Here is a 51,991-nt window from a genome sequence, read left to right on the forward strand (position 1 = left end):
CCGATGTCTGCAAACCGTATTGTTACGGTAATGGTGTTCCCTCAGCTAATGAGAAGCCCACAGCTGTCATCGTAAGCTCATCTATGCCTCCCCTGAGTAAATACCCTAAAATTCTCTGACTGGGTCGCTACCATAACTCATACTGTGTTGTTGTATGTATGTAGATGCGTAGAAATGCTACGGTGATGGTGGTAAAGTTATAGCTAAGGGAGTATGTTTTATCTATGGTTATAGGCAGGAAAGTAAACACAATGTTTTATACATAACTAAATCGGAAGTACCAACTAACATTATTATTAAAATCACATAGGCTAGCGTTGTCATTATTATTAATAAGTTACATAGTTTTTCATAACCATTGGCTAGCTCAATAATCTAATTTAAAAAATGTTGCTTCATTGTTGGCTTCCCTGCTTTTCAGCTGAGCTGACTCACCTACTGTCATTCTACTAAAACTAAATAAATAACAAAAAAACCTTATTTTTGTTTGAGTTTTGATCGTCAATTGTCAAGTCATCATAAACTAAAAGTCGATATTTTCTATTTTTGTTTTGTGTATATTATATTTAAAAATAAACACCTGAGTCACACACATTCTCAAGGTATGAAAACATTATGAATTTCACTCATTAGGCCTACAATGGGGTCTACCATTAATCAGCGTTTGTAGGCTTAAACCTTATTGTAAATTAGTGATGTAATAATACAGGCCTCCTCAGAGGAAACATTGACGGCTTCAAATGTTTATTGGATGGATATACCTGTTTTTCAAATGTATAGATTTACAGGCTACTGTAAACAATATCATAAGTTATTGATTTACAAAATAATTTGATCCCCAAGCCCAATTTTATGAATACACTTCATTCTCGTGGGTCTATGATTTGACTAGGTAGCCTAGATGATCGTTGGCTCATTCAGGGATGGCACTGCAACTGCATGGTACACAAGCCTAAAAATAATGTCAGTTAATGTTAATGGGGTGTCCCAGTAAGAACGCCGGATTTGAGGAGCGCCTTATCCTTATCTGTATTTCAATAGAAATTCCCAAATTATCAGCGATGTTATCAGTATTAGGTCCCATTTGTAGCCATGAATCGCTACACGACATATCAACGCGTGGTCATAGATAAAGTGCACTACAAGACGGAAGCTGCGCGCTATTTACGGCCGGGACAATGCACCAAATGAGCCATCTGTCCGAAGATTGATTTCTAAGTTCGAATAAATTGGCTTAGTTTTATTCTGGGGATATTTAAAGTCGCTTGTTTTCGCAAATAATCCTCAACCAATCCAAGACTTGAAGGAGGAAATGATTCGTACCATTAATGGAATTCAACAGGACGTGTGTGAAAAAGTGGTGGAAAACTTTGTCAAGAGATGTTGGGCCTGTCAGTATTCAGCAGGTTGGCACTTACAAGACATAATACTCAATTACTAATCGGAGATACTATGCTTTAAGATTCATGTTTCATATTGTAAATTTAGCATGAAAATATATGGTTTGTTAACATTTCAAATCCGGCGTTCTTATTGGGACACCCTTTATAAAGTAAATGTAGGAGGTAAACTAAAGTGCAACCAAGATAACTTCCAGAGCTGTGGAATAGATAACTTATTTTAATGATCAAAACCATTAGTCCTTTAGCCGATGGGGCTAAAGGTTTTATAACACTTTTAATAAATACACCTTAAGCTACAGGAATTTTCCCTAGAATGTGGAAACAAAGTATGCCTAACGTCCATGCATTGCCTAAGAAGGAGAATCCTTCTAATTTGAATGATGCTTCTAATTTGATTGGGCTAATTTCAGTCCTGCCAGCTCTGTCGAAAAGATAAATGTTCAACTAATTACCGATTTCATTGATGAAGAAGATTTATTGCCTGAATTTAATCCGATAATAAAATTTTACTTATTGTGTAGTTTTTCTTCGGAACTGTACGGACGGAGTGCCGATCACAGACGCGGATATTTTTATTGCTAGTGTGGCATACTCTTATCAGTCTCGCCGGTTAGCCAGGCAAACATAACTTAGGGTATGTAGTAAGACGAGTGTATCCACGGTCAAACTATTCCACGTGCATCGCACGTGAAAATGGAAAAACCAATCTCTCTGATTAAAGATTACAAGTGTGGCCCGGCCTAATACAGTAACAGAGGTCTAACTTGTTTGAATTAATTAAGTTAATTAACAGAGAAAAATAAGAAATTAGGCTAGGGCCTACATGTTAATACTAAAAGTTAATAGGTACTATATGTACAGTATCTAGTTATTTGCGGTTTTAGTTCCAAAGAGTACCTAATTCAATTTTATATTACTGTATTTGATCAAATATCAATATTAGTTCGAAGAACCATCCCGTTATAAAGATTACTGGAGTTGTTACAAATGTTTTCAATATTCTAAGCTAGCTGTATTTTAAAACTCAAAAAATTAATTTTTTTAGAAAAGTAGAATGATTACCCTATTTGATAACAAATTGAAATTAAGTATAATTAATTTAGTAAATTTATTAAATTTATAGGAACTCTTATTATTTTGGTTTCATGTTCAATGCGGTTTTTAACACATTGTTCACTCAGTGCAGCTTTTAAACAATAATCTTGGTATCAAACTTAGGTGGTGAACTAAAATATAAAAAATCATAAATATTGTTATTCTTGTTACAGGTATTACAAATTTGAAAAAAAATGTTACCGTCAGAAGAAGAGAAGTTGAGGAAATGGCTTCGCTCAACTCCGGTAAATTTCATATTATATAAAATATTTGTCTAGAGGCTAAATGATAAAGCGAACAGGATTTTGCTTAAAATAAGTGGGCTTGCAAAAGACAAATTAGTTCACAAAATAAGTATAAATAACTTAGGTAGCTAATTGTTGTGGTATACTAGTTCTTTTTTTTTCTGAAAATAGCAATTATTAACTAGCTATTTGTGTATTAATCACTTTTGACTTTTCAATTTTTTAAGCCGCATTTGCACCGGAGTTTGGAACTAAATGTTTGGAACTTTTTGTTGGTAACACTTGTTTCTAATGCAAAAGTCTACAACAGATTGTGCACTTCTTTTTAATTTTGTTGGAAACAAATCAATCCGGTAGCGAAGAAGTGTTCCAAAACAAATGTTTCCTCATGTTTGGAACACTCTTTGACCTTTACCGACTTCTGGTGAGAAACAAAATTTCTGTTATAAACACTAAAAACTGTTTCATCAATTATTAGTTATAAACACGTGTTCCTAAATCCGGTGTAAACACATCTTTAAACTCACCAAATGAATCTCAAAACCAAAACTTTCCAAATTTTCAGTGGTTTCATAACATCTTTAGTAGGCCAAGATATATTGTTGAAAAATAAAACAAGGCAGACTACCAAGACCTCGTCTAAACACTGTAATTATTTATTAGCAAAGGTTTTCATGAATATAACTTCTACGATGCCAACAACTTCTTCAAGTAGAACAACTTAAAAAATCAAAAAGCTCATAAGTTTATACAAAATGTTGGCTTGAAACACCTAACCTCTAAGTTAAACTTGCGTACAATAGCACCAAATGCTCAGCTCCTTGAAGTTGTAGTTGATAGCCTATGTAAAACTCAGATAACTTATCATTACACTCCACTGATTCCTTTTTGTGACATTGTCCAACTGTAGTGTTTAGTGTAACATGTGTACTATATCTGTGACTCAAGGTACCTATTCAATACCTACTATAAATTTGTAAAATTTGAAAATTGTCTCGCTTTATTTAAAATGAGCTCTTTAAAAAAAATCTCAAGCAAATGTCATGGCAAGAAAGAATATGACTGGTACAAGAAAATTACTAAGTCTGTGAGTAATTTTAAATTTTCTTTTTAAAATAATAATCTAAATTAATAACTTTCTTAATTTTGTATTCGAGTTTAAAACAAAGTCTGTGACATAAAAATCCATTTGATATTAATTAATAAGTAATCCAAGATATAATCTGAGCTTGGATTTAGTCGGATTACTTGTAGGCATACAGTCTACTCTTTGGTAGGTAAAACATTCAATAAATAAAAATTTCGATAACCTAATTCAAAATAAAAGCTCAGGGTGTAGAGAATCTCTTAATATTTCAAAGTTTTACCATGCATTTTTAGACACTTTGTAGGCCTAGTACACAGTAGGCTATTAAAAAATGAACTCTTTGTAATTAGTTTAGTTTAGTTTATTTTTCTCCCTATAAATTGAACCTCTAGAAAATTCAAATTTATTTGCTTGGCCAGCCATTCTCGAACTATCAAGAGTGTACTGTATCCTCAAAATAGATGTTCGTATTTTAAATAGACACCAATTTAGAAATATAAAGATTGCTACATGTTTTAGTAATTGTTTTTGTTCAACAGTACTTGAACCAAGAAAGGACATTCCAAGATATTACTCGAACTGTTAGCTTCTACAGGGGTCTGGCGATTAAGGTTGAATCTTATGGCAAGTATTAGAAAACCTCCATTTTGTTTAGTGATTGTTTTTATCATATATGAGCTGTCCCAAGTACACTATGCTGTGGCTGATAGGCTATCTGAAAAGATTAAGTTATCTAATGTTCATAATCTTAGGGCGGAAAAAAATAAAATATTGGCCTCCTATTACTTTTTTTTTATTCAAAGTCATTATAAATAACATACTTAAAAAAAGACATAACCCAAAATTACTGAATCATTATGTTAAGATAATTTAACAAATTGAAGTGAATGCCAAACCTGGAATGTGTATCGTTTTGTTTTCAAATTGTACTTTACATGAAAAAATGTACAGTATAATCAGAGATTCAATTTCGAATGTATACAGGGAAATTCTCTATACCAGCTGGATGGATATAAAGAATTTTATGCTTGAAAAAGGCTACCAATAGTATATTATAGGGCGAGTTTACAAGAGAGTGTAAACTGTCTTGTAGCTACTAACGTACTGTAGCCTGCTTTTATCACACATCTCATAAACTAGCCTAGTGTACTTGCCACCATAACCTCCTCTAATACAAGACCTCGACGTTGGTCTGTGGCAACGTCGCAACATCATGCCTATTGCCATGGTAATAATAATAAATTAATAACGTAACAAACTTGTAAACATAAACATTGTGCATGCGCTCCATTATAAATTAGTGCAACAGTATGCCCGGTCCGCGGCGTTGCCACTTTAGTCTCGCTGCGGCCTTGTATTAGAGGAGGCTATGACACCAGTCTGACGGCTTTTGAGCGAACTAGATCGTAAACTGTCCAAATGCACTTGTGAGTCTTGATGATGTCAGAGCAATCAGATAATAGCGGAAGTTGTACGTCATACTCACCAACAAGCATGGAATGTTGACTTGCCAACTACAACTAGTATCTCGTAATCTCTCTCTGAGTGATCGAGCCTGAAATTATCAAACCTAGCAAGCCTACGAGGGGAAACTCTGAATGAGTTATTAGAAAACATTTCCGTCTATAAACATTCTATACATCTACAACCTGTGAGAAAACTGTGTTTTAGATATCAATACAAATGGTTCATTAACATCTGAATACTCATGATTACAATTTGTTCTATGATAACTATTTTTTTTAAGGAAAATTTTGTCGGATTAGTCATTTTTGTACTTAGGGCCTAAGTATTGAAAAGTAGTTTGTAGACTAACTACAACATGTCTTTAGTTGCGCTGTTAGTAGGCCTAATATTACCATTATGATGAATATATTGTTTTGAAGTTGCTGGGCATTTTATAATGCTTTTATAGCATATGCAAATACAGGCCAATAATAATAAAAGAGGTACATTTACACTAAAGTATTTAATTACTTGTGATTCATATCGAGTCAAATGTTTTCAATCAGCAAGTTTGTGATTTCCTCAGTTCAAATACATTAAATGTTTGCTATTGCTTCTTTTATTTGTCCAAGGTTTTTTTGGTATTATTCTTTAGCCTACAGCCTAAAGTAAAAACTCTGGGATATTATTACAAGCTCAAGCTATATGAACTATTTAACAGTTTAGTAAAGTTATAAAGAGTTGACCGATGTTTAAACTTCTTGGTGATTTCGAACAGAACTATCAAAAATTTTTAACTCTTTGTTACTGGTTTTTAACTCCATGATCTCATTAATAATAGGTTATTTGTTAATGCCGCACAAATAATTAAGAGGTTAGTTGAATTTCTGCCTATGTCCTGCAGTCTTGCATAATGGAATGCAGCCAAAACTGGTTTCTCTGCAGGGTACAATCCCCGTACAGTATAAGGGTGAGTGCCCCAGCATGGCTCTACGTATCGACTCACCTAGTTCAGCTTGTTTCTCTTCTTACTCACCATCATATCTGTTCATTCAGCACATTTCAATAATGCAAATATATTTTGGTCATTAGCCTTGTAAAATTGTTTACCTTGTTTCTCTACTGTGGAAAAATACTATTTTCAATTTATATAAACAAAAGTACTTCAATTAATGTGACCCTTTTATTTGCCCTAGAGATACAAAGAACTTTTTAGCCTTGCAACAAATGCAGTTTTACCAAATAGTTATTGTTTTGTTTTAATGAACAGATATTTTGGAATAACTTGTTAGATTGTGAAAATGTTCTTGTATTGACTCTGTTGCTGGTTGAAGCTTTGTACAAATAATAGCAGAATGTGAAATGCTTAGATTGTAACTTAGCCTGTGATACAAGCCTGAGCTGTGAAGTAAGTACCAGTACGCATGATTTAGCGATTTTCAGTTAGGTACAATAATGATAAGCTCATCGGGAAATCCCGAGAATAGACTGTGAAAGCAATGTTAAATTGAATTTGTGGTACTTAAACAAAGTTAAAACAGCCTAATTCACTTTTACCATGATAGTTAACTTTTTAGTAGACCTTTTTTCATCTGAGGAACATTTTATAGAAAAAGTGTTTGACCTCATCTCGTTTAATTGTGCTGTTGTTGACTGTAATTTCCTCTGTGACGTTTCGAGTGTGACAATTATTCCTAGATTATCCATCAGCCTACCCTAAGGGAGTGTCAAATGATTTGCTATTATAAAGAAGGGATGTGCGTGTAGATGTGCTACGAATACTTCTATATGTTTATTATTAGTGACAATACTTTTTCATCGTGTCTTGCTAATGTAAAACAGAATAGAAGTTATATTTGAGGTATATTTATTTTTGTAGGGTATATTTGAAGTAGCTGAGCAATGACTTAGTCAAAGGCATTTCTTATGTAAGCGCACGAATGTATGCCTTGCTCATGAAAAACAACACAATCTTTTATGCATTGAGTTTTGTAATTCTTTGAAATTTTTGACAGTGTGACCTATCTCACTGTTTGTGTTGTTATTTATGACTTCACATGTCAAATCACAAATCATTAAATTAAATTCCTCTGCAGTTCATTGTGATTGATCAATAGACCTGTTTGATGTACTTAACCAATTTTGTTACTTAACCAGCGTGGACTCGTTATATGTCTATGTCTATGAGTTGGGTACGCAGATGACATTGCAGCTTTAATAGCTGCTCGTAGTGTTGAGCTGGCCCAGCTAAAATTAAACCGAGTCATGCGAACTATAAACGCATGGATGGCAGATCACGGTCTCTCACTCGCGCTGAACAAAACTGATTCTGACCAAAAAGCAGATTGACACCATTGTGCCGTTGAGGGTGGGGGACGTCAAAGTCCAGTCCGTTCGTGCCGCCAAGTATCTTGGTGTCATGGTAGACTCTAAGCTTAGCTGGCGGGACCAGATATTCCGAATGGCGGACAAGGCCGCTAAGGTGATCTCTTCTCTTAGCCGGCTAATGGCCGATGTCAGAGGTCCTCGTTCCAGTCGCAGAAGGCTGTTGATGTCTACAGTTCAGTCTGTGCTCCTGCATGGTGCGGAGGTGTGGGCAGACGCGCTCAATAAGGAGGTGTATAGGATGCGGCTTGCCAGAGTGCAGCTTCAGGCAGCACTCAGGGTAGCATCCGCCTACCGAACAGTGTCTGAACCTGCCATCTTGGTGGTTGCTGGAGTAATCCTCGTCAAACTTTTGGCGGCGGAGAGGAAAGCGATTTATCAGCGGCGTGGAGAGGACCATTCAAAAATGGAGGAGCGCAACCGCACCTACCAGCTCTGACAGGAGAGCTGGGAACAGGAGTCGCGGGGACGCTGGACCAGGAGACTGATTCAGCAAGTCCAACCATGGGTTGACCGACGGTATGGTGAGGTGGACTATTACCTTACCCAGTTTCTGACAGGTCACGGGTTTTTTCGGTCGTACCTGTTCAGGATGGGCAAAGCCGTGTCATCCGATTGCATCTACTGCCCAGGCACTCCCGACGACGCGGAGCACACCTTCTTCCGCTGCCAGCGTTGGGAAGGTTCCTGCCTGGAGGCTGAACAACATGTAGGGCAGTTGTTGGTGGACACGGTCATTCCGATGATGACGGAGGGTGAGGACAATTGGACCTGTATGTCACATTTCGTCCAGGATATTCTCCGCACAAAGAAGCTAGAGCTTGACCGAGATGCAGTCTAGGTCATAAAGAAATTGAATGCCAGAAACGGCGCGAGCCCTGAGGGCTTAGGTCACACGTTGACCTGACCTGAAGTAATGTGACAAACAATCCCAGGTCTGTGTCCAACAGAGTAGAGGGGGTTTTTTTAGTGAGTAGTCTGACAAGCTCAGGAGTCTCACACTACAGGCTGGCTACCTGTGTGCGTAAAAGCATTTTTACCTCCTCTTCCTTAAAAAAAAAAAAAAAAAAATATGTCTATGACCAACATCATGAGTGGCTTCTATCAAACCATAATAATGAAGATTATCCATAGTCAAGATTATGACTTGATAGACGCTAAAACCAGAGTTGTTCTTTTTTTCCAAAGACGAGTCAAAGATGTAATGGACAATTTAGTATGTCACAAAACATCTTAAATACCTTGAGTTTGGGCAAGGGTGTCATATCGGAAAAACAAGTAAATCAAAGTTCTAAACAAGGTTAATTGACTCGGACGTAAGAAGGTTAATCATATCAGATGTAAAAAGGTCTGCTATAATAAGGGAATTTTGGTTCACAGTTCTTATTCTTGGTTAAGCTACATGATCTTTGAGTTTGTTCAAGTGAATTGTTTTCTTATGTCTATTCTCGTGGTGTTGCCCAGTGCCTAGTAAATGTGTGTAACTTGTTGTGTGTCGCCAGTGATGGCCAATGGAAGATCCAAACAACTTGTCTGCTTGAATGGAACCATCCCTGTCACTATCGTAGGTAATGTTCGTCAGTTAAGAGTGTTATGAATTAATTATCAGAAAAAATTATAATACAGTAGAACCCCTCATAGCCGGCCGCCTCGGGTCCAAACTCCTAGCGTGATAACGATTTGGACTGATTCAACCAACATTTTATAAAATGATGATTTTCACCTAATTCACATGTAATTGAAAAATCTAGTCAAAAGCAGTGTACAAGTCTCTGTTGGGATTGTTTTTTTAGGAAAATATGCAAGCTTTTTAAAACCAATAGAAAAATAATTCATAGGAAATAGTGGTAAAGTAATGAACATAAAATGTTATGAATTTATGCCAAATTAATTCATTAGTTCGATTGTGTAACTTTCTGTTCCTCTGTCACCACCTTATGTTTATGTTTTTACACACTCATTTTTACATTGAACAATTCTGTACAGATAAGGCGCTGCAACATAATACACAACACTTGACAAAACAAAACAACGACTTTACTTACTGTACTCTACTAACTGCACTGAAAATCAGCTGTTTGAGGCTAGGTATACTAGCTGATCTAAGTTGTGAACAAAAAAGTGAACAGTAAAAGGTAAATAAATAGATAAACCATGAGAGTACTCCAGTCTTGGATACTAGTGTGAGCAACCTTATGTCTGTAAGTCGTCGGAAATATATCTCCACATTGGCTTCGAGAAGTGGTCAGATATACCGAGGCCGGATATGAAGGGTTCTGCTGTAATAACATATCATAGGAAATAATTCTACCTATACTGTTGCTAAATAAGAGTTTAATGGGAAAATTTTTAATAACATCTACCTTTGTCAGAACCAATTAATAGATAAGTTATAATAATCTTTTGATCAATTGTTTCATGCTCAGTTTCAAATTGATTACAAAAGAAAATAATTAAGTCATTCAATAATTCCAATTAAAATTATTTTGCTGTTTGGACTACAGTACAACTTTAAGCATTCTGTAGTTGATCTATATCTATAGCCCAGTTGCACTTCTTTCCATGTGTAAAAATTATCAAAAAGAAAATGAATTACAAAGCATAAAAATGAGTTTATTTTGGCTGAATTTTTCCGAAGTCTCAAAACTATCTTGTTCCTCTGCTGATCTAGAGTAAAAAAGACATTTTTAGGCAATATTGTTGGATCTACTTCATTTTGTTTATTTTTTCAATGTAAAGTTGTTTGAATAATCTTGTTTTTGTTTTAAAACAATACCATTTCCAAAAAATGCCGAATTTAATATTTAAAAGCTAAATTTATATTTAGCATGATTCTGGATTTATTTAAGAAGTAATCAGGTTCAAATTTGATGATTTTACTTTAGCAATTCATCCAACTTATCATTCCCAAGCAAGGTATGGTACAACAGTAAGTATTGGTTTATAAAAGAAATTTTCCTCGGTAAATATTCATTTTTGAGTAATTCTTTATTCGTGCATGTGTAAAGTATTGGTGTCAGCTTACTGCAGCTGCTGACTTCTTTCACTGCATGTTCTATTTACATTGCTACAATTTGAAGCTTAATTTTTTTTTTACAATTCACTTTATTTTTCCAACAGACTAAAAAAGAATCATTTTGGCAGTAATTGGTCATATTTTCTTGTAAACATTCTGTCCTCTCATTAATATTGTTATTATAAACTGTAACTGTAAGCTAAGTTAATGTTAGGTTTCAAAGCTAAGCTAAGGTTTATTTTTTTTATAAAAATCATTTCTTAATCAAGATTAATAATCCTGGATTTATATATCACCGCTAAGAAAATATCATTTTTATAAACAAATTGAAATACAAATTCAATAAAGTTGAAAATATTATGTTCGTAATGTAGGCCTATTGAAAATGTAATTTAAAAATATAAAATAAAATCAAAACCAATGACAATGTTGTGTAACTACATGGTTTAATTTGTAGTAAACCTGCTAATTTGTAGACTACTACCTGCGCCGGGACTGTCCGTGTCGTGTGCGTGTGATAGGCCTATCAATGTCAATTAAATGTTCGTATTTGTGTATTTATTGTGTGCGTGTGACATTGATGTCTTTGTTTTTGTAACCCTGAGGATGCCGCATTTACGGCAAAACATGTAGGTTGTTAACCTCAATCAACATTTGGATTACTTTACGAAGTATTGTACCTAATATTATAGTCATATAGAGTAATCCAGGGGCCATCAACATGGAATTTAATTATTTTGTAACATCCTAATCCTGTACCTTTAATTTGGCACCGGTGCAAACAAGAACAGAATATACTGTAATTACTTTTAAAAAATCTAAAATATTTTAGGCAATTTTAGAAAGTAAACGTGCAAGACCAGTCAGTACCGTTTGTGTTGTACTTTGCAGGCAATACATACAACATCCCTGTATGTATCTGGTTGATGGATACACATCCGAACCACGCGCCTGTGTGTTTTGTCAAGCCGACACCAGACATGCAGATCAAGGTGTCCATGTTTGTGGACCACAACGGCAAGATTTACCTGCCTTACCTCCACGATTGGACTCCAGTGAGTAGCTTTTGACAAAACATCATTAATTCATAGTAGGCCTATTCAATTTGGACTGAGGGATGTTTACAGCTGCCAGAAAAGTCCCCAATGTTTCAGTAGTGTCCAAGATCTCGCTGGAAAACTTTTTCTAAATTATTACATTCCAAGGGTAGAAATAAATTGTCTAAACTGTTAAATATTTTTATGATGATCGGAGTAGAGTTTTTTGTTGAAAGTTTGAGAATGATATGTTAAGTTAGAGAGTCACCATAGCCTCCTATAATACAAGGCCGTGGCGAGACAAAAGTGGCAGCACCGCTGTCTCATCAAACCCAAACAGCTGGTGCACGAATTTTTAATGGACAGTGTATGAAATGTTTATGTTTACACTTTTGTTATTTCTGTTATTACCATGGCAATAGGCATGATGTGGCGACGTTGCTACGTACCAATGCCGCGGCCTTGTATTAGAGGAGGCTATGAAGTCACACATTTTGCTATTAAGTAAATTCATTTGACTATGAACTGTGATTTTAAGTGTCAACAAACCAATGTTTTTTCCTTTTGTCAGCTGACAACAATGTGTTTTGTAGTAGTATGAAAAATACTTCATTTTACTTTACTTGGATGCTTGAAAATTGCTTGTAAAGCCTTTAAAAACACAAACTGTTGCATAGCAAGTTTTTTGAACGTCTAAACAAAAATTCTGTTTTAGATAGGAATTTAACAAGCACGAAGATCAGTGAAAGCAATGTTCTCTAACTTGGATCAGAAAGCCAGGCTTTGTCTTCATGCTGAATGTAGCCTAAATTTACGCTTTTTAACTGCTGAAAAATTAATATTGCAAATTGTTTTAGTTTCTAATAACTAGATATTTAAGAAGTTCCACAGGCTTCTTGCCAACAACACAGTCGGTAAGTGGAAACTGAAACTGTTTTGTAACCATGAAAATCTATTAGCCGATTTGCAGCCAGTGTAAGTAGTATTTTATAATCTGCTAGCACAGTGCTGTACTCTGTTTAATTATCACTGTTAAACCTAAAACATGAACTGTTCTTGTATACAGAACCAGTCGGATCTGCTTGGGTTGATACAAGTGATGATCTGTACGTTTGGCGAGCAGCCACCGGTCTACGCAAAACCTAAAACCGACACTCCGGCCGCCACCCCATACCCTACACAACGTGAGTACTGGTAGCAACTAATAAGTAATAATATTAGATATAGTGAATGCAATTTGAAAAAAATGGCCTTTTGGTTTTGATACTTCATCACTATTCCAGCTAAAACAATTATTTTAGATGGAGCTCAACAATCAAAGTTTGTACAATTCCCTCAGAGTCCCAAACAAGCCAGATTAGCGAGAAAGGAAGTTATTAGCAGTCTTCAAAAAGTGCCAGATTTGTAACTGGCATTGCCATTCTACAGCATCCTGTAGAAAAACTTGTAGCCGCAAAATCTTATATATTAAAAAAATTGGTTTTTCTTTTCCTAGTAAGTTTGGCTCATCTACCTGACCAATTTTTATGATTGAGGTTTCAAATTGAAGTTATGCACACACAGATTTCCAAACTTAAACTTGCCAAATCTTAATTTCAATAAGAAAAATAGTTATTTGAAATTTTCAAATAACTATTTTTCTTCATGAGAATGTTTGATATGGTTGACATGTCATAATTTGTGACTTAAATACATTGAAATTTAGGATTTTTTGTGTGAAAAATGTGTATGTATTTGTGCTGTTAGTGGTAGGCCAGTCAGCTACAGTTTTTACCTTTTTGCCAAAAAAGTTTGCAATTGGATGTGACGGGGTTTGATTCTAGGTAGCTCAATTTACATTTGTTTTAATGAAATTCTCAACATTCTATTGGAAGAGTGTGTTGTCTAATACAATGGGACAACTCATCATGTTTTAAATGTCACTTTAGCTACATCGTCGTCAGGTTTATATAGGCATGTAAAATTACTACTTACAACCAATTGGGACCATGTTAAAAGTTAGAGTTTGATGTGTTTGTTCGTTTCAGCGTACATGCCTATGCCAGGAGCGAGTGGCGGCAACCCTCCTTACCCTCCGTATCCGCTGACTCAGGGATACCAACCTGCGCAGAACACTCCATACCCACCGTATCCAGTGTACCCACCAACCAGCATGTACCCACCTGCGCCTGGAAGCTACCCTCGCCCAGCTTACCCCCCACAACCTACCCCGACTCCTCCCACTGTGAGTATATTGTTACATGTTATATAACAACCCTTTGGGTGCCGCGGGAAGGGTAAAGCAATTTGATTTTAGGTTTGCCAGGCATACATGTGGTACCCTGCTATGAATGCTGGCAATTTTTCCACAAAAATTACGTGTTTAGAGAAACGCCAAAAAATATTTATTTATAGAAAATTTTTACTTATTTTTGTCATTTTGTAAATTATATTCTGCATGGTAAAATAAAAATTTTGATAGATTTTTTAAGAGGTAAAAAGAATCATTTGTTGACAGCACACATATCTTTTAGTAAGGTAAAAATTTCCCCATCTTTGGCTGGTGCTCTGTGTAATTTATAATACGCCTATTTTAATTTTTACAAAAAGTTGGGTCTTGAATATTGCTACAAGAAGTCCTAGCATTAAGAGTCATCTGATATGTGAAGTCCAAGGCCTAACCTACCTAACCCTAATTATTATAATATAGTTCAAATTGAATGTCAGAGAGTATTATAGCTGAATGGGATAGCTAAATTCCGTAAGGTGTTTCAAATGTAGTGTTCTAAGATCATTTTTTTTTTTAATTTCTCTTTTTAGAGGACAGTCTTTAAATTTTACGAGATGTAATTTTCTAGTAAGTTTTAATGACCCTTTTAATGACTCAGAGCGCTGGAGGCACTGGAACGATCAACGAGGAACACATCCGCATCTCTCTACTGTCTGCAGTAGAGGAGAAGCTGCGGCGCAGACTGGACGAGCAGTACGCACAATCTCGTGCAGAGCTGGACATTCTACAGCAGAGCAGTGCGGAGCTTGCACAAGGCAAACAGCGTCTGGACAAGATCATCGAGCGGCTTGACAATGAAAAGGTGACCTGTTAGCAATGTCAACGTTTTATAAAGTTAGCGATATCAATGTTTCACAAAGTTAGCCACATGAAGATGAGTTAGCAAGAATAACATTGATGATTCCATCACAAAAAAAAACATACTGGAATGAATCTTAAATATGTTAAAACTAAGTGACACATGTCACTTTCATGTGTCTTTCAACTTGATTTGTCCATATTAAACTAAATCAAAAGCTACAGACGCTTCCCTGGATCCAACCAAGGGCCTTTTGTTTTGTTAGGTGAGCACGAGCACTGTAATTACGCAGTTGTCAGCTACATGATACCAGCAAAAGTTCCTTTTAGCAGGGCAAGTTGCAGCGCGATGTATGGTTAATTTTGTCTGATTATTGTTGTATCAAGCATGGGTATAACATTTCTTTGATACGTCAGGTTGTTTGTTGTAGAATGAGCTGGAGCGCAACATCTCGTTGTTGAAGGAGAAGGAGGTGGAGCTGGATAAAGCCTTGAGTCGACTGAGTGACGAGGAGCCAATAGATGTGGACGAGGCTGTCACAACCACGGCTCCCCTGTACAAGCAGTAAGTCTCTATTACATTAGTCAGCCACTACCATGGTAAATAAATCCCTTATAGTCATCCACATGCAGTCAAAAGCAGTTATGGGAGAGAAATCTGAATAATTGTTGTATATGTGCCGGGTTTGATTGAGTTGAATTTTATGCTGAGGAGGTTTTGAGTAGTTTTAGCTTAGCGAATTTCTCTATAATGAAGTAGCTATTACCAAAGGTGGCACAGTAAGACCTAGGCCCGGGACCGATTTACTTTTTCATTTTGATAAGAATAAGAATGTCTCTCTAGAGAATGGTGTCTCCAGAGAGGCCAAAAACACTATTCCGTTCAAATTATTATATACTTTTTTTTCCATTTTTTACCCTCAGAACAGGAAATGTTCTAACTTTTCTCTAAAATATTTTGAAGAACTTAAAAAGCTAATTATTTAGTATGTTGAAGTGTTTTTGTACTGTTATTGGTTGCGTAGAAAATTCAAAAAGTTGCATGGAGTAGTAATTTCTTAAGCAGTAACTGTTGTAATTTGCTTGTTTATGGATACATTTTCAAACTTATTTATTTGATACTAAACTAGATTAATATTTTTCTAAAAATCACATTTAGCTACCCATTCTGTAGCAGCAAACCTATGTACTTGTTAAGCCTAATGTTAACTAAATAGATTTAAGTGAAAATCAAATAAGGCAAATGGAAATTCACTTAGTCTGCAGGTTTGCTGCGGCGGGGGTATTTTTTCCAGATTATAGGTCTTCCTCAGTTTGTCCCAACAGTATCCCTTCTTCTAAGTTCTCTTTAGCTAAACTCTTATTCTGTCGTATTTTACATCATAACCTCCTTTATTTGTAGGATTCTGAATGCATTCGCTGAGGAAGCAGCCACAGAAGACGCAATCTACTACATGGGAGAGGCATTGAGACGTGGGGTCATCGACCTAGACGTGTTCCTGAAGCAAGTGCGCACGTTGTCTCGCAAGCAGTTCATGCTCCGAGCACTCATGCACAAGTGTCGTCAGCGGGCCGGACTAGTCGGCTAAACTCCCCTCATCAACCGTAACTTAATATTGTATCAAGCTTATGCTCAATTCCTGTCTAAATAGCTAGTACTGTACCGATCAATACCCGTTAACAGATCTATGTAAAATATATTATTTTTATTGATTTTATTTGTGGAATTTTTTCCCATTCTTTCCGTGATTAATTTTTGTAAAAAATGCACTTGATAACTCAACACTGACTTTCTGTATTTTTTAACTAACACATTGGATACACTAACTTTACTTTCTTTACTAATATTTCCCCTTGCAGAATTCATCCATTGGTACTTCGAGCCCATGTATTTCTAAGTAAAATTAATGTAAGAGAAAAGGTAATATAATAAGAAAGGGTAATGATAATTAGTTGGAAGAACCAGAGGGGTAAACACACATATCGTTATTTACAATTGTCAGATTAAGTAAAAGACCAGAGGGGTAAACACGCATAGCGTTACAATTGTCAGATTAAGTAAAGGACCAGAGGGGTAAACACGCATAGCGTTATTTACAATTGTCAGACTAAGTAAGGGACCAGAGGGGTAAACACGCATAGCGTTATTTACAATTGTCAGATTAAGATTCGGTTCACGAGTCACGGGTTATCCTTAGTTCGAGCGCAAAATCCAGTTATAGCCGGTTTTTTGCGCCGCGGCTTGGAAATCGTCTTCACGAGTACGAGGTTACCCGCGCTCGAGCGCAGACAGAAAACATCACCCAATTATGACAGGGATAAACCCGAGCGCAAAAAGTCGGCTTCACGGGTTCAATTAGAGAAAACCCCGGGCCAAATGCCGGGTTCACGAGTCATAGTCTAGCGCAAACTGGATAATCTCGAGCGTAAATAACAATGGTTTTGGTCTTCAACTTAACCCTGCTAGGGGGCAGGGTTAAGGTGACATCATGTCGGGATTATCTCATTTGCTCGTTTATTGTTTTTTTGTTAGCAAAAATAATGTTATATTCGGATTCGGCATTAAATTCCGAACAATTTCATTACCCTCAACATGATATTTATTTTTTAAATTTTTTTACTACTGATAGCAGAAAACATGCAAAACATCGTAAAAAGTAACTGTTGAGGCATTTTGATTAATTATTACTAAGTAAAAATATAACTAATAGCTTAACATATTCATATAAATTTAAATTGCAATCGAATCTTATTTTGTAAATTCTTTATATTTATTTTAGCAATTTTGAATCCTTTTATTTCAGCTGAATAATAGCAAAATAAAAATGGTTCCATCAAACACTTTTAGGTTTGTCTAAGATTTTTTATTGTATAAAATTAGTTCAATTTTTGTTCCGCCATAAAATTTATATAAAACATAGGTCATTTTATTTAAGTATCCAAATTTTATTTCGTATGTTTTAAATTATATGTTTATATTATTATGTTTCTGATTTAAGATTTGTTAAAGAAAGACCTTTTCATCTAATAATGTCTTAATATTTGTCATATCGGGATTTACAATAAATTGCTTCAATTTGCTGAGGTAAAAGATAAATTGTATAGTTAAATATACAAAACGTTGTATTACAACAAAATATTTTTTTTAATTATAACCAATCATTATGACGCAATGTCATCCTCTTGTTTTGGGGCTCGTAGACCGCGAGCAGCGGCGCGGCAGGTGGCTGTTGCCAACCTCCCAACGAAAATTCCCAGTTAATCCCTGCTCTTGATCGACGGCCAGCGTTGGTCTCGGCTAAGCTTGATCGAGGCTAACGCTCTATGTCGTGAACCCATGTTTTGACCGTCGGTTGAAATTGGTCGAGATCAACGATAACTGCGGGCCACGAAACCCCGTACTCGTGAACCGCCTCTAAGTAAAGGACCGTAGGAGTAAACACGCATAGCCATGTTTACAATTGTCAGATTAAGTAAAGGACCAGAGGGGTAAACACGCATAAGTATTATTTACAATTGTCAGATCTATATAATTAATACGCTACATGAAACTTTGTCGGTTGAACTCCTCCGCCATTTCTTAACCGATTTTATCCATTGACGTCTCATTGGAAAGAGCGTGTCGCGTAGATTTGCAAACTGGCCTTACATTTTTGAAAAAGTCCCTTGGGTTCTGCCCCAGTGGCTTTGAAAGTTCCCATGTTATCCTTATGAAGAACATAATTGTTTACATTTTGATCAGCTGTATAATTTAATTGCTGTTATTTATTTTTCAATTCAATGAAACGCATTGAGTAAATTTGTTTACTATTTGAGTTTGTGTAAACATAACCCCCAAGACGGATCGTGTTAGTATGGTTTTATCTTAAATTTGTGTATTTATGGTTGTTTTGTGTCGCTATGACGGATTGTGTTAGCATGATTCTAACTTAAATTTATGCATTTATCGTTGTTTTGTGTACCTATAATTTGTTTATTTGTTGTTTTTTCTTTTAAATGCCTCCGACGTGACGAAAACAAAACATAGACAGTGGCGCGTATTAGGCTTAACTCATCACAGTCAGCACCTGACTCTGGACAATCTCAACTATTAGGTTACAAATGCGCCCTAACACTACCCCAAAACGACTTTTCGTCCACAATTGGCCGGTTGGCCCTCTATCAATGACCTGTGTTGCCTGTACAGCGAGGCATTTAGAGAAGGAGAAAACCGGCCGGAATGCTTTAGGTTTATCAATAACGAAGATAAACATGGTCTGAGTTACACACCGGTAATCTTTGAGTTGACTCTTTTAAACTCATTGTAGCCTAAATATGACTGTTATTCGTTTTGAAATAACTCCTGTAATACATTGCAATTGCTCGAATTCGAGCAACATGTACGCTAGTTAAGTATTAAATGGCAATATAATGTGAAGAAATACAATGTTCTATTCAGAAATCAAATATATTTTGAACTGTAAAAATGTCACACATTCTAAATTAAAACACACAAACACATACAGAAAAAACCTTCAAAGAGATACTTACTGGTATGAGACAAAATATTTTAACAGATTTTTTACATATTTGTTTATAAAAAAAAAAAAAAACAATGGAATAAGAGTGGTTGATAAAATTTGCACCATTGTTATGACCTAATAAAGGCAAAAAATTTTAAATACCAGGTACAGTTGTTGAAATCTAATTGCCATTAGAGTTGGTTAAATGATAAAAGCATTATAGTAAAATAATTCTATAGCTTCCTATGACTATACAAATTTATTGTTAAGTGAAAACGTTGAAATTCAGGAGTCAAACTTCTGGTACTTCAGGTAGCAGTTGGTTACAAAAAATGTATATTTTACTGTACTGGTAATTTAAAAAGTCCTGCCAAGTTTATGGTACGGATTGTGTCAATTAGAGTGGTGAGTGGGGTGGGAGGCCCATGTGAACAAGAAACCCTCCCCTCACCATTGTTGCTGTTGTTTTGTACAGTCACCTCAACAATTAATTACGGTTGGATAATTTTATTATTACCAGCATAGCAATGGATTTCTCTTGGTTAATTGGTGAGACTCTCAATGCTGTTGGGAATCTTTCCCTCCTCCCTCCCACACACCACCCTAAATGTCACAATTTGTATGCATGGTAAGCTCTTTAACAGAGTTAAAACCTCTTTGGTATCATTAAATACTTTTCTCTGCACAAACTACTTCAAAATGTAAACTGTAGAACAAGCAATAACACTGTGATGAAAAGCATTTCTAAGCTGTGTGTCGTCGAGCTTGCCCCTCCGGTTTTCTTTGTTTGCTCGGCTGCTTTGGCCTTAGCCTCTTCTCCTGAAATTGCTCTGAACTCGAGGAACACCACTCCTGTAACAGAGAGGAATGTGGTGTTAAAAGATAGATGTTCTTCAATAAGGTGATCCAAAGAGGAAATCACCAGTTTTCATTTTGATACTATAACTATGATTAGCTACTGTTTTGATTTTGTATTGATTAATCTATATAAAATCCAATGTATGTTTGTTTGTCCTTTATGGACTCCGAAACCGCTCGACAGATTGTAATGAAACCTTTAGGCATTATTAAGCATTATTCAAGGATGGTTTTGTGAAGTTTGGTGCAGATACGTCAAAAGGGCTCCACCCCAGTGGCTCTGGAGTTTCCCATGTTAACCTTATGAGTACTCATATTTAAATGGAATTAAAGAGGCAAGTAAGCGTAGCCAACGAGCTAACCTGAAGGCAAGTGAGCGCAACGAATGAGCTCCAGCCTAAAGGTGAGTGAGCGTAGCGAACAAACTTCAACCAGGACGTGATTGAGCCATGCGAACGAGCTCATCTTGAAAATGAACGAGCATTTGACATAAAACGACATTAGGACAGGACGACGTCTCTCGGGCCAGCTAGTATGTAATAAATTTAAGGAAATTTGGTAAACATATTGTTTGAATAAAAAAACTAACCTATCTGTTATGATTTTACAAGGCTTATTCAATCATTCACACTTACCAGTTGGGACAATTCGAATACTGATTTTTGACTCTGGTTTTAACAGTTCTTCCTGGTAACTTGTCCTGAATAGATCCTGAAACAAATTATACATGTTTTAAGTGTTACATTGAGGTTTCACAATCTCCTAAAAACAAGTTTCGGCCAGTAGTATGTATGAGGTAACAGCATAACTGCAGTGCATTAACTTAAGAAAGGGTTATAGTCCAATGTATTGTTTTCTGTCAAATAGTTAAATACATTTTATTTTCCTGTACGGCTTTTGAAAATTTTTTTTATGATGAATTGGAAATGGGTAAAATTAGTGGCTCCAATGGGACACACACATAATTGAGACACACATAGAGCCTTTCAATTTATTAATGAAATTATTAAATTAAATTATATAGTAAGTGCCTGTCACCCGCTCTGAATATTATGGCTCTCTGCAATAAAGCCGAAACGTTAGCAACTAGCGTTTCTTCTTGTATTCCAACGAGGTCGTACCCAGAAGACTTAGTACTTAAGAGCTAATTAAGTTGTAACATATTAACAATTTTTATAACTTTCCAACATTTTTACTTATTTAACCACAACATGGATGGTTTAAGTTGAAAAATATAGAACCTACTGCAATAAAATATATACATGTATGAAACATGAAACCATTGAATATTGATGCTATCACAAAGAAATCATTTTTTACAAAACACTAAGAGACAAGATCAGATGGACTGAATTAGGCTCACCTGAACAATGTATCCAGATGGGTTGTGTAGGCCGAGATCACTGAGATTTGTTTTGAAGGGGTACGGCCATCCATCTGTGCGGCTGCTTACAAAGGCAATGGCATAGGAGTAATGCTCATCAAGTTTCGGAGATATCGGTCTGACCCATACGTGAATATCATCGCTCTAAACAAAAATTTTTAAAGTATTATTATTACAAATGAAAATTAAATGTTAACATAAGTGGTCATATTGTCTGAATTTGAAATGTGTATATTTATTTACGCTTCTAAAGTTACTTTCAAACTTCCAAAGTTTGATTGAATTTATCAATTACTGTAATTAGTTCTACATATTTTTTGCACTCATAATGTAGAAATTCCCAAAATTGATTATTGATTGTTGGCAGATTCCTAGTTTATTATGATTCCAGTACTTCAACATTTTCTTTGATTCTGGATTTTTAATGTGATTCCAAATCCAAATTAACCATTATAGGTACACCATGAATAAAAATAAAAATGAAGAAGTTCAAAACCTACAAAAACGGTTCACTAATAAATTAAGTTTTCATGGTACAATTGTGAAAAGTCAATGAATGTTTTATTCATAAATTGCAATTTAGAGAATCGCCCATTCATTCAAAATCGTTTTAAGTTCTGTAAATATCCTGTTAGGACCTAGTAGCCTACACACTAAAAATTTAAAACAATAATGGATAAACAAAAATAATAAACACTAATTTTTAACATTCATGCTCACAGAAATTGTCTTCTTTCCTTGTATGCCAAGAGGATCTTGGTTGATGGCAATTACTCGTTGGTTCTGTAAGATTTGTTTGAACTCTGGTTGGACTTTGGCAAGATCTGTAGACAACAGTAGAGGAGCTGCTAACACAGCCCATACTGCCATCTGGGCCTCTGATTGCCACACAGTCAGACCAAAGTTGCCAATGACGAGCTGAAAACACACAATAGTGATGTAAATATGAAATAGTATAGTAGGCCTGCAAATGATACAGCAAAGTGCAAAAAATTGTTTAGTTCATCACTCAATCTGTACAAAATTGCTCTTCCCCCAAAAATATTTTTATGACACACTCTGTGTCATTCCCCCGTAGGAGCGAGCACCCCTGCTTAGTTTCATTAAAATCAGTGCAATACACACAGACATTTGACAGATATCATAATTCCATTTTCTTTATTTAAGAACTGGAATTAGCCGAAACTATAATACAGAACTAACAATTAACGTATACCATGTCGGGATCATTCCAGTGTCCAGGCCCAGCGTGTTGAACTAGGTCGGATCTCTTAGCAAAGTAGCTCATGATGCTCCACACAGAACTCCAAGAGTCATCTATATCTCCGTACAGTCTCCATAGGTTGCAGTGTTCTGCGATGGAGGTCCAGTTTATCTAAGATACAAGACAGGATTCGATCACATTAATTCACCAAGACAACAGGGTACTTGCGTATTTGCAAGGCGAAGATGGGTGAAGGATGAATATGGAATGGTAACTTTCTCACTGACTAAAATCAGCTGGTTCTATAACCAGAAACATTAAATTAGAACTCAATAAATAAGGATAGCAGGGCTCTGCGTTGAATAAATTATCAAAAAGCTACTGACTTCTCTCAAGATGAAACTGACAACGTTCGGATTAGTGGGTTCCACTCAGGTAACCAACTGTAAATATTATTCCCAGCTGCCGAAGCAATTCTTCCGTTGATGAAATATTGAACAAGTATCAGAAAAAGGGCATCTGCTCAACCTAGAGCCATGGCAAAAAATGATGACTAGCGAAGTACCTGCAAAATTCAACCCACTCTCCGGGAGTACAACCCATTTATGTACCAAGACACAAGGCTAGTCCAAAGGACAACGCTGTTTACTCTAGATGGGTGATGATTTTAACATTAATTCTGATGTTTTTCAATGACAGCTTTTGTACCATCAAAAAAGCACTGGACATGAAGCAATATGAACATTGCTTGGTATCCTATCTTTGGAGAAAATATTGAACAATTTACACTAACAATAAAAACATAATATTTGGCAAAAGCTAATTTGTACACATGAGATTTTGTAAATGTTATAAATACCGGATCAGCCAAATTCAAAAAGTTCATTTAAGATATATTTTCATAAAATATGTACAAAAAAACTTACATCAGGGTTGTCTATCTTGTACGCAGGCCAACTACAAGAGTACACCATTGGTCGTCCGGTCTTCTTCAAGGCTTGGCCGAACTCGGGATATACTTTTTCCAAAACCATGTTCTTTGTGTAGCATCCGTCCAGTTTGACGTAGTCAACTCCCCAATCAGCGAATGTTTGGGCGTCGAGTTCAAAATGATCAGCGCTGCCAGGATATCCAGCGCATGTATTGGTCCCGATGTCTTCATAAATACCAAACAGTAAGCCCCTAGAGTGCACCTTCAATGAGAAATCACAAATTGTTTTATTATTAAGGTTAAACTTAAATAAAGACATTTCTAATGATTGTGTATCTGATTATCATATACAGTACTATCATGTACGAATCAAATGGTGTCTGTCTGGGTCTCACTTTCAATCATGTAAAAACTACTGAACCAACTGAACTTCAGCTACCATACTGAGGAATAGTTTGGACTATATCAACTTCAATACCGGTACCGGTACCCACTTTTTTGCCTCTACATATTGTACATATGAGAATGAGATTGAAACTAAGTTATCTGTGGTATCATTTTCTACTAAAGGACAAATAAATACTGCTTTAAATTTCCAAAACTCAGACCTAACTAAAAGTGAATATCCACTGGATACTTACGTAGTCTGCTAAGGCCTTGATACCCGAAGGAAACCGCAGCGGATCTGGTTGCAGTTTTCCGTCCTTGTCTCGAGTGTTGGCAAGCCAGCAATCATCAATGATTACGTATTTATATCCTGCATCCGCGTAACCCTCGGATACCATTAGATCTGTGACGTTGCGGAATAGCTTTTCACTGGAAAAAGCAAACATATAAATACTTGGACAACTTATATTACTTAATTCTGGCAGTAATATTGTCAAGGCGTTTAAATTACAGCATTGAAAAATTCATGGATGATACCTAATTCCTATCCCACTTTGTTGCAGGTTACTATAAAGTTAAAAACTGTTTATACTGGAGATGTGTTCCAACTTTTTTTGAGAACACCTGCTGTCGACAAATCTTTAAAATAAACGGTATCAGCAATCTGACACATACTTTCTCCCATTAGCTTGTCAAAATCCTTTATCATGGGTAAGTAATAAGCGTAACTATGATAATTAATAGGTAAAATCACAAAAGTTGCATCAACTTTAACCGTAATTTTTATAGGAATGGGGAGTTGCAATATTTTGTTTGGAATTATAAGGACCATAAAAGACAAATTTCAGTCAGAACTATTTTTTTCAAAATATCAATTTTTCTGTTTTTATGGGAAAATTACATAAGTTACTATAACTTTTGAACCGTAATTTTTACAGCAATGGGTTGCGCTATGTTGTTAAGAAGGACCATCAAATTCAAATACTAATTTCAATGAAAACCAGTTTTTTTTACAAAAATCCTTAATTAACCTTTAAACTGTCTTAATTTTAACTACAATTTTGTTCCGAATTTAAAGGGCATATTAAATTTTTATCAAAATCTTTTGGGCCATTTTAGAGAAAATTAAAAATTTCTTTTTTTTGGAGGATTTTATGGGAAAATTACCATTAAAAATCCAAATTTTACAAAAATGGTCTGTACACATCCACACATACAGACACACACACGGTCAGACGTCACTTCGAAAATCACTTTTTTGGGTACAGGGGGACCCAAAACAAATATATATATCCACTAAAAAAACTCAAACATTTTGATGAAAAGAATACACTTTTTTTACAATTTTGATGAAATAAGAAAAAATTGTTGTGAACTTCCAGTATTAACGTCGCTTAAAACCAGCAGTGTTATAAACTAATGTATCAAATTACTGTGGAAAACAAAATTCATATAGTCAACACGGAAAAACTGTTGAAAACAACACCACATAAAAATTAGTGTTTTTTTTTATTGTTGTTAACTTTTGTTTAAAACACATGATGCAAACTCCAAAGTTAATACAGCTTATTTTTGGTAATGCAACCATGTAAGCAACAGTGTTTCAGTTGCTGCAATGAATAAATTTCTTACTCGTCAGTGGTTTCAGTAGATTAATTCAGCTTACCTGATACACTCATTAGGGTAGAGTTTACAGTCGGTAATACATCTGTAGCGCTGCCATGACATGAAGCCCATGGGGGGAGTGAGGGCAAGCCCGTTGTCCAGACATGTAGCTGTTCTAATCCACACAAGGGTGAGAAAACCCGCACAAAGAGACTGGATCATTATAAGCCTTCAACTGCAACATTGTTTTAACTTCAAAAAACAAGTTTGGGTGCTGTGTTTCTAAAAATAGTGTTTCTACACTTCAAAATGTTATCAACCAAAGTCAAACCCAAAATTGTTCCCACTTTGGAATTTTACAACATTTGTAACAACAATTGTTCGGTGAAGTAGAATAACATGGGAATGTACAGACTAATAATTAATTGACCTATTACTGGCTCACACAAGTTATGTTTTTATCATACTTTAAAATTTGGATTTTTTCTGTCAGAAAGTTAGCATGAAATTTAAAAAAAATATTTACTGATGAAGATTACTTTAGAATCACCTCAATATCTGAAATATTTCTAAGGGATTGAAACTTTACAGGATAAGTTTACAATATTAAAAGATAATTTATTGCAAGTTGTTAACCAATGAGTCGCAAAAGAGGATTAACTCACTTGTATGAGAGAATGTTCTAGCTAGAGCCATAAAAAAATAAAACAAAATGGCTGAATTTCGGGTTCAATGAATAGGCTTCCCACTATGTTAATTTTGTTATCATAGAAATGGGCAGTTCTGATTAGCTGTGGTTTTATTAAACAATGAATTCATCAGCTTTCTGTGACTCTTCATATTGAGATATAAAAGATTTTATCTCTTGTTATATTATTACTAAAACTTTTAAGATGATGTAGCTTGAAATAGTATATTTCATCACTAGGGCTTAAAGTGACTCTTTTCCACCCGAGCTCAAGCCGAGGTCGGAAAATGAGCGTGGGTTGAAAAGACACTTTTTGCCCATGTTATGAACTATATTTTTGGTCATATTACACCATTATTTGAACAAACTCTATGTTTCAAAACTAAAATGTTTTTCATTTAAAGATAACCTCTCAAAACTACTTCTAATTTGTTTTCTATTTAATTTGCTAATGGAAACAAGCAGCTTAAGTGATTCAATCGCTTTATTTATTACGATTGTGTTAATTTACATTATACTAATCGATATGTCGAACTATTTACAATAAAGCTGAGATACAATCGGTACATACTTTCGATAAATGTGATTGTTTTCAATCGAGATTTACAACTGAGTTGACAACACCTGAGCTGATTTTTACTCCCTAGGGGACAAAAACACCTTTTATTCCCTAGAGAGTAAAAATGCTACTTTAGACTCGCAACACATGCATTTAAAAATGGCTGTTTTTGCTGCAGTATGACAAAAAGTATTTGGGATTAAATTAAAATATTTAGGGTTGATTTTATTATATTAGTCATTAAATTAAATTTGTATACGATATTTAACTCATTATGACAAATCTACAGATCATATTGGTAAAAAAGATAATACTAAAATGTAAAGAGACAATTCTGAAAATGTTTTGTATCAAATTGATAGTGACTTTTTTTCAAATGATGCTTATACTGTTTTGAATTTAAATATTGACATTTTATGAACATCATAAATAATACATCATCTACATAAATAAATTCATACTACCTGCAGATAGTTTATTTTTATTCGACCAACACAAAACTTTACTTTTTCACAATATGCTCAAACCATCTATTAACTAGATTATTAACTTGTTGCACTCTAAACGCTTAACATAAGTTTATGCTTTGAAATTGGAACACGGAACAATTCTGAATCATCAATACCATCTGGTTAAACAAGTGGCAGACATACACTTACTTCGTAAAATATAATCCTCACACAACGCTAAAGGTTAATGCACCTTAAAAAGATTTTAATTTGTAAATTATCATATAAAATTACAATGCTTACCTGAACAAATCAGTTGAATAATTTTTACATTTCAACTGGGAATTGATGGTTCGGTTGTTTCATTTGAAGGTAGGGCAACTAAGGCATAATCCTAACATACAATGCCAAAGAACAAACAGACAGATAGACTTAGTCTGTATGAATATGCAAATATTTTGTATGGACTTAATCAGTTTGTTTCATGGTACAGAATACAGATGAGGAGAAAAGTGATCATGCATGAAAAATCCTTGAATTTAAGATTGTCTACTAAAAATATGTTTTGCTTGAGAGTGGTATGTGCGATAGCTTGAAAGATTGTTGATTTTAATTTGGTGAGTAAACTAAGGTGTTTGTCCTCAATCTTGAAAACCTTGATAAGTAAATTATCTTCTGTGCCTCTGAGTATGTTTAGTTTTGTATACAAAAATGATTGTAAATTTTCCTTTTTTTCAATACCAACAATTTATTTTGAAACTATTTTGTTTAGTTTTTAGTAGAAGATGTTCTCCGAAACAGAGAGAAGTTCTCCTTGCCTCAGAGTCACCACGACATTATCAGTTATCACATGGTTAAAATACATCGGTGATTTGCTGGAATCGAACCTGAGTGTCTAAGACACAAGTCTCGCACTTGAACCAGAGTCACCTCTAATTAATTTTTGTCTTTTGAGTTTCTCTACTTGAAGCACGGTATGTGGAAGTTAACGTACTATTGTCTGTTCCTAGAGAATGTTCACTGGGATTGTTAAGGCATTGTACCAGATAACGTTTTCCAATTAATGAATCTAACAAAAATTTCATCAGTGAAAACAGCTGTTTTCAAGTCATGTCTTGTGTAGCTAGAGCAGTTCTTTACGTCTCTAGGGTAAAAAAGAATCAGCTAGAGTAAATCTTTACTATTAAGTTAACTTCAATCGGCACTTTAACAGACCTAATTCATACAGAACTCTATAAAAATCAAATTATACATTTGAGCTGAAAGAGACTTTGAGCCAAAAAGGAACAAAATGCATACTTCTTTTAAGCTGGGTTTTCCTAGGCGTGGAATCGGCTAGCGGAGAGAGGAACGCGGAGAGCGGACTCAGCTTGTCTTAGGCAATTTAATGTTACTGTTTTCCTAGAAGCGGAGCGGAATGCCATGTTAATTTCAATTCCGCTCTCCGCGTTCCTCTCTCCGCTCGCCGACTCCGCGCCTAGGAAAACCCAGCTTTAAAGATAAATTATAATGGCTTCACTCTTGTTAATTTAGATTAAGGAACCTAGATATAAATTGACTATTTACCAGCTTGGGAATTACTTTTGTAATAATGGTGTTCAGGTTTTATGTACAACAAAGCTTTGTCTATTGTCTAATTGTCACCTTGGAGTTAACCATTCAAACTACCCAACACACAGTATAAATGAATATTATAAGTTGTTCCACGTATAATCAAATTAATGATTAAATTTGTATCCTGAAATATGGTAAACATTATAAAATGAAGCAGGATTCATGTTTCCTGAAAATGTGTGATAAGTAAAAGTGAAATAGAGCGATTTTCTAAAGCCTCCCTTGGGATAGTGATTCAATGAACAAAAACTATTTAAAAATATAGTCTAGTATTTATTATTCATTGTGGAAACGAAACTTCTTTTTAAATATAAAAAAGAAGCCTGAATTTTAGTGAAGTAATTAATTAATCATTTCAATTTAAAATAACGCCTGTTGGCTTAATTCTGTATACATGACCATTTTATATAGCCTATCAATATAGCTGACCATTTTGTGATAAAGCTCAAGGTAAGGCCGATTTCAACAATTTGTCCTAGGGTCATTTACTTAACAATTTGAAATGGAACAGATCACTTTCATTAACTAACAAAGCCTCATATGTAACTGTGAATACTCCAAGTGCTTTAAATTCGTCTAATGGTTTTTTTAGGTTTAATTTTTGTTGACAATAGTCTGCTTGCAAAATTTAGGCGGATTAAGGGGAAGGTTTTCTTTGGTTCCATCACCACTTTTTTTAGATTAATCTATACATCAGCTGATCAGTTGTTGGCTGTTGTTTCAAAGTAAGTAAATTTTTTGAACGGAGTATAATTAATTTTTGGGGGAAAGGCCATTAAGAATAATAAAAGCTGAAATATTTAAGATTTTGTATAAAATAGTGTATATTCAATAAGAAAATGTATAAAAAGTTGAGCAAATAGTCTGTAGTAGAAATAAATAATAATAAATACACTGTATGTGTACGAATTGTTCTTAGAGAATGAATGAATAACATAACACTAAATTTTACTTTGTTCGTTTAACATTTTGATTCTTCTTCTTGTTCACATTGTTTTTGCGAGACAGCCTTGAGTTCCAAAAACACAACACCTAGAACCGAAAAAAATGTATTTAAAACCACATGCACTTGTCAAATTACTGGTTTGAGATCTTTTAATAACATAGACAATATAAATCATTATAAAAATAACAATCATTTTTGGAGAAAAAACTTTTTTGAAATTAGTTTGAAATATATTATGGAAGCCTATTTAAGACAAATATTTTTTGTACTGAGGTTTGTTTTTTTTATTTAATTTATTGAGTTGGTCTATAAACATGGTTTAGTTTAAAAAATACTTGTATTGAAAATGATGACATGATTTACTTAACGTGAGGAAGGAGAATACTTAAGAAAGTTGTGCGTGTTGAAGGTGATTTGAGGAGAGAATACCGAAAGGAAGACTTCAAGGAGAATGGAAGGATGAGATGAAGAGGGATGGATGAAAAAGAGAGGAAAATATGGAAAAAGGTAGAAGAATGTAGATAAACAGTTATAACTGAGAGAACATTTTAAGACCAAGTAACATTTTGATACTGGGTACTAATGAATTGTAAAAGAAGGTGAAAAATGAATAAGTCTTACCACTGGGGTTGATCCGTACTTGTAGGAGAGATGTTGGTTTGACCATTTCATCACAATAGGATGTTCCAAATAAGTCCTGGGGTAAAACATTAAATGTTAGAATATCATGTACTGCTCATAAAGGCTTACATGAGCTACCTATAGCTAGGTTAAGAGTACTTTGAAACAATACAAAATACCCCCGCCGCAGCAAACGTGCAGACTAACTGAATTTCCATTTGCCTAGATGGATTTTTATTGAAATATATTTCCTTTGTCAAATTCCCTATTTAAGTAATATTAAGTTTAATGAGTATGTAGGTTTGCTTCTACAGAGAAGGTTATAAAGTTTGTGTTTTTTTATTGAAATATTAAAAGCATAGTATGAAATAAATATATTACTTAATTTTATCAAAATATCCATTTTAAACAAGCAAATTAATGTTGGCAGCACTTACTTTCCCTACCATGGTTGATATAAATACCCCCCGCAGCAGCAAACTTATAGACTAAGCCAATTTCCATTTACCTGGCTGACTTTCTACTAAAATATTCCCTCAAAATTGTCAGATTCCCTGTGACCATTAGCTGTACAACAGCGCTTCAGTGTGCTAAATTATTTGTTATCTAGGCTCTAAAAAATGTTTTTAAAGAAATTGATGGAAAAAATGGGAAACCCCAATTTTTACCCCACAAATTATACAGACATTGTACAGAGATTTATCAAAACCAGATGATTTTTACTAGAATCATGAAACACACAACACACATACAAGTATATGAATTTGAACGGATTGCATCTTTTAACAACTGGGCACAAAAAAATTACAGAAACAAAAATCGGTCTCAAGTATAGGTCTTACCATGAGACTTACGGTAATAGCATTCCCTACATGGAAAATTCCCTAACAATAACATAGAGATTATCTTTAAATGTTCATTAATCTTTTGAGTCCCACTAATTATTCATTGATCTATGCATGTTTTTACCAATTTTTCCCCTAATCTTGTTAAAAAAACTACAAATTAGTATAAAAGAAGTTTGTGTCGGACACACTGAGGATGGCAAGTAACAAAATGCCTGATTTAAGGTGCAACTTTCACAGATTTATTATAGACTCTTACCTCGCTCTGTCACTGAAGGTGAACCTGTGGTGCTGTTTCTTAAAAAAGGAGATATTTTTGATAAGTTTCTGTTCTATTAATATTTTCAAATAAGGAACGATACTTTTACAAATTGCAAACAGGCATATTAATTTTAATTTCTAACTTACATTGACGATATAACCAGCGGGGTTGCGTAGGCCGAGGTTTAACACAGTGACGTTGTAACGGTACGGCATCCCATCAGCTCGGTAGCTCACAAATGCCACAGCAAATGAGAAGTGTTCCCCAACTTTAGGAGAAATTGGTCGAACCCAAGTGTTGATTTTTTCCCTCTGAAAAGATTTTGTTAAAATTAAAAAATTGCAACAAAAATAATTTTCAAACAAACTAGTAGGCTATATTGAATCTCAGCCTCCTGATCGCATTTAAATACAGTAGAGTCCCGGTTACCCGAGCTTCCGGGTTAACCGAAGCACATCTTGAAAATAAAAATTTATAAATTGCGTCAAATCGGAGGTGGACAGATATCGGTAAAAGTTGGCAGCGGTCAGCAAACATTGTGTGTTCGGCTTAAGTCGAGTGTGTTCGTGGTTTGCTGCCTGCCTGCCATTTTGCTGTTGGTTTTGCTTAGTTGTCAATACTGTGGTGAGTGAAGCTAAAGGTACTGGTACGTTGTGTTATTTCTAAGCACATCATGAGTGGTAAATGGCAAACGGAAACGTACTGTTGTTTGGAGAGTCTACTAAGAAAGTGGCTAAGGAACTAGGTGTTGGTGAAGTGACTGTGGGAGACTGGCGGCGTAAAAGATCTGAAATTGAAGGTTGGGCTTCTCAGAGCAGCAGTTTTAATAACATTTCAAGTAGGAAAACTATGAAAAAATGTGAGTATGAAAAGCAATTGCGTTTCAAAAACATTTCAAAGATGGCGATGATCCTTTTACTGCTAGCACAGGGTGGCTAGACCAATGAAAGAAGAGGTTTGGGATAAGACAGTTAGATATTAGCGGAGAAAAGTTGTCGGCAAACTCTAATGACGTTACAGTTAAAAAAAAATTGGAAACCCTGATATTGAAACATGGTCTTACCTCAGAACAGAATGATACTAGCCCCTTTAATTTGAGACATAAATCTTGTAGATCGGTCCAGTAATGACTGAGAAAACAGACTTACAACTGTGTATTAAATATATAGATTTAATTGCAACGAAACAGGCCTAAATTACCGAATGTTACCATCTAAAACGTTAGCAGCTAGGGATGAGCAGACAGTACCTGGATATAGAAAAAATAAGGATAGGGTTACTGTTCTGGGATGATGTTACAATGCATCCGGAAGTTTAAAATTGAAACTGGTGGTTATTGGTAAAGCAAAGAACCCTCGAGCGTTCAAAAACCTGAACATTTAATCACAGAATATATACTACTATTACCCAGAATGCTGACTGCTGGTTATAAAGCGTTAAGTACTCGGAGAGAGCTTTGCCTGCCTCTCCATAGGCAGCGCCACCAGCATTGACAGGCAAGCGCTGTCAGTGCTGCCAACTGCACGCACCCTTATTTCCCTCTCTCTCCTAGCTAAGCTGTCATGGCTCGTCTGCACTGCACTGTCTAGTGTAGCCAGCGCGCGCGCGCGTTCATTTCAAAACGGAATTGTATTCTCAATTGTCAATGTATATTTGTGTTTTGAAATAGTGTTTTTTTTAGTTATTTTAAGTTAATTGTTATCATGACAAGGACAAAGTGTAGCTATAAGTCTTGTTCTTCAAGCCGGGAGGAAGGTGTCCGTATGTTCCGGTTCCCCAATTCACCATTAGCCGATATTTGGACGATTAATTGCGGTAAGTACTGAATATCATATATACATATATATATATTTATATATTAATGTTTTCACGACACCTTTTAAGAATACAAAACTTAAATATTAATTTGTATTGTGTTGTTCTATAAAGTTAGTACTAATAAGTTTACATTTCAAATAAGATCGCAGCATTACGATTAGAAATTATTTGATTGCTCATAACTTCAAATGTATTATGGCGTATAAAACTGGAATTATCAGTAGAATAATTAGAGGTAATAATCTGGAACAAATAATTTGTCTTAAACTGTTGCAGCGCGTTATGCGCCATTGCTTTGGTAATAATAAAAACTAACACTTTGAAATTAACTATAATTGTATTGATGTAGAAACTAACAAATAATATTAGTGGGCTGTATAAATGAAACCGTTGTGAAAAACTAATGTGGTTTTAACATAATGTGAATAAGACGAATGAAATGCGTTGAGGGATCTGCCTCTCACGTTCTATATGAAGCTATGCGAACTTAACAATGTGATGCTCGTCGAAACAGAGACAAAACCCAAGGTTTGAGTTACAACATTCTAAGAACTGGCGAGGAAGGGTCCGTCCTTTCGTAGAAGGACGGTGATTTATTACTCTGTACCGCTGCTAAAGCCGACAAGTGGCCCTAGGTGAAAGAACGTTAGACTCTACATTTTGAAATACTAAACTAAATGTGAAAACTAATTATCCTAAACAACATTCGGGTTATTGACATCATTTATTTATGTTTATGATCCATACCGGTTCTGTTATAATATTCATCTATCTATCTATCTATATAAATAAAATTAGAGTTTTGTCTGTACATTGCTCAGAATCATAAATTTTTAGATTATTTTTACGTTTTATACATTAAAGAAGCCGAAACAAGTCTCATCTAAATTTCTGTCTGTCTGTCTGTAACACTCAAGGTGGTATTTTACGCAATCTTCTCCAGGAAAACGAGAGTACCTATCAAGATCCAAGTTATTTTAATGTTTTCACTGGATTGGCGAGAGTGTCTTTAGCCATTACAATATGGCCTCAATGCCCTCAATACTTTGTAAAAAAAAATACGGACGTTTAAAAAAGCAGATTTGTGCGATTTTTGTCAAGTTTTCGTCCAATTTTTATCACATAATCATCTATGAAATAACGAACAGCTGTTCTGATCAAGATTATTTTTTCTAGATATGTTTACAAATACTGCAACCATTTCCGATCAAGTTTTAAAGGCAAATCCCATCCATAAAGGATGCATGTAAAAAGATGTAAAAAGGATCCATTTTTACATAAAGGATGTAATTAATCGCAAGTGGAATATTTAATATAGTGTAACCGTAAATGAAATTAACTAACTAGGCATCATCCAGGTCAGGAACCAGAGATTCTTTGTGTATAAAATTGTTCTGAAGTTTTGATAACCAGAAAGAAGACATCGAATCAGTGTTGTATATGGCTGGGAAACTTCAATTTATTAATGATCGTCGCCAATAGCTTAGAAACAAGGTTCCACTCATTGACGGCGCTTCAATGGCGGTTGTGTACAGTGTAAAGTAAAAATTCACAACTGCAGTGGGTGGTTGTAACAGAGGTTTACGGATGATGCTAAGCTCGATTTTCCAATGTGTCACTTTCTGTTCCTACCATTGATTATATATAGTTAATAGTTCCTACTCACCGTTCCTACCCGACCGCTTTTCATGATTGAGGTCTGAAATTGAAGGTATGCACGCACAGATTTGCATTCAAGCATTGGCTATACAGTGTTTTTTAGTAAACCATAACGGGCTTCAGATTCTACATGAAAAAATAAATCGCAAATGTCGAGAACTTTTTTTCAATTTCGTGTTACTTCAGCCGTAAACCGCATTTTTTTTATTTTTTTGAAAATAATTAATAACTTAAAAACCCTTGGAGATATTTTTATGAAACTTTGTAGAAACTTTAAGTCTACAGGAACAAACATTCTCCGAAAATATCTTTGATCATAAGGCTTACCAAATTTCAAAAAGACGGTAATTTAAAATTTTGTTTTAAGGTGACACAGTACTCCCTATCCCGCCCATGTTAAAATGACAGTTTTTAGGTACACATAACTGTTACAAATATTAACCCATCAACTTGAAATTTTTGTACTAAGTTAAATACATTATTACCAACAATAATATGAAGCAAAAATGTTTTTGAGCAAAATTAAATTGTTAGTGTTGAGGTTAAATCTGTGGACCTTATTTAATTATAATACTTGACTCTTCAAACAAACAATACTTTATTTTATATCTTTTAAACATAACACATATAAACTTATACAACTCATAAGCACATTTGTTTTTACCAACTAGGAGGTTGCTATGCCAACATAACAACTAATTTTATAAACATGAAACAGTCTTTAATTACACATAGAATAATAAATAATTGAGTTAGGGTATATTTTGATATATTTTTGTATTGCTTCAACACCCTCCCTTAATATAAAAATGTATTGTCTTCTTACAAACAGTTTTAAACATTCATCTTATTTCTGAATCTGGAACTTTGGTTTACACAGAGCTTTTGTTAATATATCCGCCAATTGGTTTTCAGAGTTAATGTACTTTAAAACAACACTTCCCTTTTTGATAACTTCCCTTAAAAAAGGTCATTTGACATCAACGTGTTTAAGTCTTTTGTTTTCTAGACTTCCTGCAACAGCTATTGCTGATTGATTATCTTCATGGATGATCAGTGTATAAAGAGTGTATAAAAGTCGCTGTATTGCTTAAAATAATTTTTTCTTCCATAATATTTGGTATGTACGTGTTCAGGAAAGTGGGTTCTACAAAACTAAATAATAAAAATGTTTAAAAAAAATTAATATTTGACGGCGTACCCTCTGCGTCTTGATTAGTAGTAGGACCTTGGACATGCTAAATTAGGCTGCAATAATTTATAAAAGTAGCTGAAAATTTAAAAATAATTTTCTTTCTTCCTTAATTTTTATTATCTACGTGTTCAGAAAAGTCTGTTCTACAAAACTAAATAATAAAAAAAAATTATACAGGGTGGCGCATAAAGAACGCATGGATTTGAGTTGAGTGGTAAGAGCAATAAAAGCGTCCGTGGAGGGACTGGGCCTGGTTGTTTTGTAGGTTAGGGCGTCCAGTTTTAGTAGTAATGGTGCAATCAACCTGACGCATCACGTTTTTGCTGTAGAACATTTATTAAAAAATAATGAATCTGATACAACTGTTCAATGGCTTCTCCGTGCATAGTTCAATGGTTCAAAACAAAACCCCATCGCAACACAATACTTTGTTGGATAGCTCCTTTTCGCACAATTGAATCAGTTATGAAGCAGAAGTGGTTTGGTTGTCCTTGCACGGCGCGAACTCCACAAAATGTCGACAGAGTAAGGGCGTCTGTTACACTAGGCGATGCGCTCCAACTGTGTGCTTGTCTTGACGCTCGTTGCAGGGCAACCTGAAAGACGAGTTAAAATTTCATCCTTACAAAATTATGATCGAACAGAAGATTTATGAACGTGATTACGAAAATGGAAACTGTTTTGAGAGAATGGTTGATGTTCTTGCCACTGATGGCGTTTTGTGTGTGATGTTAATGATGGAGCGCAGTTTCATTTGGATAGTTATGTCAATAAGCAAAACTGGCACTATTTGGCAGCAGAAGACCCAAAAGAATTGCATCAAAAACCACTGCACGATTTGAAACTTAACGTTTGGTGTAACTTTCGTTATTTTTGGGCCTTACCGTACTTTTTTCAGGACTCGCGGAACATTGAACTTTGTGCAAAAAAGCCGTTGAACAGTTTTAACAGATTTAATTACTTTTGAATAAATGTTCTACCGCAAAAATCCGATGTACCACGGACCTCTGCACCATTGCTACTAAAACTGGACACCCTAACCTACAAAACAACCAGGCCCAGTCCCTCCACTACGCTCCTATCGCTCTCACCACTCAACTCAAATCCATGCGTTCTTTATGCGCCACCCAGTATTTGAGTACTGTGTTACCTTAATGGCTAGTTTTCACGGTATTTCACTTTAAAAATTTAAATGGCCACCATTTTGAAATTTGACGAGCCTAATCAAAGATATTTTCGGAGAACGTAAAAATTCGTTTTTAATAGCTAAAGACAGGGTCAAAAATGTTTCAATACTGGCAAATAACTTACCATTCGGTGCTTTTGTTTGTCAGGAGAAGGCCGCGTAAAATGCCTTCCGGGCCATGACAGACGGACACACAGAAATTGAGATAAAACTTGTTTCGGTTTCTTTAATATATAAAAGTAAAAATTAAGAAAAAAATGATTACGTATTGTTATGAGAGGTGATTCGTGGCGAATGACTGGAACACTGGAAATTAACATATGATAATGTGATGGGAATCACATATAGACTGTTAGGAACAAAGACATATAAAATAAAATACAAATCAAAGCCAACTTGACTGAACACAAATACTATAAATTATTATTCTTTTTTTACAGGGAATCCTTTGCTGATTGGATTTTCACCAAAGAAGCTGAACAGGATCAAAGTTGTTTGTGAGAAGCACTTTCCGAAGGAAGCAATTCTTCCAAGTGGAAGACTGATCCGTGGTTCAGTGCCCTACCCTTTTGCTGCGGGTTCAGAAGTTGAAGATCCATCTGTTGTTGCGGATTCAGAAGTTGAAGATCCATCTGTTGTACAGTCTCCTGATGTCCATCTTAGCCGAAGTATATGTTCACCAAGAAGATATCCAGGAAGACCACAAACAGACATCATGGCCTCTCCTGCTGTAAGCACGTCATCTGCAACTTTTGAAATTGAGCAGTCTCCATCAGTGCGACAATGGATTGTGAATGCGTCACCGCAAGCAAGCAGATTTGTAGGGAGATCAAATCTACACACCGTAAGGAAGACCCTTTTTGAATCACCATCAAAAAAACGGATCCAGGAAAATCTCACAAGAAAAAAGAAGCAATTAGCATCTAAAATGGCGACAATATCAGCATTGAAGCGGCAAATCCGAAAATTAAAGCATTTTAAACCAACGCTGCAAAATATCACAGCGGGATTGAAATCCAAAGCTGCAGCAACACTTTTTGGAATGCAGCTCCACAAAAAAAGACAAGCTTGGAAGAAAGACGAAATGAAGTTTGCCATTGAATTGTATTTAAGGTCTCCTGCTGCCTATAGATTCTTGGCAAAAAAAATTACCTTACCAGGAATATCTACGGTTAGAAATTGGTTATCTTCCAAAAAGTTATTCATTCCTGGATTTAACAGCAAGTTATTTGAAAAAATCAAACATAAAGCTGCAAGCATGAATGAGAAGGAAAAGTGTTGTGTATTGCTGGTGGATGAGATGGCTATTAAAAAACAACTGGAATATTCGCCACAGTATGACCTGATTGAAGGGTTTGAGGATTGTGGGTATTTAGGCAGAACGAGGAAATTAGCTTCTGAAGCAACCGTTTTCATGATAAGAGGCTTATACTATCAATGGAAATTACCCATTGGTTATTTTGTTTCACAGGATGGTCTATCAGGCTCAGTCCTTTCTACACTAATCAAAGACGCCATAGAGCACCTATCAGAAACAGGAATAATGGTCAAAGCTGTTGTCACTGACCAATGCTCCACGAATACCAATGCCTACAGAAGATTAGGAGCAACAGTTGAGAAACCATTTTTTTAAACTGGTGATAAGAAGATTTTCACTCTGTACGACCCACCACATCTTCTCAAATCTGTCAGAAATAATCTCTTGACACATGACTTTGCCCTCTTTGACGAAAGGATATCTTTCAAAGACATCAGGCGGTTATTTGAAATCGAATCCAGTAGCAAGACAACAAGAGCTGCACATCAATTGACCCCAGCTCATATATACCCGAACAACTTCCAGAAGATGAAAGTGTCGCTCGCTGCTCAGGTCTTCAGCCACACAACATCAGCCGCTTTGCACACTGCAGTAGCGACAGGGCAGATAAGAAGCCCTACTGCCCAACCAACGGCGAGGTTCCTGGCAACAATTAATTCATTGTTTGATGCTATGAATAGTAGGAGGTTAAGGTCTCGAAATCCTGACAACTGTGCGTTGAGTCAAAGTGACAAACATGTGTTACGACATTTTGAAAAATGCAATCGAAATGTTCACTAACTTGGAAAAAATTAATTGCAAATTTCCTAGGCTACCGTGTTTTGATGGTTTTATTTTTACCATTAATGCCATGCTACAGCTGCTGGAAAGTGAAAAATGCAAGTTTCTACTAACCTCCAGGCTGAACCAAGATCCATTAGAAAACTTGTTTTCTGCGATAAGACAAAGAGGTGGATTCAACAGAAATCCTTCAGTACGAGTTTTTAGAGGAACTCTTCGAGTGATGACACTAAAACTCATGATAGAGCCGCCCAAAACAACTTCCTACGACCCAGACGAAGATAAGCTACTGGAAATATTTACTTGTAATCAAAGCGAAGACCTTCAAGGTAAGCAATAAAAATCCTCGTACAACTTTGGTAGAACAATTTCTAGTTTTTTATGAAACCCCTAGTCAGGAATTGGTGTAGTAAAATATTTCAGAAAACCCCAATAATAAACCCATTAACAATTTTGTTTGAGATAGTTTAAGTAAAAAAGCGATTTTTATATTGCATTATGTTTATAAAGCTGTTGTTTAAAAGATAACCAGGATTACTCATGATAGCAATTATATTTTTGTTCTGAAGAATTGCTGTTTGTCATATATTTTTAGTTTGACGTCAAAATTGAATAAAACTTTGTTATATTGCATGCTGTTAATTATTGAGCTGCTGTTTGAGAGATTACAATGATTTACCAAGATATAAAATTAGTTTTGTTATGTAGGATAAAATTGCTGTTTGTAAAGACCCATTGTCCAAGGACATTCAAGTTGTCTTGCATTCCAAAGTAAAAATAAAAGTGACAAGGATAACGATTGTGTAAATGTATATACATAACAATAGAAGGATCTGTTGGATACACATAACAACTTGATCAATGAAATACTGTATATTTAATCTATCCTGGTAAAGTCAATGCGCCTATACGCATGTGTTTTGGTTCTCATTTGTTATTTTATGTTTGCATAATTATGATCAGTTGGTTTTATAATTATGTATTTATCAGATCCAATGGCCAATACCGAGGACAACATCAGCCAATCTTCCAGCCAATGCTCCACGTCAAGTGAGGGGGCAGCTGAAACCAACAATCAGAGAATAGATGTGATGCCAGACAGTGTAGTCATGTTGGAAACGTGCTCCCAAGTGTATTTTGCTGGGTATATTGCCCACAGGTACTACAACAAGTTCAAATGCATACACTGCTTACGTAAGATGTGTGACTTACGTTCAAAGCTTTCAAGTCGAAAGGAACTGCTACTCCTTAACAGATCGTTTACAACTTTTAAAGTGGATGAAACAAGTGGACTTTTGGCCCCTTCGGAGAGCCTCCTGTACGTTGTCGATGCAGCGTTAAAAATTTTCAAAATAAGGTACAAATCAATTGCCCACAAACGCCATATTGTACGTAGGTTGCTAAACAGTACCAGTAAGATAGTTTCATTCGGGTCACTGACTTGTGCCAATGCCAATTGTTTTAGGAATGAAGATTTCGTTGTAAGAACTTTATTCCGTATTTTGATACAGAAACAATGCAAATGGATAAGTACCAGCATGAAAACCAGTGCCTTAGACAAGTTAAAAGTGTTAAAGCATGTCTAAGGTTTGATACAAGACAAACTAGTCCATTATTGACTCCACAGTTATTGAGTTTTTAACCCTCTTTTTTGCTCCTTTGTGTTCAATTTAACTGTAACATTGTTGCTCTTATATGTCGCAATTGCATCGTGTATTTTGTTTGTATTAGCTATTTGGCTTTTGTACATTACTACGTGTATATATTTATTTGTTTTGCAATAGCCTAATATGGTATTTGTAATTTTTACCTGTCATATACTATTGTTTCATTATCGATACTGGGAACTTGTTTTTTTCGGGTATATTTAACCTTATTTGCTATTACATATATGTCGCAATTGCATCTGTATTTCATTTGTATTAGCTATTTGGCTTTTGTAGGCTACCTTTCTACGTGTACATAATTCTGTTTATCAATATCTTTATTTGTCATATGTAATTTTTTACCTGTAATATACTATTGTTTCATTGTCGATACTGGGCACTTGTTTTTTCCGCGTGTATTTAACGTTATTTGCTATTATATGTCGTAATTGCATCGTGTATTTTGTTTGTATTAGCTATTCGGCTTTTGTACCTAAGTATATATATATAATTATTTGTTTTGTAATAGCCTAGAATGGTATTTGTAATTTTTTACCTGTCATATACTATTGTTTCATTATCGATACTGGGCACTTGTTTTTTTTTCGGGTACATTTAACCTTATTTGCTATTACATATATGTCGCAATTGCATCTGTATTTCTTTTCTATTAGCTATTTGGCTTTTGTAGGCTACCTTTCTACGTGTACATAATTCTGTTTATCAATATCTTTATTTGTCATTTGTAATTTTTTACCTGTAATATACTATTGTTTCATTGTCGATACTGGGCACTTGTTTTTCCGAGCGCATTTAACGCTATTTGCTCTTATATATTGCAATTGCATCGTGTTCTTTGTTTGTAATAGCTATTTGGTTATTGTACTTTACTATTTTATTGTTGGTATTTAGCCTAGCCTACATGTTTTTTTGTACTGTTTTGTGATATAAATGTAAGTGTTCTCATTCGAATAAATTATTTTTATTTAGCAAATTTCGTTTACATTATTTTTGTTTATTAATCTAAATCGTTAGTTGTGTTGGATAACAAGGTAGAAGGTGGAAGATTATTAAAAATTGTGTTTACCTTTGGTAACCTAATAAATAATTTGTACACATATTTTGTCAATGGCACTATAAATATTCATACAAACCATCAGAGACCTAAATGTTTGCTACAAAACTTAAATAAATTACTGAAATATATTTTATATTGCGTTGTCATCCAGTTATTTTTTATGTTTAAAATTTCTAATCTTGCTCATCTGGAAGTTAATTGTAAATTACTGTAGTTGCAAAAGTTTTACAGAACATAATGAAGAGAAGTGAGTTAATTCAATCGTTTTATTAGAATAATCCTTAGAACCATCACGATAGTGCAATTAAATAAAGGCTATTTATATATAATAACTAGCTGACCCGGCGAACTTCGTATCGCCTAAGTTATAGGTTTCCCCTAAGACAGACCGATGGAAAGAAAGTACCGTTACGTTTAATTTTCAAGATGATCTAGTTCGCATCGCTCAATCACGTCCTGGTTGAAGTTCGTTCGCTACGCTCACTCACCTTTGGGTTGGAGCTCGTTCGCTACGCTCACTCACCTTTAGGTTGGAGCTCGTTCGCTGCGCTCACTTGCCTTCAGGTTAGCTCGTTCACTACGCTCACTCGCCTCCAGGTTGAAGTTCGTTCGCTACGCTCACTCACCTTTTGGTTGCAAATTAGCTGTTGTCATAAATGTAAAAGAAATAATAGTGCTGCACCCTGTTGGTAATCCTTGTAACTTTAATGCTATTGAACATCATAGAACAGAACCAACTTGTTTAATTGAAACAGCTGTTAAGATTCATTAATTCCATTTCTCATAAGGTTAACATGGGAAACTCCAGAGCCACTGGGGCGGAGCCCTTTTTAAGAATTTCGAAACGGGAAATAGTTTACGTCCGATTCGCATACCTACAGAATTTACACACCAAATTTCATAACGATCGGTGAAGTCGTTCCGGAGGAGTTTGCAGACAAACACTGTGACACGAGAATTTTATATATTAGATTTATTGCAAAATAGCAAACTATGAATTATCGCGACTGAGGATGATAAAGATTATAAAAACAAATACGTCATATGTTAACTTAAAAACACTACTGGAATAACATTTTATCTGGAAGTGGAATAAAGACAACAGATAACGAGGTAACGCAAAACGTTGAATTAATACAGTAGTACTATAATAGTGGGCATTCATTGAAACGCCAGTGAGTGACAGCGGCTGCGGCAGCCTCGTTCAAGGTCACATATGCCGCGACTGTGGAATGGCGGGACGGGGAGAGCGGGAAATATGATGCGCCCGTCTAGTTACAGTTGACTCAAACTGGATAAACTTCTCCCGTGCGCGCTGAGTTGAAGACACTAGCGCTACCAATAGGCAGCGCTCCAAATTAAATTTCACTTAATGCTACCTCCGTAAGCGTCAGCATTCTGGGTAATAGAAGTATATTTTCTGTGATTTAATGCTTACCAGTGCTGTACATGAAAGTCAAAAAAATGCTTGGATGGATGGTCAAATTTTTAAGCAGTGGTTTTTCAACCATTTTGTACCTATTGTAAAAACATTTTTTAAAGAAAAGGAATCTCCCACGCAAGGCCGTATTGCTTCTAGACAATGCCCCCTCACACCCTGACTCTGACAATCTGGTAAGTGGAGACATTAAGGCAATATTCTTGCCGCCTAATGTTACTTCACAAATTCAGCCGCTCGGTCAAGGTGCTCTTGAAACGATCAAGAGTAACTATCGAAAAATACTGTTGAGCTACTTGATTGAACAGTTGGACGAAGGAAACACTGTCCCTGCAATTTAGAAAGCAATAAACATGAAGAATGTTTCTTACTGGGTTGCCGAATCATGGGACAATTTGGCAGATAGCAGTCAGGGAATCATGGAGGAAGCTTTTTAGGATCCAAAAATTAACAGAAAACCGTCCCTCTAACGATGGATAAAAAACTGACGAAACCGATGTCAATGAGCTTATTACACTAACAAATGTTTTGCCTACGAGTGAGCCAGTTACTCAAGAAGCGTTGGACTGGGTAAACGGAGACGAAACAGATGAATTGACCAAGAACAACATCGTAAACGTTGCAAATCATGATGAGTGTGAGGGAGATGAAAATTATGCTAGTGACAAAGAATCAGCCGAAGCCGAACGCATATCACACACGGACGGACTGAACACATGGAGCAGCAGCACGAGGCCATGACGTCAGATGTACTCTTCCTTCAGCGATGGCGGAACATCGTAGCCAAGGAAAGAGGAGCTAAACCTTGCGAGAAAATCATTTTAAATTCCTTTTTATGTTTTTCTGACTAATTATAAACTCGGTTGGATTAACAGTGTTATGTAACAAAAGAGAAGAAGAGCAATTTCATCAATTAAGTAATGTAAGTGTTTCTTTTACGATGTTTTATCATTACTAACCTTAAATATTCTCAACACTTTCCGTGTTAACCGAGTTTGTACGTATCCGAGGTGCCTTTGGTCCCAACTACCTTGGGTAAGCGGGACTTTACTGTACTTATAAATTGGTGTAAGATACTTGGATTTTTGCGACCCAGTGGATTGTGGTATTGCAACCAGTTTCAACTCACATTGGGAGTCATCTTCAGGCCGGTCATGATGTCTTGTCGCTTCATTTTATGAAGGTCGTTAATTGATAAAAATAAGGCACGCACATTAACAAATTTAAATCTGAACATTTATGACGGTAAAAACAAAAAAAAAACACTGTAAGGTACGGTCTAGACATAACTTCCGCCCGATCACGTCGTGTCCCGTAACAAATATCAATAAAAAAGCACAAAATCACTTTTATTGTATTCAAAACTTACTGCATAGCTCATGTCATGATAGATTGTTAAGATATTACCACGGCCACAGCCTTAACGGATCACCATAAATACGGAATAAAGTTATAAAGTTGTCACAAACATAGGAGGTAGTCTAAATCAGGGCTCTACAATCTATGGGCAGCGGGCCACATACGGTAAAAAAATTTTATCCGGCCTGCAAAGGCCTACTGAGAAATAATTATTTTGATATGATGGTATACACTGATGATCCTCAAAGTGCAGCAACACTTGTGAGCATATCTTGCAGTCTTGGCAATACCACGATTGCCACTCAGGGACACGGCAATACTTGTGAGTGTGTCTTGCAGTCCAAGCAAAATTATGATCATACCCCGCGGTCGCGACAACACTCGTGAGTATGTCTTGAGGTCTTGGCAATATCGTTGACTGCATTGTAAACATCTATTGCGGTATCAGTAATACTGTGATGATCTCCAGTAATGGCGATTCCAGTGATGAAGTTTAAAGAGACCAATGGAATGCTGTCAATTAATTGACTCTTATTGGCTATTTGTGTCTATTGTGATCCCAGGTCATTACGAAATCCAAGAACAATTCTCAATGACCAGGTGTTTGGTTTAGTCTAAGCATCATTCCCACAAAAAACGTAAATAATTTTAGATAGGTAGTCAACAAAATAAGTATAGGCAAATACAAAATTAGCAAGAAAATTTCAAAATCACCTCTGAACTCTTAACTAGAAATCTACCTCGTAGCAATTTGGAAGGGGCTTCCATTCTACACTGAAACGTTTCCACCTTTCCTCCAAAAATTTACAATGCGGCCCATGAGTAAATAGGGTTTGAGAACCCGGGTCTAGATTCCAGCATAGCCCAATTACAGGAGGGAATTAATTTATCATAACAAGTACATTACAGTACACTTTCAGTGTTTCCTAAGCTGAGCTATATAAACCATTTGAAAAAAGCTAATATTTTAGAGAGAAAACTTTTGTACCTCACCAAAAATATTGGGTGTGCCAAATTTGCCTTACAAATGTATGAGCATGCCGAGAAGGTTTACTTACAGTGTGAATCATTTCTCCTTGTATGCCGAGAGGATCTTGGTTGATCGCGATGACTCGTTTGTTCTGCAAAATGTGTTTGAACTCTGGCTGTACATTTGCAAGATCTGTAGACAACAGTAGAGGAGCTGCTAACACAGCCCATACTGCCATCTGGGCCTCTGATTGCCACACAGTCAGACCAAAGTTGCCAATGATGAGCTGTAAACACACAATAGTGATGAACCATTGACAATACTGACGTAGACAACAAACAGTAGAGGAGCTGCCAACACAGCCCATACAGCCATCTGGGCCTCTGATTGCCACACAGTCAGACCAAAGTTGCCAATGATGAGCTGTAAACACACAATAGTGATGGACCATTGACACTGACGTAGACAACAGTAGATGAGCTACCTACACAGCCCATACAGCCATCTGGGCCTCTGATTGCCACACAGTCAGACCAAAGTTGCCAATGATGAGCTGTAAACACACAATAGTGATGAACCATTGACAATACTGAAGTAGACAACAGTAGATGAGCTGCTAACACAGCCCATACTGTCATCTGGGCCTCTGATTGCCACACAGTCAGACCAAAGTTGCCAATGATGAGCTGTAAACACACAATAGTGATGAACCATTGACAATACTGACGTAGACAACAGTAGAGGAGCTGCTAACACCGCCCATACTGCCATCTGGGCCTCTGATTGCCACACAGTCAGACCAAAGTTGCCAATGATGAGCTGTAAACACACAATAGATGCTTCAATTCACGAATTGAATTGAATTGAATAGTGATGAACCGTTGACAATACTGAAGTAGACAACAGTAGATGAGCTGCCCACACAGCCCATACAGCTGCTTGAGCCTCTGTTTGCCTCATGATCTTACCTAAGTTGCCATGAGAAGCTCTTAAACAATAATACAAAACAAAATAATATATCAGCCTCTTCTAAATTTTTTTTAGAAATATTATTAAAATGACAAAAAAAAACTTTTTATGTGACTTTATTACTTAAGCTGTACGTATGTTTGGTTTTAAGGATCAAGCAAAAAGGACTGAAAAAGAAATGTGTCCGTAGTTATTAGACGGTGAGTTATAGAGAGCCTGAAACTTAAATACTTTCTTATTAAATGACGACCATACAAAGTAGGTATTTTAAGCCAAGTATGAATGGAGATGAGTGTAGGATGAGTGGCGAGATCTTGTAGTCTTGTTAGTGACTAAGGCCGACATTCCTTAATATATAGTATAGTAATTAATAGTAATATATATAAAAATTTTAAATATAATTATACATTATATCTTATATCATACCGGTATCTCATACCATAATCAAATGTTGGATTGTACACAAAATCTGTTATGATTGGCATTCTGCTGTTCGATTTTATCGATTTCAGCAGGTGTTTAAATTTTAATCAGATTAAATTTTCTTTCACAGTGTTTTATATCCAAATTTCAAATGCTAAAAGATGACTATGTTTTTGTGAATGAAATTCAGAAACTTATTCTTTTTTTATTATAAGAAACAGTTAGTTGCAAAATTCATTTTACAGTATAGTTTTTCACAATGATATTCAGGTACCGGTAACATCGTCTTAGTTGTTGGAAATCATTCTCTTTTCAACCTGTAGGTATATAAAACCCTATTTGTACGGAAAACAAAGTCATGAAGGTTTTGTCAGTCACAGGAAAAATCTGATAGCCTACCTCTGCTTTTCACCATTGTGAACCTACCATATCAGGATCATTCCAGTGGCCAGGACCAGCGTACTGGGTGACATCCTTTCTATTAGCGTAGTAGTCCATGATGTCTCTCACACTGCCAGCCCCGACACCCCACGAGTCTTGTACATCTTCATACAGCCTCCACAAGTTGCAGTGTTCTACGATCGCTGCAAAGTTTATCTGAAAACATAAATAGGTTTGTTTATCATTGATAGTATAAAAAGCTATTATTTTTTACATTAAATATCACGTATGAGTACAAATAACTTTTTAATGCACTATGAATTGAGTCAAATGGAAGTGGAAAGTTAGCTGCACTTTCATAGCTTATAAATTGATTCTGGATGAAAAATCAACCACTAAAAAATCAGTACCGGTAGTTAATTCATTCCTACACGGTCTTAGCCTAGGATGCTTCAACGTTAACTAAATCAAATAGTTACCGGAACATTTTGCTCCCTTTGGTAATAAGGCCAGCTGCATGAGTACACCATCGGCCGGCCAGTTTTGTTTAAGTAACGGCCAAACTTTGGGTACCCTTCGTCCATCGTCCAGGGGTCGGAGTTGCAACCGTCTACTTTGACGTAGTCAACCTCCCATTCAGCAAAGGTATTTGCGTCAATCTCCATGTGGCCAAGCAGTCCTGGATACCCAGCACAAGTCTTCACCCCATAGTCCTGGTAAATGCCGAACTTCAAACCTTTGGAGTGGACCTGTGAAAAAAATTCTATAAAATGATTGTTGTTTATATAGAAAGAGTAAAGTTAGGGAAATATCTGCAACATTTCAAAGCACAACAATGTGCATAGCCTAAAAAAAGATGTAATATTTCATAACAAATAGGTTAGATTGTTGTTAGTAATTTATCATCTTACATAAAACAGTTAACAAAAAAAAAATTGATTAAGTTACTTTGTAAATTAATTGTTAAAAACAGTAGGCCTACTTGCAATGTATCTAGTATCTTTTTGAAATAATTCTGTACAGTCCCACAGTTGTAAGTCAAACTTTCAGTAGCCAAAACCTCTTCAACTAACTTATGATAATGTCATCAGCCTATCTGGAAGTGTTGAGTTTGTGTCACCCAGAGATATATCATGATATTATGTAGGCTAACTTAGTCTTAGAACTTAAAACATTAAGAATGATTTAGGTTAGGCTGTTAATAGGTAAGTAATATCTAATCCCCTCCTAAAAATGTTTGGTACAATGTAGTGGAGTGTGAGTAACCAACTTTAGTTCAACTTCCAAACACGACTTTTAAAATTCAGCCATAAACTTACGTAATTTGAAAGCGCATGCATTCCAGAGGGAAACCGGTCAGGATCTGGATGAAGTTTTCCAAGATCATCTCGGGAAGTCATCATCCAACAGTCGTCAATGATGACATACTTGTAGCCTAACTCAGCATAACCCTCAGACACCAGCAAATCTGTGGCATTTCGTATTAGCCACTCGCTGCAAACATATAGGATAAGTTTTTAATCTTGACCACTTTTAAATTGGTAAAAAAAGAACGTAAATGAACAGGTAAAAGTATAAAGCCCATTTTTAAGGGGGCCTTCTGCCTGAAGAGGAATTCCATAGAAAAAGATGTTAAAGCTTTATCAAGGGAAGAGCAATGATTCACCAAAAGACTTTGTTCACTCCACTCTTTCTAGATAAGTACAATATTTAGATTACCAGACTTACCTGATACACTCATAGGGGTAGAGTGTACAGTTGGTTGTACACCGATATCTCTGCCACGACATCCAACCCATGGGTGGCTTGAGGGCCAGACCATTATTGAGGCAGTTTGCTTGATCCAGGAACACCACAAAGCACACAAACAAGCAATGAAGCTTCATAACTCCAACCTGGGAATAAAAATAACTCTTTAAGCTACCGGTACATTCAAATAATCAGTGTGTAGGATCTTTTATCTCTAGGCTAAGGCCGGAGCCACACAGGGCGGATCATCTGTGCAACTTATCTTAGTGCGAAGATAAGCCACGCGGTCAGTGTCCTGGCCACACGGAGCGGATGAACCGCTTCCTGTTGGGTTTTCCCAGCCTACATGCTGTTGTAGAACATGGTTTAATTCACTTGTTAGTCATGGACGAAACACTTAGGCCTATAGGCCTATTAGTTTGTGCATTAGAAGCGTGTGGTGAGCTGTAACCAAAGATTAATAACAATCATTGGGTTCACCCCTTCATAACGAAAAAACCATTTGTATTTCAAACCTCTTACGAGCATATGCAAGACCAAAGTTCGGAGTTTTTTGGTTATTATCGTACGTCAATAGGATCGTTTGATTAGCTACTTGAATTGCGACCGCATAGGCTATAGGCTACACTCTTTAAGAAATAAAATAACCATAAAATAATTCAGCAATTTCAAGCCACACCTTTTTCTGGCAGCTCCTGTCCGAGTATTTGTTGAGCTTTTTTCCCACAAACATGGTTTGTCTTTAACCACTTCTATTAATTTGTCCGTATCAAACATTATACTGTAACTATAAACCAAAACGCACAAAACACAAACTCAAGAAAACAACTAAAAATGCCTGAAGATGAGCTCCAATCGCACGGACGATCCGTATGGTGTGGCCACTCCCATAAGACTGTGTGTGTCATCCCCTCCAACACTGCTTAATTTTGAGCGGATGAGCCATAACATGACAATCCGTCCAGGCGGCTTAACTTCACCTCGTGTGGCTACTCTCATTTGATTCAATGTGTTTTTCGAACACGCGGATTATCCGCGCGAATGATCCGCCTCGTGTGACCCTGGCCTAAATATGTAGGCTACAACTTAGGCAGCAAAATTCTTCCACCGATGCTGTACAGTTAGGCGGTAATGTATATAAGTCCCTTTTAAAAATCCATTTACAACTTGGCTAGACAGTAAAATTGGCAAGCAAATGTCGGTCTTTAAAAATGACAAAATCTTTCAAGGCTTAACTTAGTACTTTTTTTACCAAACTTGGAAAATATTGATTCAAGATAAGTTAGGTAAGTTAAAGATCAGTTAACACTTAAAGTGCCGTTGACATGTTTGAACATGAAAATTGCATTTATTTCAATGTTAAGCAATGGCGGGAATTCCCGTCATCAGCACCTAACGTGTTAAGGAGATGTTGGCGTTTAATGAAATAGCTATAGCCTAAATAAAGAAAGAACATCTCAGTAAATAAACATTAATTCAGACAATGTTGGGCAAAACATTTTATATCTGACTCCATTATCGATTGGTAAGTTAAGTTTGTTACACAATGGATAACTTAAGAATGTTTGATTTTGTTTGGTCTAAGTCTGACTCTTAAGTCATCAAAAAGCTAAACTTACTTGTATGTTTTTGATGGATGGAGTAGGCCTAAGATATCCAAGTTTTGCAATCTACACTGTCGTGCTATACTTAGTTCAAGCTAACTTAAACTAATTAAGTTAGACCCAAACCCAAGTAGGCTACTACTTAGCAGTTTTCAATTGAAAACAACATTAACCTACACTACAGATAATTTCCCAAATACAATTATAATTGCTTGCGGTACAACTGGTACAGGCACATCCGCACATCCAGTGCAAGGCGTATCCTAACTTCACAGTATATAGGATCATCAAAGAAGCCTATTCGGCGTTTAGCTTATTTTGCATAACCGGTTTTCTTCCAACAACTTGATTCATTCTCAGTAAACAATGACATTGGCTGAAACTAAGATAAAATAAGCCTATTTCACAAACAAAAATTTCCTATTAAAAACTAGTTTTTGTTAACTTAATATTTTTTGTTACTGTACAGTATATCTGCTGTTTGTATCGAAAAAGGTTAGTCCCTAAGTTTATTCACAACACGGCGACAAGTGGATGATGAATAAAATAATAAGGTCAAGGACGAAGAGGATGACACTAGACTAGGGCAGGACTAGAAACTAGAACTAAGTTAATACTAAACTAAAAACTAGTAAATTACTTGCTGGATGCCAGCCACCGAGCAGCCTAGCGGGCTAGGCTAGCCTGATGTTTGTTTTGATTAGATTTGAATTATAAACAAAACAAACATTCCAAATTTCAAAACAAGGATGTTGAGGCGCATGACCATGACACGTACAAGA

The 51,991-nt window shown here is 35.7% G+C and overlaps 3 protein-coding genes across 7 annotated transcripts; 1 reads left to right on the plus strand and 2 right to left on the minus strand.

Annotated features, from left to right (window-relative positions):
- Positions 1 to 481: 481 nt before the first annotated feature.
- LOC128994408 (tumor susceptibility gene 101 protein-like) lies at positions 482 to 16,499 on the plus strand. 4 transcript variants are annotated; one of them, XM_054418961.1, is made up of 10 exons: positions 482 to 602; positions 2,672 to 2,743; positions 4,370 to 4,454; positions 6,181 to 6,246; positions 11,569 to 11,732; positions 12,781 to 12,898; positions 13,742 to 13,938; positions 14,582 to 14,785; positions 15,213 to 15,346; positions 16,184 to 16,499. In XM_054418961.1, exons 2-10 carry the CDS (start codon positions 2,693 to 2,695, stop codon positions 16,368 to 16,370), a joined length of 1,206 nt encoding a protein of 401 aa, XP_054274936.1. In that variant the 5' UTR covers positions 482 to 602; positions 2,672 to 2,692; the 3' UTR covers positions 16,371 to 16,499. The 4 variants fall into 4 exon arrangements, with proteins under 4 accessions (XP_054274936.1, XP_054274935.1, XP_054274934.1 ...); XM_054418960.1 differs by lacking the exon at positions 6,181 to 6,246 and adding an exon at positions 9,164 to 9,229; XM_054418959.1 differs by lacking the exons at positions 482 to 602; positions 2,672 to 2,743 and adding an exon at positions 3,678 to 3,830.
- A 2,887-nt stretch (positions 16,500 to 19,386) lies between these two features.
- Positions 19,387 to 27,862, minus strand: LOC128994525 (alpha-N-acetylgalactosaminidase-like). 2 transcript variants are annotated; one of them, XM_054419137.1, is made up of 9 exons: positions 27,652 to 27,862; positions 25,714 to 25,887; positions 24,302 to 24,476; positions 23,656 to 23,922; positions 22,742 to 22,900; positions 22,246 to 22,443; positions 21,505 to 21,669; positions 20,777 to 20,852; positions 19,387 to 20,135 (listed from the first exon to the last, which is right to left on the minus strand). In XM_054419137.1, exons 2-9 carry the CDS (start codon positions 25,872 to 25,874, stop codon positions 19,978 to 19,980), a joined length of 1,359 nt encoding a protein of 452 aa, XP_054275112.1. In that variant the 5' UTR covers positions 25,875 to 25,887; positions 27,652 to 27,862; the 3' UTR covers positions 19,387 to 19,977. The 2 variants fall into 2 exon arrangements, with proteins under 2 accessions (XP_054275112.1, XP_054275111.1); XM_054419136.1 differs by lacking the exon at positions 27,652 to 27,862 and adding an exon at positions 27,364 to 27,477.
- Positions 27,863 to 29,761: 1,899 nt separating this feature from the next.
- LOC128995827 (alpha-N-acetylgalactosaminidase-like) lies at positions 29,762 to 51,678 on the minus strand. Its single transcript, XM_054420845.1, has 9 exons — positions 51,225 to 51,678; positions 49,585 to 49,751; positions 49,176 to 49,350; positions 48,336 to 48,605; positions 47,902 to 48,072; positions 46,172 to 46,369; positions 31,783 to 31,947; positions 30,530 to 30,605; positions 29,762 to 29,994 (listed from the first exon to the last, which is right to left on the minus strand). Exons 2-9 carry the CDS (start codon positions 49,740 to 49,742, stop codon positions 29,924 to 29,926), a joined length of 1,284 nt encoding a protein of 427 aa, XP_054276820.1. The 5' UTR covers positions 49,743 to 49,751; positions 51,225 to 51,678; the 3' UTR covers positions 29,762 to 29,923.
- Positions 51,679 to 51,991: the final 313 nt, after the last annotated feature.

Source organism: Macrosteles quadrilineatus, unplaced genomic scaffold (assembly GCF_028750875.1).
Source record: "Macrosteles quadrilineatus isolate MER2022 unplaced genomic scaffold, UCM_ALF_1.0 Scaffold_5__1_contigs__length_97177068, whole genome shotgun sequence".
NCBI classification, from domain to species: Eukaryota; Metazoa; Arthropoda; class Insecta; order Hemiptera; family Cicadellidae; genus Macrosteles; species Macrosteles quadrilineatus.

Coding starts and splice junctions, on each gene's coding strand:
- LOC128994408 (XM_054418959.1), top strand. CDS start 3,753: ATGAGCTCTTTAAAAAAAATCTCAAGCAAATGTCATGGCAAGAAAGAA. Junction 6,247..11,568: donor AATCCCCGTACAGTATAAGG/GTGAGTGCCCCA, acceptor TGTACTTTGCAG/GCAATACATACAACATCCCT. Junction 12,899..13,741: donor CACCCCATACCCTACACAAC/GTGAGTACTGGT, acceptor TGTTCGTTTCAG/CGTACATGCCTATGCCAGGA.
- LOC128995827 (XM_054420845.1), bottom strand. CDS start 49,742: ATGAAGCTTCATTGCTTGTTTGTGTGCTTTGTGGTGTTCCTGGATCAA. Junction 31,948..46,171: donor AAGGAGAAATGATTCACACT/GTAAGTAAACCT, acceptor AAATCTTTTCAG/AGGGAAAAAATCAACACTTG. Junction 29,995..30,529: donor AGTACGGATCAACCCCAGTG/GTAAGACTTATT, acceptor TTTCGGTTCTAG/GTGTTGTGTTTTTGGAACTC.
- LOC128994525 (XM_054419137.1), bottom strand. CDS start 25,874: ATGATCCAGTCTCTTTGTGCGGGTTTTCTCACCCTTGTGTGGATTAGA. Junction 23,923..24,301: donor TCAAGGCCTTAGCAGACTAC/GTAAGTATCCAG, acceptor TTCTCATTGAAG/GTGCACTCTAGGGGCTTACT. Junction 20,136..20,776: donor TATTCGAATTGTCCCAACTG/GTAAGTGTGAAT, acceptor TCTCTGTTACAG/GAGTGGTGTTCCTCGAGTTC.